At 41.8% G+C, this 72,089-nt stretch overlaps 1 long non-coding RNA gene across 2 annotated transcripts; it reads left to right on the forward strand.

Annotated features, from left to right (window-relative positions):
* The first annotated feature begins 27,088 nt into the window (after positions 1-27,088).
* On the forward strand, positions 27,089-56,495 carry LOC139539168 (uncharacterized). 2 transcript variants are annotated; one of them, XR_011667881.1, is made up of 5 exons: positions 27,089-28,564; positions 28,694-28,824; positions 30,498-30,556; positions 54,357-54,495; positions 56,240-56,495. It is a non-coding gene; the product is annotated as an uncharacterized lncRNA (long non-coding RNA). The 2 variants fall into 2 exon arrangements; XR_011667880.1 differs by lacking the exons at positions 27,089-28,564; positions 28,694-28,824; positions 30,498-30,556 and adding an exon at positions 41,556-47,864 and having other exon boundaries at positions 56,240-56,414.
* The last annotated feature ends 15,594 nt before the right edge of the window (positions 56,496-72,089 follow it).

The raw sequence follows: 72,089 nt of genomic DNA on the forward strand, positions 1-72,089 counted from the left end.
CCCATCCCCTCCCACCTCCATCGGAATAGGAGCGGAGGGGCTGGGTGGTGGAACGTACAGGACCCTCTCAGAACGCCCGCGGGCAGCCAGCAGATTGTCCAGACGGATAGACATGTCAATCAGCTCATCCAGGGAAAGAGCGGTGTCCCGACATGCTAGCTCCCTGCGGACGTCCTCCCGGAGACTACACCGGTAGTGATCAATAAGGGCCCTGTCGTTCCACCCAGATCCTGCAGCCAGGGTCCGGAACTCCAGCGCGTAATCCTGGGCGCTCCTCTTCTCCTGCCTAAGGTGGAACAGTCGTTCTCCCGCCGCTCGGCCCTCTGGAGGATGGTCAAATACGGCCCGAAAACGGCGGGTGAACTCTGGGTAGTGCTCCTTCGCTGAGTCTGGGCCATTCCAGACTGCGTTTGCCCACTCCAGAGCACGACCCGTGAGGCAGGAGACGAGGACACTCACCCTCTCCGCTCCCGAGGGAGTGGGTCTTACGGTGGCAAGGTACAGCTCCAGTTGGAGTAGGAACCCCTGGCACCCCGCCGCCGATCCATCATAATCCCTCGGGAGTGTCAGATGGAGAGCGCTGGAGCCGAGGGATGGAGAGTCCTGGGCTGGAGGAGCCGAAGGTGGAGAGAGGAAACCACTCCTCTCCCATCGATCCATACGTTCCATTATTGACTCCATCGCTGATCCAATACGGTGGATAACCGTGGTGTGATGGAACACCTGTTCCTCCATCGAGGGGAGAGGGTTGGCCGCTGCTCCTGCTGACTCCATATTAGAGGTGCGGGATTCTGTAAGGCCTGGGTGTCGGAGTGGAAGTCAAGCGCAGGCAACAGCAGGTGCAATAACCAAATGTTCTTTAATGAACATGTAGAAAACTAGGCCACCCAACTAACACACTGGGTGACCACTTAAACAACCCCAGACACGGGGAATACGAAAACAGTACAGCAAACACGAAGCACGAAACAAACACCACCACTTACAAACAAACAATCCCGCACAAAGAAACGTGTATGCCGGCTGATTAAATAAGCCCAACTAATTAACCCTCATACAAAACAGGTGCGCCCAATAAACACATAGGGAGGGGGAGAAAAGGATCAGTGGCAGCTAATAGGCCGGTGACGACGACCGCCGAACGCCACCCGAACGGGAAGGAGAGCCTGCCTCGGTCGAAGTCGTGACACTCTGACATACATTTTTCCCTCTTTCAGATGTTAATTGCCACAGAATGCGCGCTGGCTGGAAAAGAACCCTCATGAACAACTAGCTAAAATACTTCAGGATCATCGGTATCCATTTCAGAGCATTCATTTGTCCAGTAAACACATATAGCCTGATAAACCACATGTTTTTTTTTACCATCTGCAATAATCTTTACTGTACACTATAACATTTTCTTGTATATTCTAAGAAGCTATTTCTGTAAGAACAACTGTATGCAATGATACACATATACAGCAATATATACTGTAGATGCTGTTTATTTATAATTCAGCTAAACTGATTTCCAGTCTGACGATGGGGTTGGTTGAAGCAGAAACTGAATGGGTACCGGAGATAATGAAGATAATGAAGCTAATGAAGTGAGAGAGATGAAGTGTTCATGGAATCAGGGTTATGGCTACACATATATTATCTACAGCAGAGTTGCCCATTTTCAGTGGTTGGAAAATCACATAAACTTAAACACAGACGTATAAAGACTGAATCAAAAGATCTAGTAAACCCAGGCTGCTCATCTCACAGACCCAAAACGCACACACACACAGACATGCACACACGGACACACGGACACACAGACACATCGTTCATGTACATGACTTTAAAACAGCGATAGCAGATTTGCAATGAATTCTGAAAAATATTTAGATATAAACTTTCATTAAGGTTGTAGCTGAGAGTGCAGTGCTACTGTGTGTTTATGGGCTGGTTAAATCCAGACCTGTCTAGAGGGGTTGCACAGGTCAAATTCCTGAGAAGGAGATTCTTTAGATGAACCTAAAAACATGGGAACCCAGCCTTTCACAGCTTTCACTGCACTCAGATCTTCCACTGTTGCTTGGAAACCAAACATAATACATTTTATTTCCTTCCTTTCTCTCTCCTCTCCGACCTTGGCATTAGAATTATTTGTTGGATAAACAGAAGTGGCATTGAACCTGGTCAGGTGAATGGCTTGGTTTAGAGGAAGACATAGAAAGTCATACAATCACAAACCAAGTTCTAGGAAAACACAGAGTGAGAAAGGGATAGAAGAGAGATAGAGGCACATACTGAGAGAGAAGGAGAGCAGATTTTATTGAAACACACACAATGCTCTCTTGGCGCAAGTCTTTTCTATATTCTCTGTAGTAGGCTTACTTTTCTCCTCTAAACTTAACTCTTTAATATCAGAATCTCCTCTTTAAACCAGGCAGGGTTTTCAGCCTTGTGATATGAATGAACCCTAATGCTGTTTTTATTGGTCAAATGTCAGGGAGGTTTGATATCAGTTTTAGGGAAAAAAATGGTTCATTGTTAGCTGCTCCCACAAGTGATTTTAAATGAAGATTGAATGTGTATTGCTGAAAGAGTTTCTGTTAAAGAAAGACGTGGAAGAGGAGAAGAGGGAGGAAGAGAAGGTGTATTGAGAGGAGAAATTGAGGAGGAGAGGGATAAGGTGAGCTAGAATACATTGGTGTGAAGGTGTGCTCAGAGAGTTGAAGAGGAGATCTTAAAAGACAACTTCATATTTCCTCTCATCTATCTGCCTTCACCACAACCTTCTCCTCCTACTCCACCTCCTCCATCATACAACTCATCAATACCAGAGCACCAGTCCAGGCTATTCTCACAGTACAGTTCCTACACTGTAAAGGGATTACCATATATTTTACAGTAATTTACAGGCAGCAAAATTCTGTACACCTACTGTAATATAAATACGGTATCAAAGAAAGTACTGTGTAATGACACACAGTGCAATACTGTAAAATGTAATGAATTGATGAAATTCATTGAGGGAAGAAGAGGTTTGTGTGTCACAGTATTTTCCTGTAATTACAAAGAATTGGTGTAAGCAGGTTGGCTGCAAACGTATTAATGAATATTTTATGTTCTATACTGAGCAAAAATATAAACTCAACATGTAACAATTTCAAAGATTTTACTGAGTTAGAGTTCATATGAGGAAATCAGTCAATTGAAATAAAGTAATTAGGTCCTAATCTGTAGATTTCACATGACTGGGAATACAGATATGCATCTGTTGGTCACAGATACCTAAAAAAAAATGGGCCTCACAATAGGCCTCAGAATTTTGTCGCAGTATTTTTGTGCGTCGATAAAACGCAATTGTGTTCGTTGTGCGTAGCTTATGCCTGTCCATACCAAAACCCCACCGCCACCATGGGGCACTCTGTTCACAATGTTGACATCAGCAAACTGCTCGCCCACATGATGCCAGACACATGGACGTACAGGCAAATTCTCCAAAATGACGTTGGAGGCGGCTTGTGGTAGAGAAATTAACATTCAGTTCTCTGGCAACAGCTCTGGTGGACATGCCAATTGCACGCTCCCTCAAAACTTGAGACATCTGTGGCATTGTGTTGTGTGACAAAATTGCACATTTTAGAGTGGCATTTTATTGTTCCCAGCACAAGGTGCACCTGTGTAATGACCATGCTGTTTAAACAGCTTCTTGATATGCCACACTTGTCAGGTTGATGGATTATCTTGGCAAATGAGAAATGCTCACTAACAGGGATGTAAACAAATTTATGCACAACATTTCAGAGAAATAAGCTTTGTGTGCATTTGGAACATTTCTGGGATCCTTTATTTCAGCTCATGAAACATGGGACCAACACTTTACATGTTGCATTTATATTTTTGTTGAGTATATATCACTCACACTTCTTCACACTTCTTAACAAAGGCTTCCAAAATGGGAGCAACTACAGGGCAAAACGGACCAAAAGGACATTGCGAGATACGTAACCAATTAAGGTTTAAGACCAATCTGTTGCACATACATTTTAAATTGATGGGTCACTAAAAGCACATAGGAGTTAAATTGGTACAGCGTTCTCACTCTCAGGTGCAACAAAACTGGCCTCCTACAAGGCAAGCCTCAAAATATGTTAATGAGCCAGAAACAACAATACCATGCACCCAACGGTGGTCAAAATGTGTTTGGTGCTCCAAAGAAATGATACTGTATTCTGTGGGATGGAATTATGGTACCATTTGAAATACAGCAATTTCCCCACAATACATAATCATTTACAGTATGCTGTAGTAAACAGTTTCAACGATTTTTTTTACTGTTGATAATACCTCAAATTACAATATAAATTAAAATGTTCCGTTACAGTGTATGTTATGACCCAATGGGTTGGTTTGATTTCCATGCTCTCCACCAGTAAGCATAACACTTGTAACAAGTTAGATAAATAGTTATTTTCACGCTACTGCAATTACATTGTTGACAGCAGACAGGTTAGGGTGAGGTGGGAAATATACTCGAACCTGGTCCTCACACACGTGTGCACGTGCACACTGCTGTGATGTGTAATGTATTGAGACAGCTGGGTCCCCAATAATGATACAGAACCACCTCAGGTTTGGTGGGAAGAATCAAATAAAACACAACACTGTCGCTCTAAATCACAGCTGTACGAACCAGAAACCACACCTACATCACACCAGCGGTAGAAAAAGTACCCAATTGCCTGACTTGAGTAAAAGTTAAGATACCTTAATAGTAAATGACTCAAGTAAAAGACACCCAGTGAAATACTACTTGAGTAAAAGTCTAAAAGTATTTGGTTTAAAATATACTTAAGTATCAAAAGTAAATGTAATTAAAAAAATATACTTAAGTATCAAAAGTATAAATCCTTTCAAATTGCTAATATTAAGGAAACCAGATGGCACAATTTTCTTGTTTTTTCAAGTTAGGTAGCCAAGGTAGCCAGGGGCACAGTAGAACATGCAGACATAATTTACAAACAATGCATTTGTGTTTAGTGAGTCCGCCAGATCAGAGGCAGTAGGGATGACCAGGGAAGTTCTCTTGATAAGTGTGTGAAGTGGACCATGTTCCTGTCCTGCTAAGCATTCAAAATGTAACGAGTAATTTTGGGTATCAGGGAGGGAGATAAAAAATGGAGATAAAAAGTACATTATTTACTTCAGGAATCAAATCAAATCAAATTGTATTTGTCACATGAGCCAAATACAACAGGTTACCTTACAGTGAAATGCTTACTTACAAGCCATGACCAACATTGCAGTTAAAAAAAATAAAAAAAAATAAGAAAAACAAATAAAAGTAACAAGTAATTAAAGAGCAGCAGTAAAATGACAATAGCGAGGCTATATACAGGGGGTACTGGAACAGACTCAATGTGCGGGGGCACCGGTTAGTCGAGGTAATTTAGGTAATATGTACATGTAGGTGGAGTTATTAAAGTGACTAAGCATAGATAATAACAGAGAGTGGCAGCAGTGTAAAGGGGGGGACAATGCAAATTGTCTGGGTAGCCATTTGATTAGATGTTCAGGAGTCTTACGGCTTGGGGGTCGAAGCTGTTTAGAAGCCTCTTGGACCTAGATTTGGCACTCCGGTACTGCTTGCCATGCGTTAGCAGAGAGAACAGTATATGACTTGGGTGGCTGGAGTCTGACAATTTTTAGGGCCTTCCTTTGACACTGCCTGGTATAGAGGTCCTGGATGGCAGGAGGCCTGGCCCCAGTGATGTACAGGGCCGTACGCACTACCCTCTGTAGTGCCTTGCGGTTGGAGGCCGAGCAGTTGCCATACCAGGCAGTGATGCAACCAGTCAGGATGATCTCGATGTTGCAGCTGTAGAACCTTTTTAGGATCTGAGGACCCATGCGAAATCTTTTCAGTCTCCTAAGGGGGAATAGGTTTTGTTGTGCCCTCTTCACGACGGTCTTGGTGTGCTTGGACCATGTTAGTTGTTGGTGATGTGAACACCATCGGCAAACTTAATGATGCTGTTGGAGTCGTGCCTGGCTGTGCAGTCATGAGTGAACAGGGAGTACAGGAGGGGACTGAGCACGCACCCCTGAGGGGCCCCCGTGTTGAGGATCAGCGTGGTGGATGTGTTGTTACCTACCCTTACCACCTGGGGGCAGCCCGTCAGGAAGTCCAGGATCCAGTTGCAGAGGGAGGTATTTAGTCCCCGGTTCCTTAGCTTAGTGATGAGCTTTGAGAGTACTATGGTGTTGAACGCTGAGCTGTAGTCAATGAATAGCATTCTCACGTAGGTGTTCCTTTTGTCCAGATGGGAAAGGGCAGTGTGGAGTGCAATAGAGATTGCATCATCTGTGGATCTGTTTGGGCAGCATGCAAATTGGAGTGGGTCTAGGGTTTCTGGGATAAGGGTGTTGATGTGAGCCATGACCAGCCTTTCAAAGCACTTCATGGCTACAGACGTGAGTGCTATGGGTCAGAAGTAATTTAGGCAGGTTACCTTAGTGTTCTTTGGCACAGGGACTATGGTGGTCTGCTTGAAACATGTTGGTATTACAGACTCAGACAGGGAGAGGTTGAAAATGTCAGTGAAGACACTTGCCAGTTGGTCATCGCATGCTCGGAGTACACATCCTGGTAATCCGTCTGGCCCTGCGGCCTTGTGAATGTTGACCTGTTTAAAGGTCTTACTCACATCGGCTGCGGAGAGCGTGATCACACAGTCTTCTGGAACAGCTGATGCTCTCATGAATGTTTCAGTGTTACTTGCCTCGAAGCGAGTACAGAAGTAATTTAGCTCATCTGGTAAACTCCAGCTCCCGGGCTGTGCTTCCCTTTGTAGTCTGTAATAGTTTGCAAGCCCTGCCACATCCGACGAGCATCGGAGCCGGTGTAGTACAATTCGATCTTAGTCCTGTATTGATGCTTATCTTGTTTGATGGTTCATCGGAGGGCATAGCGGGATTAAGCTTCCGGGTTAGAGTCCTGCTCCTTGAAAGCGGCAGTTCTAGCCTTTAGCTCAGTGCAGATGTTGTAATCCATAGCTTCTGGTTGGGGTATGTACGTACAGTCACTGTGGGGACGATGTCATCGATGCACTTATTGATGAAGCCAGTGACTGATGTGGTGTACTCCTCAATGCCATTGGAAGACTCCCGGAACATATTCTAGTCTGTGCTAGCAAAAGAGTCCTGTAGCTTAGCATCTGCTTCATCTGACCACTTTTTTATTGACCGAGTCACTGGTGCTTCCTACTTTACTTTTAGCTTGTAAGCAGGAATCAGAAGGATCAAATTATGGTCAGATTTTCCAAATGGAGGGTGAGGGAGAGCTTTGTATGCGTCTCTGTGTGTGTAGTAAAGGTGGTCCAGAGTTTGTTCCCCCTGTGGTTGCACATTTAACATGCTGGTAGAAATTTGGTGAAACGGATTTAACTTTCCCTGCATTAAAGTCCCCGGCTACTAGGAGCGCCGCCTCTGGATGAGCATTTTCCTGTTTGCTTATGGCGTTATACAGTTCATTGAGTGCGGTCTTAGTGCCAGCATCGGTCTGTGGTGGTATGTAGACAGCTACAAACAATGCAGATGAAAACTCTCTAGGTAGATAATGTGGTCTACAGTTTATCATGAGATACTCTACCTCAGGCGAGCAAAACCTTGAGACTTCCTTAGATATCGTGCACCAGCTGTTGTTTACAAATATACATAGACCGCCACCCCTTGTCTTACCAGAGGCTGCTGTTCTATCCTGCTGATACAGTGTAAAACCTGCCAACTGTATGTTGTTCATGTCGTCGTTCAGCCACGACTCGGTGAAACATAAGATATTACAGTTATTAATAATGTCCCGTTGGTAGTTTAATCTTGCTCATATGTCATCGATTTTATTTTCCAATGATTGCATGTTGGCCAGTAGAACGGATGGCAGTGGGGGTTTATTCGATCGCCTACGAATTCTCAGAAGGCAGTCCGACCTCCGCCCCCTTTTTCTCCGTCTTCTCTTCACACAAATGACGGGGATTTGGGCCTGTTCCCGGGAAAGCAGTATATCCTTCACGTCGGACTCATTAAAAGAAAAAGCTTCTACCAGTTCGTGGTGAGTAATCGCTGTTCTGATGTCCAGAAGTTATTTTCGGTCATAAGAGACGGTAGCAGCAACATCAAATCAAATCAAAGTTTATTTGTCACGCGTGCCGAATACAACAGGTGTAGACCTTACAGTGAAATGCTTACTTACAGGCTCTAACCAATAGTGCAAAAAAGGTATTAGGTGAGCAATAGGTAAGTAAATAAATAAAACAGTAAAAAGACAGTTGAAAATAACAGTAGCGAGGCTATATACAGTAGCGAGGCTACATACAGACACCGGTTAGTCAGGCTGATTGAGGTAGTATGTACATGTAGATATGGTTAAAGTGACTATGCATACATGATGAACAGAGAGTAGCAGTAGCGTAAAAGAGGGGTTGGCGGGTGGTGGGTGGCGGGACACAATGCAGATAGCCCGGTTAGCCAATGTGCGGGAGCACTGGTTGGTCGGCCCAATTGAGGTAGTACGTACATGAATGTATAGTTAAAGTGACTATGCATATATGATAAACAGAGAGTAGCAGCAGCGTAAAAGAGGGGTTGGGGGGGCACACAATGCAAATAGACTGGGTAGCCATTTGATTACCTGTTCAGGAGTCTTATGGCTTGGGTGTAAAAACTGTTGAGAAGCGTTTTTGTCCTAGACTTGGCACTCCGGTACCGCTTCCATGCGGTAGTAGAGAGAACAGTCTATGACTGGGGTGGCTTATGTTATGTACATTATGTACATTCATATTATGTACAAACATGGGAAGTGAAGTAAAAGTAAAAGTTGTCAAAAAATATAAATAGTAAAGTAAAATACAGATACCCCAAAAAACGACTTAAGTAGTACTTTACACCACTGCACCACACACATTAAAGTGGCTCATTCCAGTCTAAGCTGCAATGAAACAGCATAGTCTAAATGTGGGAATTATGTGCCATTACATACCATTCATCATGCAATTCTAAATAATTTCCAGTACCATATTATCTAATAAGTGTTAATGTATCTTTATGGTAGTTGTTAAGTAGTTCCCATGCTGGTATTAGGGTGTTAAACTTTTTTGAAATGACTACAGAAGTCAGAATTTATGTTTTGTTTCTGTCTCTTACTGAACCTCTATATAAAGAGACTACAATAAGAGCACTCCATCTTCTCAGCTACACCCAGTCCACTGAAGCATCCCCCTATTGCCCCAAAATGGCTGACATTCCTGTTGACTGCTCTCCAGTGTTTGCTCCAAATGGCAGTGCAGCAGTTCAACCAGTTGCAGCTCAACCCCATCTGTTTAAAGGACACTCCATCACACTGCGTGGGTTTAAGCAATTTTGATATTAGTGTGTCACATAATGGGGTTGATCCTAGCCAACAGCTCTAGAGATTTGAAACTCCTTGAATTGAAAAGTAGTGACTGTGTTTCTCACTACATAGCAAATTCCCCAGTGTTAAATTAACACTGAAAGTGTGGACCCGTATAGACACTGAACAGTGTTGAATTAACACACTGCTTAGTGTAAAGCTTGATTTACATGTTTCCCTTTCAAATGAAAGCTAGGTTACCATCCAATTGGCAACATATTTTCATAAATGCCTTTTGGCTGATCCATTTGTGGATTTAGGGTGGGTTAGAACAGAGTTTGGTGCTGTGGAATCGGTGAAGGTAACCAGCAGTGGTCTTGTGATAATTGTTTGTGTTTCTGCTGGTCAGAGGGAGAAGGCGCTTCGTGTCAAGCAAATGGGGAGAAGAAATGTGAATTGTTTTGCTCCCAAGAAAAGGGTGCCATTGAAAGGAGTGATTACTGGGGTAGCTGTACATGTGAAAGTTAACCAACTGAAGGGGAAGATTCCCGGTGTTTGTGATGCTCGTCGTTTGTTGTAACGCAGACAGGGTGGCGTGAGAGGTGAAACAGAAGAGTTGTTGTCTGTTCCTTTTGAGTTTTGTGTTGAGTCTTTGCCCAACAAGGTGATGCTAGGATATATAAGTTATCCCGTACAAGCTTTTATGCCAAATGCATTACATTGTTACAGGTGTCACGCTTATGGGCATGTGGCAGCAGTGTGTAGGAGGGAGGTAGGTGTGAGAAGTGTGCAGAAGGGCATGAGACAAAGGAATGTGTAGTATTGGGGAAAGAAGCGGTATGTGTTACTTGTATGGGTGCGCATGTGGCTGGGGATCAGAAATGTCCGGTGCAAGAGATGCAGGTTGAGGTTACCAGGGTTAGAGTAGTGCAGAGGGTGTCATATGCTGAGGTAGTGTAGACAGTAGAGGAAGATGGGTCAAGGTGGAGGGATCCTGAGAGGAGTGATTTGAGTGGTAGATCTGTACCAGTACACAGGGTTAGGTCAACAAGTGATATATGCTTCAGTAAAATTAGATTTCTTTGCGAAAGACTAAATATATTTAAATAGTGGAGTAGGGTGGTAAGTTTCTAATCCGCACAAAAACAATATGCACATTTTCCCACCAGAGATGTTTCCATCAAATTGACTTGTTGAAGATAAAAAAGCTGTGCATGATAACGTAGCGCTCATAAAAAATACATTTTGCGGTTAAATTTCTGTGTACCAAATAGAAAAATGTTAAGTAGGTTTCCATCGCATTTTCAACTCTATTGATGGTTTTCTCACAAAAATGTTTGCGTTATATAGCGAGTGTGCCCACTCTGGTATTGGCACGTGCACTCTAGCCAACACTAGAGCGCACGTATATATATACGTATATATTATATGTGCGTATATTCTACATGATGAGATTATTATAGAGAATTGTGTTCTTTTTTTTGAAACGGCAGCCAAACATCGATCATCATGTCACCAGAATAAGACCCTGGATATTTATTGGAAAGGAGCATCAAGCTCATCACCTTACACTTTCACCACCCTGTGAAGTTCATCATAACTTATTTCATCTGTAGCCTAATAAACTGCATGCTTTCGTCGTAGACAACATGTCGTAGACAACATGTCATCTTATGACTCCAAGTTTACTTTGATATGATGGCTATTATATCAATATTTGGGCATAAAAGTTTTCCACCGACATATGTCTCATAATTAATTTTACAGACGCAAAAAGATCACACCTTCTCTGGTGTATTTTGTTAAGTCGACATTTGCAAAGTTTACCGAAATATTTCCTGTTCCCATCAGGCCTGTCATGACATGTTTCATCCGACATGTACTTTACTCATGTAAAAATGTTGGATGGAAACCTGGTTAGTGACATGCTTGTTGCATTCATCTATTTTCAGTCCTATGGATTTCACGTCCTAAGTGAATTTGTCATAATTAAAATGTAATTATTTAAATTATACAATTTGAATAATAACATATATGCTCAGGATCTCACTTGGTGAACTCCAGAGAACTGAAAATGGATGAACGCAACAACCAGGTCTCTGTCATTAACAAATACGGTCATGGGTGGTAACTCTGCAATTCACTTGAAAGGCAAGACACTAGGAATTAAGTATTTACACCAATCAGTGTGTGAATTTAACACTGTTCCAGTGTCTATACTGGTTCACACTTTCAGTGTTGATTTAACAATGGAGAATTTGTTGTGTACTAACAGTGCCAGCTGCTCTCATCTATTTACCGGCGTTTTAACTTAGAACGGTGGTTAGGTGTTAATAAAACAAACAGCAAATAGCCTACCATGTACTAACACAAACACTACACAGTGAAGATTGAGATATTTTGTAATACTCAATTATTATGGTATGAAGTATTATATGAAATAGCAGCTATAATTAAGTAATATTAAAGACCTAAAGCTGATAATAATAATTAGGTTGGTGCTTATATTTATTCTACTTCACACATGTTCAAGTGTGTATTATACATATGTGTGAATTGGAAATGTGTTTTTTACATATTACAACTCCCCCTGAGACACTCCCAGATAGTGGGTCATGGCCAGAGTCTGCCATGATCAAAGGCAATTAGGGTTAAGTGCCTTGCTCAAGGGCACATCGCAGATTTTCACCAGCAACCTTTCAGTTACTTGCCCAACTCTCTAACCGCAGGTGTACCTGCTGCCCTCATGTAAGACATTAGGGAGGGAACAGTGGATTTGAACGGTTTTCAGGGTGGTGAGTAAGATGTTTTCATGTATTAAAATGAGATCTGACTTATTTTCTGCAGAGAAAGCTAAGGGAAACTCCCTCTATGGCACACGAGTCCAACTCATTCCATGGAGGGCTGCGTGTCTGTGGCTTTTTGTTCCTCCCTTGTACTTGATTAATTAATTAAGGTCACTAATTAGTAAGGAACTCCTCTCACCTGGTTGTCTTGGTCTTAATTGAAAAGAAAAACCAGCAGACACTAGGCCCTCCATGGAATGAACTTGACACCCCTGCTCTATTGCAAGTGGAAACTATACAGAACCACAAACACATATGTATAATTTGCGTCAATGTAATGTATTGATCATTGCATGTAATTTATTGCATGCATTCATTGGTATTTTGAATGGCTAGAAGAGTTGTTGGGAAGGGTGGAGGTAACAACGGTTTGTGGCTAGCGTTTCCTGTACACATGAGACAACCACTCTCTATTTCTCACTGTGGAAAAGCACCCTGAAAACCACAGCCATCCCCTTTTAACTGAGCATAACACCCCTCATACCAAATAGTTGCATTACTGACTTTAGTCTCCCTCATTAATATCAGAATCACACATGGGACTGCTCCTTTATTTGTTTGGGGAAAGCCATACTCGTCAAAAAATCCAGTCCCCAAATCAAATAATCACTTCATGTCGCATTTAAAAATGATTTACTATCACATACTCTGCTTTGTGTGCAATAAATAATTGATTATCATTGATTACATTGTATTTATTCCGTTATTGTCTCTCGCTTTTAACCACAAATGTTTAAAGTTAAAGTTTTCCTTAAAAGAAAGCAACACAGTTGAACTGGACAGTTTCCCTCTAAATATGTTCACTTGTCTTGTCTTGTGTGGGTTTTGCTGCTTTACTGAGCATCGTTAACAGAGAATTGTAAATGAAGACATCTGAACAACAGAAAAATATCATAGGCCACCAAGACATGTTTAGTTTGTGTAGTAAAGCGCAGTAGACAACTTTACCTATCAACCTGCATCTATGGACACCTTCATAATTACTACAGTAATTTACCAACAGTAACCCCTAAACAACACACGTGTAGTGAATTTCAGCTAGCTAGTAGGAGCTCGTTTAGCATCCCACAGTGATGTCAGCTTCCCTACAACCTGTAGTTCTATTACCTCTGATGCCTTTAATAGGTCAGTGGTAATAGTGTTGCTTCATGAAAGATGTATTGTTGTGAGCATGGGGTCAAATTGCAAAGCAGAATGGTGCACGCTACATATGGAAACTAAGTTATAGTGAAATAAACCTATCCAATGCATGGGAAGTCTAGATGCAGTTGGTCCATTCAGATCTCCATCATGGGGTGTGATGGTAAAACACTGTTCTTTTCATAAGGGGACTACTGGCCTACAATGAAAACATGACCCATGGGTAAGTAAGACTCCTCACACTTTACGAGTAACAGAGAGGAGGGGAAGAAGGGATGGGTTGTGGGCAATGGGTTGTGGGCAATTGGTTGTTTGCATGGCAGGGATGGGGGAAAGAGTGTATGGTGGTTTTGCCTTTGTTCTCCGAGTGGTTTACCATGGGGTAGAAGGGGCATTGTTAAAGGACAATTCCACCACTTTTCAACCTTATATGAATTATCTCCATGTGAAAATTGTATGTTTCCATGATCTTTGCACTGTAAAGAATTTCCGTAATAGGCCAGTAAGTTACTGTAACTTATTTTACACTACAGCTACTGCAATCCATTTTACGCAAATCCATTTTACGTACGGCCCAGTACATCACTGGGGCAAGGTTCCTGCCATCCAGGACCTCTATACCAGGTGGTGTCAGAGGAAGAAAGATGTTACCATAATCTAATTTACAGTATATTACTGGAATTGCCCATGCAGCGACATATTAGCCAGTTCTTTTCAAGTTTTCCTTTTTCACATCAACATTTACATTTTGGTCATTTAGCGGGTGCTCTTGTCAACGCATTCAACCAAGGTTAATTTAAAAAATGCACATATCACAGTCATAGCAAGTAAGAAGTTTCTGTAACCTTTACTGAAAATGTTGTTTTAATTTAAAAAACTGGTCTAGACTTTACCTTGAAACGCTTACTTACGAGCCCTTTCCCAATAAAGCAGCATCAAAAAGTGAGACTTAAAAAAAAAAAGTAAATAGTAACACAAAATAAAATAAAATAACAATAAAGAGGCTATACACAAGGAGTACCAGTGCCGAGTCAATGTGAAGGGGTACGAGGTAGTTGAGGTTATTGAGGTAATATGTAAATGTAGGTAGGAGTAAAAGTAACTAGGCAATTACGATAGATAATAAACAGAGTAACAGCAGTGTACTGGTATGTGAAGAGTGTGAAAGAGTGTCTATGTGTGTGTGTGTGTGTGTGTGTGTGTGTGTGTGTGTGTGTGTGTGTGTGTGTGTGTGTGTGTGTGTGTGTGTGTGTGTGTGTGTGTGTGTGTGTGTGTGTGTGTGTGTGTGTGTGTGTGTGTGTGTGTGTGTGTGTGTGTGTGTGTGTGTGTTGGAGTGTCACTGTAGTATGTATAGTGTGTATAGAGCAGGTGCAAGAGAGTCAGTGCAAATAAAAATGGGTCAATGCAAACAGTCAGGGTGGCCATTTGATTAAGTGTCCAGCAGTCTTATTGCTTGTGAGGTAGAAGCTATTCAGGAGCCTTTTAGTCCCAGGCTTTCCATGCGGTAGCAGAGCGCACAGTCTATAACTTGGGTGACTGGAGTCTTTGACAATTGTTAGGGTCTTCCTCTGACACCACTTGGTATAGAGGTCCTGGATGGCAGGAACCTTGGCCCCAGTGATGTACTGGGCCGTACACACCCTCTGTAGCCCTTGCGGTCCGATACCAAGCAGTTGCCATACCAAGTGCCATAGCCAGTCAAGATGCTGTCAATGGTGCAGCTGTAGAAGTTTCTGAGGATCTGAGGGGCCATGCCAAATATGTTCAGCCTCCTAAGGGGGGAAAAGGCTGTATGCATTTGCATATTAATGAATACTAGTTGTTTTATGTCACTTGCACTTCTAGAGGCCTAAACAAGCTGTCCAAACTGGCCATGATTACAGTGCAAAACAGATCAGATGGACATTAGTAAACATTTAACCATTAAACGTCCATTTATTTGGTTATTCCAAAATTCATTACAGTTTCAAATGTTCAACAAGTTCATATTCAATCCATCATTAATTTAAAATAATAAACAATTCAAACAATAAGCAATCAATTCAAATTAGGCAAACCAAATAGTCATCCAATCAATCAAAATTAACAACAAAAAATCTATAAAACAATAAGACGAAAAATCTGTCAGTCAGTTCAGTCGGTCAGTCAACCATTAAAGGGTCATTTTATTTGGTCATTCCAAAATTCATTTGTTTAAAGTGTTCATCAAGTTAAAATTCAATCACTCATTAATTTTAAATTCCAAATCATGTACAATTTAAACAGTAAGTAATACATTTAAATTAGGCTGGAAAAAACATCAGTCAACCATTAAAAGGTTGCGACTTGCTGACATTCTGATCTGTCAAATGTAATTGTTAGAAAACACTACCGGGCCTCCCGAGTGGTGCAGTGCTCTAAGGTACTGCATCGCAGTGCTAGTTGTGCAACCAGAGATCCTGGTTTGAGTCCAGGCTCTGTCACAGCCGGCCGTGACCGGAGACCCATAGGGCGACACACAATAGGCCCAGCGTCGTCTAGGTTAGGGGAGTGTTTGGCCAGCAGGGATGTCAAATCAAATCAAATCAAATTGTAATTGTCACATACACATGGTTAGCAGATGTTAATGCAGTGTGGTACTGTATTCTGAATTACAGTGATTTACTAGCAGCAATTGGCCAGTAAGCTATTGTAGAATTTCAGGACAAGGTTAGTTGAATTCCATAAAATACAGTATTCTCACTCACAGGTGCAACAAATATAGCCTCTAACAAGGCACGCCTTAAAATATGTTAATGAGACAGAGACTCTTACATCTGGCCATTACATTTTCCCACAATGCACCATACTTTATACTCTAAAAAACATTTATGGTATTTTACTGTGCATTCGACAATGTTTTACTTTTGAAATTTCATAAAGGTCTTCGAGTGTGCTGTAAAACAAATGTATTGTATTTTACTGTGCATTCTACGGTAATCTACTATATTCAGTTTATACAGGCTCATACTGTTGATTAATATAGTAAGAAACTGATCAAATAAAATAAATGACTAGCAGGGTGGTTAAAAAGATAAGAAAGAAAGTCCTAAAAATGCTTCTCTGTGACATTACAGGGTAAGATTAATAGTTTTAAAAACCTGCAACACATTTCTAGCCAGAGGGATCGCATTTTCTTGCTCCCCACGTGTTTGAAAATCACTGTTTTTCATTTTGTTGATGTCATCGGGTAGAACTTTTTAACTTATATATTTTTCCTCAAAATGTTGAAATGTGTTGTTTTCACATATATAGACAATGGTATTGTGCTGGAGATATTGAAAATGAGATTGAAAAGTGGTAGAGCTGCCCTTTAAATTAGAGGTTGCTTTTTGGAAAACCCCATCAGAACAGTGTCTATGCAAGTCTCGTAAATCTCAGAAATCAGGTTCACTGACAGTTTCGCTACAATTAGTACGATCTGTAAAAGCAGGGGAAGTACTTTCAACATGTATTCTAACCTGTAGAAGCACACACATGCTATCTACACTATACTTATACATGATGTGTTTAGTTTGCTGTCAGAAAATTATTCATTTTAGGGATACACAATGTAAGGGAAAGAGAGAGGGAGAAGAGAGAGCAGAGAGGCGCGAGAGAAAGAATAAGTGTAAAGTGGAGAGTGAGAGGCTCCCATCATATACCACCCACACATGTTCTATCCTCTTCTCCGCCCGCCAGCCAGTCCATTACCTCCATGTAAATGACAGCTCTCTGTGTCTTGCAGTACAGAGAGAAAAGCACTGTTACCATCACAATATATTGGAGGCCAGAGGAAGTCCTATCACTGTTAAACCCACACAAAGTAGTCCTCTATATCTCCCACCCACTCCCACAGACACAACACTCACAGCTAGGTGGGGGAGGCAGGGGAAGCAGACAGAAAGCCCAGTTAGCACCACTGTCAAACCCACATAAATGTCGCCCTTCGCCCTACTCCTCACACAGCTGAATGGGCCAGGCAGAGGGGAGCATAAACGCCTCTGCCTATACTGAGACTACACCTTTTTTTTTTAGCAATTCAACTTACTGTTGAGAGTTACAAAAGTAAAATACACAAGGTTCAATTTCAAAATGTGGTAGTGCTTCAGCAGTTTTCCACTTGGTATGTCAGTCAATGATAGTCACTGACATTCACTCAATTTGCCCATGTCAAGTGTTTTGATCGCTAGGTAAGTTAGTCTAGCAAGCTATGTAAACCTTGTACTAATCATCACCAAATTACTTACCGGTACAGGCAGGGCATGTGCCTAGGGACCCTGACCTCCAGGGGCCCCCTCTTGATTTTGTTAGTCACAAGAATGTCCCTCCACCCCATGGCAAAATGAGAAGAATTGCATAAAATTGTTTTAAAACTACAACATTTTCTCTACACACCATGACAAAATGTGAAGAAAAGCAGGCAAGTAATTTTAACACCGAAAAAAAAAATCCACTGCCAAGAGGGGGGAGGGGGGGATAAAATGTTTTGGGGGGTCCCCCAACCAAATCTCGTTTATGGCCCCCAAAAGGCTAGAGGCACTTATGTGAGGGAAAGAAGGGGGAGATTGGCAGAGGCACACAGCTCTGTCTGACACATTTTGAAAATTACATCAGAACTCAGCGGGTGAAAAGGTGCTTTGATTCACATCTATGACCTTCTCTTCCTCTATCCACAAACAGTTGATTTAATAGCTTCCAGTATAGCACCTTTTGCTGATTTCAATACACAGTGAGAGACAAATCTTTGACCTGCTGTAAATTGAATGATCTTTCTCTGTTCCCAACTGCATACAAAACTGATTGCAATGACGTCAGGCTAACGTCTTTTGTGGTGTCATGGTTAGGGCTGTGGCGGTCACTAAATTTTGTGTCAAGCAAATAACTGTCAGTCTCACAGTAATTTACCGCTAGTTAACATAAACACATTTAGCATCTCCTGGCTTCCACACTGATGCTGACCTTTGGAACATCTATATTTTAAAAAGTCTAATAAATCCATGCATACACCTACACCACAATGAATCCATTATTTATTTTAGACAGGTCTAAAGAAGCATGATATGAAGAAAATGTAGTCTATTTCAGAATAGCAAACTCTGAGTTGTCTTTATGTGAGGTCCTGATCTGGCTTTGCCAAATGGCTGTGAACTACATTAGTTAATTTAGCAGACAAGATTTGTGTAGAATTACGTGGCATTATTTTATATTATTTTATAGTATGAAGAATACAATTGAACAAAGCTGAATAAAATAGAAAGGATATTTTCTTCAAACGATTTGAGGGAGTGCGCACATTTGGCTATTCTGTGTTGAGCGGTTAACAAAGAAATAGGTATTCCAATATGCTTAATTTAGAGTTATTAATGTAACTTTAGTTGTTCTACAAACATTGGGCTATATGTTTTTTAATACATTGTAAGGCTGCATGATGCAACTCTAATGATGATTTGAAAAAAAGTTGCTTAAAAGGCATGAACCCTGCTTTGTTTTTTGCGCAGGCTGTACACACTACATCAGTCACTCTTTCACAATTTGACAAGCACTTGATAATGCCTAGAACTTTACGGCGGCATCCCCTTCGTGTGGCTGTAATGCACCTTCAAGAACTCCATGCCTTTTGCAGCCAGTGACCGCTGTGCCCTTCTCTCTGAGTGCATTGCGCTCCATCACTTAATCTGGTCTTTCTCACAGGCTACAAGTGAAGACAGACACATCGGGGACGCAACTGCGAGTGTCCTTATCCAATTCCGAGGTGCATATTGAAGATATTTTAAGAACTGTCCACATTTACTTCTCGTCAGCTAACAAGATGAGTAAGCCTAACGAACAGCAAAAGCACTAGCCTATATCAATCTACTATCCCCCATAGTACAAAGGTCGACCCATTCTATTCTGTGCGAGAAATACATTTTCCAAACATAGTCTTGGACAGTTGTGGGATGCGATAGATCCCAAGTTAATACAACCACTAGCATTAAAAAAAAAAACTTTTTACGCAATGTGGCTGACGCAACAGATCAGGAGATTAGCAAAAATGTTTGATAAATGTTGATTTCTTCACATTATAAGCACAGCAATGCGCACATGGTGGTAAGCTATAAGCGTGAATGTTCCATTAGCGGAAAACACCATTATCAGAAGTGACCTGCAAATGTAATTATGCATGTATTGCTTTTATTATAAAGGTGCATTTTTATGGTGAAAATGATCTTCCCCAAACTTGAAACTCACACGCTGCTTATGTATGCCAGTTAGGCTCTACACCCCTTGTAAAGCGGATTAATGTACTTAATTTTAAGAAGTTATTTGGCCACTTTTGTTGTGATACAAACCTTATTAAAACATATAGGCCTATGGGCTAGGCTACATGAGGTGGGCGAATATAATTTGAAAAGTTGCAAAAAAAGACATTGTTTCTTATGCTGGGCATCATTCACAAGTGATATGCTGATATTGTCACCCATCAGACTACTCTTGGTTTAATCTTTACATATACTAAATAATATATGTGTGCCATTTGTTTTGATTTAGAATGGACCATTATCATGCACCTACATCAAAAAAGGGTCAGCGGGAAAAAATACACATGTCATTTATGCACTTAAATAGCGAATGGAGGACGCTTTTTCCCGTGGTTCATTTTCATGACCAGACAGATAAGCTATACTCCTGTTGTAAATACAAGCAATGTGCTTAATATTAGGAAAGTTTAAAAATAAATATAGTAGGCCTAGCCTATAGAAAGCTGATTCTCCTTTTAGTAGAGGCAATCACTATGTTTTCTCGCGCAATTGCATAGCCTATTGAAATATTGCACAACATGAGCTTGTGGGCTCTCATGAAGTGTTTGATTAGATTTTCGAAAACATTTGCATTGATGTCAGAGTGATTAGAGGGACTGAGTACCAGGCAGTCAGCAAGTTTGGTAGGCTACTAATGACCATCAGCAGCATCGGAGCTTGGAGAAGCCTAATCACCGTGACTAAACGGTCACATGTAATTTGACTGACTTCATGATTAGTGACCACCGGTGTGGAGGTAATACGGTCACCGCAACAGCCCTAGTCATGGTTAAGTTGTATACTGGTTGTGAATGGATGTTTTTAAGAAGCCCCAAAATATATATTTTTACCTGGTCGTAATCTGACCAGATAACCAAAATATGAAGTCTTTCTCAGGTGACTTGATGTTGTCATTAAAAATATGTATTTAGCTGAATGTAATCTGGTTATCTGACTTCTCTTCAACCAGAAAATGACATTTTTATGAGGTCCCCTGCCAAACGGTGGGACATCATTATGACCAGCCTACTGTAGAAAGAGGATCTGCACAGTGACTCTGTGACAACCACTGCCTCACAAGCTGCAAAACCCTGAGATCCCACACACTTCCCTTCCATAATATTATGGAGCACTATGGAAACATGGGATAATATTTGGGAGTGGTGGAAAAGACAACGGGCAGGTTATGGACAACATTCATTCCCTTTGACTACACCCTGGTTTGGGTTGCTGTTCCCCAGCAAAAAGCCGTTTGGAATTTCTGATTACAACGTCAACAGGCATATATGTTATCTCTTCGTCCTTGTATCCTCCGTAGGAAAGCATTTAGTTGCTAATTGACGAGGTACTGCATGTCCCTCAGACAGCACACCTTTCACAGTGCATGGTTGAGGGATGGATTCTACGTTTTCTTTTAAATGGCATGGATTTCTACATAAATGGCATGGATACATCCTGGCATCCCTGTCAACTAAGACAGCTCTCTCTTTCTCTCTATATTCCAAGACATATTTTGCAGAGTTGAAGATGGCCTGCAAAATATAGATGAGACACTGGAATTGACAATGAATGACAGACAGAAAAATTCTGTTGTGTTTATGACAGTGTGTGTATGTGTAAGGTGGGCTGTGTGTGGGGGTTGACTGGAAACCGCCACTCACACAGCCTCATGTTGTGTGCACACATATATATATATATATATATATATATATATATATATATATATATATATATATATATATATAGACACACACACACACACACAAGCACACACACCATGAGGCTCGGGGGTGGAGAGAGAGGCGGTGTTGTTGTTAAGACTGGCAGCAGCTCCTTCATGGATCATTCTCACTACGAGAGACAACCTCACTGGAAAGAAAGAGAGAGAGAGAGAGAGAGAGAGAGAGAGAGAGAGAGAGAGAGAGAGAGAGAGAGAGAGAGAGAGAGAGAGAGAGAGAGAGAGAGAGAGAGAGAGAGAGAGAGAGAGAGAGAGAGAGAGAGAGAGAGAGAGAGAGAGAGAGAGAGAGAGAGAGAGAGAGAGAGAGAGAGAGAGAGAGAGAGAGAGAGGGGGAAGAGACAAGCCAGCGGAGGGAGCAGAGACAAAGCATGCTGACGGAGGAAGTGAAGTGTGCTCTGCAGCATGTGGACCATGTGCTCAGGTAAGAACAACTCCAACTCCTTTCTGTCCCTGTACACGTCTGTTTCTCCCTGCCACTCTATTTCTCTCTGTCTTTATGTCTGTTTCTCTGTCCCTGTCTCTCTCTATCTATCTGCATCTCTGTGCCCCGTGGGTGCCATTAGAAAGGTAAACAATTTTCATTTTTATCCGTTTATTTTATTAGTACTGTTGACTTGTGAACATTACGCGCTATCGTATCCAAAGTTCAAACTCCACTCCCTCTTCCCTCAATGTATACCCACATTTGGAATATATATTATGTATATTCTTCACGGGAGATTTGTGCATAATGGGAGTATATTAGAAATATATAATTGCACAGATGTAATATACGGTGAGATTTATCTGCACATATCGCATTGAAAAAACAAAAATAATTCTGAGGGCATGGATCCTGCCGTTTTCAAGATTTCGGTGCTGAACTGGATGTATATGGTATTGTACTAGCAGTATATCTTTGTTTTACTGGTTTGTACTGTGAGTATATCTTTGTTTTACTGGTTTGTACTGTGAGTATATCTTTGTTTTACTGGTTTGTACTGTGAGTATATCTTTGCTTTACTGGTTTGTACTGAGAGTATATCTGTGTTTTATTGGTTTGTACTGGGACCATATGTGTGTTTTATTGGTTTGTACTGGGAGTATATCTGTGTTTTACTGGGAGTATATCTGCGCTGAAGTTTTGTACTGGTGGTACTATTGTGGAATGTGTGAGACGTGGCCCCATATCTCTTTGTTCCCTAACTCTTTCTTTCTCTGTGGGGCCGCAAGAGAACAGAGGAATAACACACACACACACACACACACACAAACTACGCTCACAGGCACAACACACATGCACACACACACACACCCCTCCTCTTGTGGAGAACCAGCCGAAACTTCCCTCCGGGGGGAGAGCTATGTGAGGAATGTGATTATCACCTATTTGTGTTTATTTTATCGCAGCGGGACGCTCACAAAGCAAAGAGGGGACTAGATCAGACAAACGGCTGATGCTGAGTGTGAAACTGTGTGCGTGCGTGCATGCCTGTGGGTTAGTGAGGGTGTGTTAGGGTAAGGAGGAGAGAATGTGTCTGCGAATTTGTTTCAGAATTGTTTTAAACCGTTAAACAAAGGTATATGCTCAGTTTCTGAAAGACAAATACCTATGCCTTGTACATACGTACTGTTCACCTTTTCTATACACTCACACACACAGACTTACACCCACACATGCACTTACAGTCACATGTGCACTCAGTCACTGAGAGCAATGCACCCACTCACCCCAACACCCACGTAACCACCCACACACTCACATGCACAGACAGGCACCCTCCCGCCCACATCCACGCACTACACGCCCAGCCCAGCCGTCTGTCAAGCAAAGTGCATTACAGAGTTCTTTAACACACAGCTTCTGAATGGGGGGATGAATGTGGGTAATTTCAGCTGAAACGTGAGGACAAAAGCCAGGGGGACATTTAAAAGGCATTAACAGATCCATGGGAATCAGGAAGGGAACATACACACGCACTTGCTCACTCACTCACACATACATATATATACACACACAGGAATGAACATTACACAGACTCACACACAGGGGCGTTATGCTCCCATTATTTTATAGTGGGCACAAAGTACGTGAAGATGCCCCTGGCATTTTTTCCTGCAATCTAGAGCCATAATCATTATGCCACGTTCTATGTAAAAAAAAAAAAAAATGTTAAATTTTTCCTTCACAGGCTATCTAAGCATATCACTTTAAATGATTGCACTTGGTGAAGTCCATGGGTCAGAAAATGGATGCACGCAACAATCATGTCTCTGTCAATAACAAAAACAGTCATGGATTGTAACTCTAAAATTCACCCGAAAGGCAAAGCACTCTGGGAAATAGTCAAATAAGCAATGTGTTAATAGTACCATAACCCAAGAATTTGTATTTTCTGAAGTCTAGTAACCTTGCCAGCAGGCATGTCAGCTAATATAGTTATACAAGCTACTCAAACTTGATTGATAGCCTGAAATGGCTTGGGCGATTGGGAACCTATCTAGCTGGCTAGCTAAAGCCAACTTAATAAAATTGCTAAGTGGCTGGTATTACAGAAAAACAACAAAACATTTTCATTTTATTTAATTATCAAGAAGGAATCAATAGGCTACATAGCTTGATCAAATTAATTTACAAACATACCTCCTGCAAGTCCTGCCCATCACCGGCAGCTAAAATCAATTAAAACGCTGTTTATGTCACTCAACACTCTCTCTCCTCCTCCACTGACGGCACACACCAGAGCAGGGTTTCCCAAACTTGGTCCTGGAGCCCCGCCTGGGTGCACGTTTTAGCTTTTGCCCTAGTACTACACAGCTGATTCAAATAATCAATGCTTGATGAGGAGTTGGTTATTTGAATCAGCTGCGTAGTGCTAGGGCAAAAACCAAAAAGTGCACCCAACGGGCGCCCCAGGACCAAGTTTGGGAAACCCTGCACTAGAGTATAGCTTACTGCCTAGCATATCCGTGGTGCACCTTAGAACGAACCACTTACTAGGGAGAATGGGGGTACTCTTTCACTGGTGTGTGCACCCTCCACAAAATACTCCTAAAAGATATTTGAATAGATAATTATTATTACACACACATAAAGAGATGCAGCTCTGGTGTTAGAGGGACAATGGTCTGGGATAAGAGATGACGAGAGACTGGTCATGTTGCGTTTTTCTGTGTTAGACTGACAAATTGTGTCAGAGAGAGAGAGAGAGAGAGAGAGAGAGAGAGAGAGAGAGAGAGAGAGAGAGAGAGAGAGAGAGAGAGAGAGAGAGAGAGAGAGAGAGAGAGAGAGAGAGAGAGAGAGAGAGAGAGAGAGAGAGAGAGAGAGAGAGAGAGAGAGAGAGAGAGAGAGAGAGAGAGAGAGAGAGAGAGAGAGAGAGAGAGAGAGAGAGAGAGAGAGAGAGAGAGAGAGAGAGAGAGTGTGATGGGGGACCTACATTCACAGGTAAAAAACAGGGATTGAAGTGAATAATGCACCCAGCTCCCACCACATACATTACCGTAATTAACTACTGGTCTTCTGTTCAACTGGAGGACAGTAGCACACTTTGTCCTGAATGGTAATACCCTCTCTAGGACAGATGCACACATGTGTCGACTACCTTTACACATTTTTATTAATATCTGACTTGAAATACACCTGGAGAATTAGAACATTTACTCAAATCGACCATTATCTCCAATGCATGATTTATGGCATGTGTTGCCCTTTTAATTACTGTGTATTTTGCTATATGTTAGCTGTCAGTCAAACTGTGCGAAAATTAAACCAAACTTAAAGGGATTCTCCGGTACTTTTGTATACTTTTTAGCCTGTAGTACTGAAAGTAGCACCCACGAGCCAAAAGTGGTCCCCGAAAATGACGTACTACATCACATATGTGCAGATATGTACACCATGTCATTGCTCTCTCTCTTGCTCTGCTGTGTGTGATTCTTGCTAGCTGTCACTCAAATGGCAAAGGGCTGAATCTCATTGGCTGGAACTCGAATCGCTAGGTGGCTGGCCCATGTGGGGGGAAATGTAGGGAGAATGGCACAGCACAGCTTCCAGAAAACAGTCACTTTCAAAATAGAGATTTTGTGGCTAATTGAGGTAAGACCGTAATTCTGCTCATAGAATATGCATGTATGAACCACACATTGACAATTTCAGCCTAAAGAATACTTAAAAAATACTTATTAGTCGCCAAAGTATCGAAACATGTCTATAGGTTTAGGCACTAATTCCGACTAGTTAAGGTTAGGGATAGGGTTAAAACATTACATCACTGACTGTCTAGCTTTCATTTCGATGATTATAAGTGAGTTGGACACCGTCAAGAATATAGGTCCATCAACATTTCTACACAGTTTCGATTTGGTTTTAGTCATTTTAAAGTATGTTGAGTTTGTCCCCACTCCCCCAAAAATATTGGACCCTCCTGCCTTAGTGGATGGTTGGAAATTGCCATGGAAAGGAAATGCCACGCCATGCCATTATTTTAACATTCTAAATATGGCATTTGGGCTGTGATTTCCACAACTTTTCATGTTTGCCAGACCCTCTATGAAACAGAATTCCAACAGTATCAGTTAATTCCAACAGTATCAGTTAATTCCAACAGTATCAGTTAATTCCACGCAACATGACTTCTAAAGGACTGGTCAATAGACCTAACCCTGATGTCACAGTCCATTGAAGTACAACCACACCTTTCCCAATATTACTGGCACAGGGCTTGATGTTTGAACCCATTGATTTCTGAAGGGAATAAGGCAGATATGTTATGGGCTATAGCAGGTGGAACTGTAGTCATAACTGTAGTCATAAGACTAGTAGATGACATGATACTAGTTTCAAATACCACAGAATTTGACTTGATATTCAGATGAGAAAACAAGTGTTAATTTATTCAGGAAATTTCACAATATGAATGCAATGCATCTGTCACATATGAATCAATTCTCAAATGATAACTACTCAAGTGACAACATTTGTGAATTTCCCAAATTACCATCAGATGAAAACTCTTACTTGGGAAATTGAGAGTGTGACAAAAGAGAAAGGGACAGTGAGAAAAAAATAGTTCAAAGGCAGTTTTGGGAAATGTATGTAAATTGATATACACCCCCTTACCAGATCAACCCCCCTCCATCATCCTATCAGAGAGAGAGAGAGAGTGACCAATATACTGTAGGTGAAATCCCATTGCAGTTGTTTCATCTCGTCTCATGATGGTAAAGCACCTTGTTAAACTCCACTGTAAAGACATGAACATTATTGCCCAATGGAGAATGCAGAGATGGAGGAAGAGATAGAGAATGATGGATGAGGAAGGATGGAGGACCTATGACGGAGAGATGGAGGAGAGATGATGAAAGATGGAGAAGGCGTGAAGGGGAGAGTGTAGGCTATAGATGTACACTCTTAAAATAAAATGTTCCTGGAGGATTTTTTAGGGGTTCTTCAAATTGAAACTGTGGGGGAACCCCTATAAGTTCTTTGAACCACCCTCTTTAATGGTTCCTCAAATAACCTTTTGGGTTACATTTTGGGGATTTTAGCGGCAAACCAGAAGTAAAAGATCAAAATATGAAGTAAACTCCCAGCAGAGCCCCAAGTCCACTGGGTTTATCCTCTGGCGTGTTGATGTTAATGTGTTGATGTTCTCTGTATCCATAGCCAGAATGATTTTGCAGTGATGGTGATTGAACAGGTTTCCTGTGATATTCATCAGATGTGTAGGGAGGGTGCACAGTACATTTTGCAGTGATAAATCAATACTTAAAGAGTTAATTTGAACACTACCTCAGATAACACATATTCCCACTCTACCGAGTGTAACAAGTACTCTGATTTAAGTGTTATATTTTGAGTGTTAATGTAAAACTTCGTAGTGTAAAAAATGTGATGTATCTTTGCCCATCCCTGGCTAGTGCAAAGTACATTACTGTAATATTCAGAGTAACTTGCCACCAGCTTCCTATAAATTACTGGAAAATGCAGAGCAATGAAACAATACTGTCAATTCAGCCTACTATACTGTGAGAAAGTAAATGCTACTGTAATCACGTTGGTATTTTAGTATGTTACAGTAATTACATTGGATTAGAGCAAGCAGGTTGGCTGCAGGGTTTTTGTATATTACAGCATATTTTTTAGATATTTGGTGTTTTAAATCACTTGCACTTCTATAGGCCTTAACAAAGGTTTCCAAACAGGCTGTGATTACAGGGCATAACGACATGGCTTAATATGCTCCCAATTAAAGTTTTAAGACCTGCTGCTATTCTGATTTATCCCCTTTATAAATGAAAATGTTAAGGCACTAATCCCCCATATCAGTTCAACAGGTACAGCGTTGTCACTAATGGTCTCACTAATGGGTGCAACAAATATAGCCACTTACAAGACAAGCCTCAAAATATGTTAACGCCCACAACATTGTCCAACAATGCACCATAATTCACAGAATGCTGCTGTAAATATACAGCAAAATAGGTAATACAGTACATTACTGTAAAATTGTATTGTAAAATAAATTTTACAGCAGTGTAGAGAAATGCCTATGAGACCCCATAATGCATTGCTCTTTACGGTACTGTACTGTAATATAGAATAACAGTGGTTAACTGTTCGTTTTGCTGTAAATGTACAGCCATTTGTAACAGTGAAGGAGAGAGAAGATGAAGGAGAGAACGATTGGGAGAGTTGGAGGATGAGATTGAGAGAGATTTGGGCCAGTATTAAACTCTCTCCTCATTGACATTAGAATGGCATTCTGTAATGGGATTCAAAATCTACTCCAGACCAATTTATCAGTCTAATTCAATTAACCCAATTTGGTGTCTAAACTAAGAGCAGCAAAAATGTAGGCTAGTCATTTATTCTGGAAACCATGAAACTTCATCAGCCTTAATTTCTGTGTCAAATCGTGTTATGCATAAGAGTGGACTTTCCTGAAATCGTAGCCTACGTGTCACTACACGCACATGGGTCGCGGCAGGGACGGCCCCGGGTGAAAGGGTTTGGTCATTGAGGTCGGTGTCAGGGCGGGCGGGGGACAATCATACCGCCCAGCTGAGGTGAATAGCATGTCTCCCCTTTACCTTCGCTGGAGCAGTAAACCCAGTGGCATTTCCGACTGATTCGGTATGCACACGGAGAAAAGCCCCGCGGCTAGCCAGCGATAAGGGTAGAGGGGAAATTACTTGAGGAAATCGCAGATGAGTGGTGGGTTATTTACATGAAGTGCATTCGTGATTGAGAAAGTCAGTTATTTTCTTTCTGTATTCGTTTGTTAGAGAAACTCCTTTCAGCCTAAGGTGATGTTTATTTTTTTTGTGTCGCCTGTTTTTGTAGCAGATAACTGACGAGTGTCGAGCCCACGGAAGGTGTCTGCAACCATGGGCTCTCTGCTGCACAGCTGTCGGTGTTTGGAGCAGCAAGGAGCGGAGGAAGGAGCCTCGACCCTGGAGACAGACAACCACAAAGTAAGCAACAGCTGTGGACTCGCCGTCTCATCTTTACATGCTAAAATACACTGTTTATAACATGTTAATTCTATGGATATATTATTGTTTTATTTGCAAAATTGTTTCACATTCGTAATCAACATCAACTTTAGGTTTTAGATTCATGTTTAGACAAGTGTCATTATTTCGTCAGTTAGACCTACATGTAGGCTATCATATTCTACAGTTTGCATTGTGTGACAAAGACCAAAGAAGCATTGGCAAATATGTTGGTGAGCATGGCATTGCAACAGTGTGTGGTCTGCCTTGGCTTTGGCAAGAGTATGTGTGTGTGTGAGCGTGAGCGTTAGTGCTTGCGTGAGAGAGAAGAAGAACGAGAGAAGAGATCTGAGAGTGTGGTTGGGTGCAGACAGGATCTCTGTGTGTGTTTTCCCTTCTTTAAGTTGAGGGAGGAGGGGTGGTATGCAAGTCAAGCTAGATGTGTGTGTGTGTGTGTGTGTGTGTGTGTGTGTGTGTGTGTGTGTGTGTGTGTGTGTGTGTGTGTGTGTGTGTGTGTGTGTGTGTGTGTGTGTGTGTGTGTGTGTGTGTGTGTGTGTGTGTGTGTGTGTGTGTGTGTGTGTGTGTGTGTGTGTGTGTGTGTGTGCGTTTGTGGTATGCGAGCTGCTGGAGGACATTCTTGTGTGTGTTTTGGAATGTGATTACCCTGGGGGAGACCCTGTGACTGAGAGAGAGAGACAGAGCAAGAGAAAGAAAGAAGGAGAGGACGAGGAAGAAAGAGATTGGAAGAGAGAGGAAGAGAAAGAGAGTGAGAGAAGGCAGGAATAAATTAATATGTTCGATTCCATTAATGTCAGTGGTGATATGATTGACATGCAGGTGACTTTAGTATTTCTACTAGTAATAATAATAATAGTTATCATCAGCATATCCTTGTGACATTTCATTCAAAGAAAAAAGCCTTTCAAGCAACAAAGCAAGCATTCACAATAGGACCAATGGTTAAATGGCCTTAACACTTGACTTGTTACAAATGGTTTGTTACTTGTTACAAATGGTTTCATGCAAACACTGCTTCATGCAAACACCCTCTACCATCTTAGTTGAAATGGATGTTAATATGGATGTCATACAACAGGGGGCATTTGTGAGACACACACAACAGTCTCAAGTCCCAGACACTATGTGTTCATATGCTACAGTTACCGAAGACACATGATGGCATACCCAATATGAAACACATAGCCTCCACTTATAGAATATAATACTTATTGAAGAGTTGTAACGGCGACAGTTAAGCTCAGGCATAGTGAATGGGACACGTGAAACAGAGTATCTTCTTATAAGTGGACAGACGATGAGGTTAGGGTTCTGGTTTGGTTGTTCCTTGGAGGATATTGCTTGTTGTTGGAGCTAGATGGGGAACTGAAACGATAGGGACTGCCAAGATTTGCCCACACACAAATGTTACATATTCTAATGAGCAATCTGGCCGGACTGAATACCAATGCACTTCACACTACAGGCATATATTATGCAATTGATTGTGAACATAACCAAGTCTGTTTCAAGGTCTGTCAAATTATTGCTATTTGTTCCTATTCTCTGTCCCCTACATGATTTTGGTTTGTTGAGAGTTAGTGAAAATGAGAACCTAATTAGGATATAATATATCATATAATGTTCTCTTTCAGAACCTGTCTATCAGAACCTGAAATCGTCAAGGTGACATGGTGGAGACATCCTTCTACAGGTAATTGGTCTTTTTCTAGCTGTTATACAGAGTTTATGGAGGATTACATTTTTCTGTTTGTCCAGGCCCTCCGATGTAGGCTTTCAAATGAAACCTCTTGACTTTTTCCACATGTTTCGTTACAGCCTTATTCTAAAATTGCTTAAAAAAATGTTTTTCCCTCATCAATGTACACACAATACATACAATACAATGACAAAGCAAAACCAGGTTTTTACACATTTTTGCAAATGTATTCAAAATAAAAAACGGAAATATCACATTTATATAGGTATTCAGACCGTTTACTCAGTACTTTGTTGAAGCACCTTTGTCAGCAATTACAGCCTCGAGTCTTCTTGGGTATGACACTACAAGCTTGGCACACCTGTATTTGGGGTGTTTCTCCCATTCTTCTCTGCAGATCCTCTCAAGCTCTGTCAGGTTTGATGGGGAGCGTCACTGCACAGCTATTTTCAGGTCTCTCCAGAGATGTTAGATCGGGTTCAAGTCCGGGCTCTGGCTGGGCCACTCAAGGACATTCAGAGACTTGTCCCAAGCCAATCCTGCGTTGTCTTGGTTGTGTGCTTAGAGTCGTTGTCCTGTTGGAAGATGAACCTTCACCCCAGTCTGAGGTCCTGAGCGCTCTGGAGCAGGTTTTCATCAATGATCTCTCTGTACTTTGCTCCGTTCATCTTTGCCTCGATCTTAAATAGTCCCTGCCACTGAAAAACATCCCCACAGCATGATGCTGCCATCCCCATGCTTCACCGTAGGGATGGTGCCAGGTTTCCTCCAGACGTGACGCTTGGCATTCCGGCCAAAGAGTTCAATCTTGGTTTAATCTGACAAGAGAATCTTGTTTCTTATGGTCTGACAGTCCTTTATGGTGCCTTTTGGCAAACTCCAAGTGTGCTGCCATGTGCCTTTACTGAGGATTGGCTCTAGGAGGAGTCTTGGTGGTTCCAAACTTCTTCCATTTAAGAATGATGGAGGCCATTGCAATCTTGGGGACCTTCAATGCTGCAGACATTTTTTGGTATCCTTCCCCAGATCTGTGCCTCAACACAATCCCGTCTCGGAGCTCTAGGGACAATTCCTTCGACCTCATGGCTTGGTTTTTGACAAGCCCTGTCAACTGTGGGACCTTATATAGACAGGTGTGGTCCTTTCCAAATCCAATTGAATTTACCACAGGTGGACTCCAATCAAGTTGTAGAAACATCTCAAGGGTGATCAATGGAAACAGGATGCACCTGAGCTCAATTTCGAGCTCATAGCAGAGTCTGAATACTTTTGTAAATAAGGTATTTCTGTTATTTATTTTTAATACATATGAGAGAAAAAAATCTAAAAACTGGTGTTCGCTTTGTCGTTATGGGGTTTTGTGTGTAGATTGATGAGGAAAAACATTAATTTAATCAATTTTAGAATAAGGCTGTAATGTGAAAAATGTCAAGGGGTCTGAATACTTTCCAAATGCACTGTATACCTGTTATTAAGTTTCCATTGTCCTGAAGTGGTGATATCCGTGGAAGTACTGTACCAGTCTAGCTCTTGCCCTATATGTTCATTTTGACTATAGTCAGACTCTTTGTCTGTGACTTTATGTATCTATTAAGTGAATTAGCTCACCATTTCTAGGGTTTTGGGTCAAGGATGTTTAATGTCTAATTCAGTCAAAGGATTATATCGTTATTTTACAATTATTACAATTATATAGCCATAATTCAGAGGATCGTCCTTTCATTCTCTCTGTTCTTTCAATCTTTCATTCTGTCAATATTTCATTCTGTTCTTCCTCTGGCTTAACATAATACCTCCTACAGTGTGTCTAATCATCAGATCATGAGTCATGACTCTTGATGTATTTTGAGAGGGACTGGATGCTATTTAGCTCTGGCAATAAGAGCTATCTGAGCGATGTAGCTCCTGTGAGTACATGTCTACCAAGAAGGACAAAAGAGTAGTTATACTCTTAGAAATAAGGCGGTATCTAGAACCTAAAAGGGTTCTTCATTTGAAGAACCCTTTTTGGTTCCAGGTAGAACCCTTTTGGGTTCCATGTAAAGCCCTTTCTACAGAGGGTTCTACAAGGAACCCAAAAGGTTTCAACCTGGAACCCAAAAGGGCTCTGCCTGGAAACAAAAAGGATTCTCCTATGGGGACAGCTGAAGAACCCTTTTGGAACCCTTTTTTTCTAAGAGTGTATGGTTTGGCTGAATGTAAACTGAATCCAAAAGGCAGAGTGATTCATACAGTACACACACCCCCATGTTTCCCCTGCCTCTGCTCTCCTCAGATGTAAGACACATGACATCATTAAAAGGGAGCTCTCAATCTCAGTGTGGGTTCCTCGTGTGGGTAGACTGTGTGTTTGTGTGTGTACGCACAAGCGTGTGTGTGTGTGTGTCTGTGTGGGAGAGAGAAGGAAGCCATCCAAAGCGCCAGACCCATTGGTCCATGCTCACTGTATGTGTGCCCTACTGGAGGCTCTCGTACTGGGATATGCTCACTCCCACATCAGGGTAGAGGCTGGGGCTGAGTGAGAGAGGGAGTGAGTGGGAGGAGAGGAGTGAGAGAGAGAGAAAGAGAGGAGAGAGCCGGAGGGAGTCGGTGGGAAGAGAGCTCTGCCCCACAGCATAGAGAGGGTGTTTTTAGGTATGGTACATTCACACACAAACACAAACACACACACACACACACACACACACACACAGATCAATCTAAATACAGTTGCTGCTGGAGCTGCGTTGATGCAGTTACTGTAATCTTAGGATTTTGTAAAGATTAGCTCAAGATTGATCTGTTGTTTTGAAGTCTATAACATTAAACGTCTGTTTCATACATTTCTCCTGGTTTCAGTCTCATTGAAAAGTTAATATATGAATAGTTTCATTCCAAAATGCAATACATACATTTTCTGAAATATTGGTAAATTAGCTTTTATTGTTTAAAGAAATGTTGAATGACATTGGGTTGTTCAATGACAGACATGTATTTGTTTAACATCTAGCACTTATTGGTTTCATTTCAGAGAGACAAATAATCATGTTTTTTTTGCAAAATGCTATATATCCAACCTCACTCTCAGAGAAATAAGTATACTGCTATGTTTTACACAGTGAAATGTAACAAATAAATACATGTTTAATAAAGAAATGTACAAATGATACATTGCATTTTTTTAAAGATGATTCAAAACAGTAATATTAGACCTGTATGTAAAAAATTTACGTTTTACATTTTAGTAATTTAGCAGATGCTTTTATCCATAGTGATTAAGTTTATGAATCTTAAATTAGCTAGGTGAGACAACCTCATATCACAGTCAAATATACAGGATACAAACATTTCATTCCAGCTAAACAATGGATACATAGCGTTTTGTAACAACAACAAAAATCTATTAATGAAAAATCTGAGAACAGTAATATTTTACACACACATGAAGGTACCCATAAGCCAAAAAACACAACTGTGAAAAATTGGTGGATATGGCGTTTTGGAAATAAACTCTTTAAAACAAACTCTTTAAAATCTATAAAACATAGATACAGTACATATGAAGTTCAGCAGAGGGTTTCTCACCCTGCTTTCTCTGTCTCCTCTCCTCTCAGATAGTTGGCTGCAGCTCAGACACTCTTGGCAGAATCCTCTCATATTGACTTTACCCTGCCTTCTATATGAGTTCTCTGTGTTCTCCAGGAAAAAATGAACAGAAAGCCCAGTACAGCATACCCATATGGTCCTCTACTGACTAGATGTATTACACACACACACGCAAACACGTACACATGAAAGTGAGCATGCACATACACACACATATACATACCTACAGTCATACACGCACACACACACAAACACACACAACCATTAGTCATCATCTGTAGTAGTGGTCATATGGTGTATAAGTCATAGTAAGGTGGGAGGAATAGAACAGAGAAACAGACAGATGCGTTGTCCTGATCTTTCTCCAACACAGCTTTAGTCATACTGGATGTGACTGTAAGAAAGAAAGTGGCTTGGGCTCAAAACACGCCCCCTAGTGGTCTCTCTGGTGAATTGCAATGTGTGTGGCAAATAACAAAACATAAAAAACCGCTGACCTGGACTGTGTTCATTAGGCGGAGGTGTAAAGTACTTAAGTAAAAGTACTTTAAAGTATTACTTAAGTCGTTTTTTGGAGTATCTGTACTTTACTTTACTATATATTTTTTTTGACAACTTTTACTTCACTACATTTCTAAAGAAAATAATGTACTTTTACTCCATACATTTTCCCTGACACCCAAAAGTACTCATTACATTTTGAATGCTTAGCAGGACAGGAAAATGGTCCAATTCACGCACTTATCAAGAGAACATCCCTGGTCATCCCTACTACCTGATCTGGCGTATTCACTAAACACAAATGCTTAGTTTGTTAATTATGTCTGAAGGTTGTCGTGTGCCCCTGGCTATCCGTAAATAAAAAAAGCAAGAAAATTGTGCCGTCTGATATGTTTAATATAAGGAATGTGAAATTATTTATATTTTTACTTGTACTTTTGATACTAAGCGTATTTTAGCAATTTTAGTATTTTACTTTTGATACTTTAGTATATGTAAAACCAAATACATTTAGACTTTTACTCAAGTAGTATTTTACTGAGTGACTTTCACTTTTACTTGACTCATTCACTATTAAGGTATCTTTACTTTTACTCAAGTATGACAATTATGTACTTTTTCCATCACTGTCATTAGGCCATACGATGGAAAACGTTTTGCAATGGAAAATCAAAATTAGCGTTACTGGACAAATCCAGGTAGTCCCTCCCTGTTTCAGTCCGTTTTCTTCCGTTTAGTGCCTAATGAACACGACCCTGTATTACATGAGACTAAATGTACTGTGCTGTAAAGTGGCTTTGTTTCAAAAATAATACCGTAGTTATATTGTAGAGGAAAACATTGTGTAATCAGAGACAAAACATGAATGCAGACAGACACAAAGTGGCGCCTGTTCCAGAAGTCCAGTCCTCAGACCCCTCGGTCACATGCAATGGCATGAGCCAGCGGACAATTCAAGACAACCAGGAAGTCTGAGGGAGGGAGAGACCACTCTGACACTGGAGGGGGTCCTGAATTAGGGACACACACACACACACAGCTCCCGGATTCCCCTGAGGGAAACAGGAAGTGAGACGGAGAGAGACAGGCGTGCGCTGCAGGAAGTAGACCCTGTGTCATTCCATCTCTGAACAGCTGTGAAAAGAGTCCCTCCTCTCTCTCTCTCTCTCTCTATCTCTCCCATCCCCTGCCCTCTCCTCCACCTTTACTACCCCCAATGGATTCATAGTGCTTTTCCAGGAACCTGAAATGACTGCTCAGTGCAATGTACTGTGCATAGAAACCCTTGACCTCAGCTCTTTGTCCAGCTGCTGAGAATGGTACAGTATGTGGTTCTCCAGGAGACACCCGGGGCGTGAGTCCACTAGTCTGGCCAGAGGCAGGGCGTCAGTCCTGGGGGAAGTGGTGGTTAAATGTGGGGTGTGGAGGGTGTGGAGAGGGGTAAGGGAAGGTTAGGTATTGAAGGAGGCGTGGGGTGAGGAGGGGTAGGTATGGGTGCGAACAGGGAGAGCGGCTGGAGGAAGAGCGAGAGGAAGCCGTTGGAGGGAGGGGTGTGTGTGACAGAGAGAGAGAGAGAGCAGGAAACACTGCTTGGTGTGGTGGAGGAGAATGGAATGTTTAAAAAGAACACGCTTCGCCTGCAAATGTCCAGGATGAGGGCGTCTGCTCGTGCCGCTGTGCGTGTGTCTGTGTGGGAGGATGTGACACTCATGTTGACTTGGCCACTCACAGGATATATGAAGAGGAGCTTGACCAAACAAGGGATCAGAGAGGGAAGTGTGCATATAGGTAGACGAGAGAGTGAGTGAGTGAGTGAGTGAGTGAGTGAGTGAGTGAGTGAGTGAGTGAGTGAGTGAGTGAGTGAGTGAGTGAGTGAGTGAGTGAGTGAGTGAGTGAGTGAGTTAGAAAGAGAGCGAAACCATGGGTGGAATGGGGCACTAAAAGTGAGAGTGAGTCAGAGAGAGAGTGGGAGAAGAAAAGAAGAAGAGAAAGAGAGACGCCATCAGCTGCATTTCCTCTGACACCTTTTTCCTAGGAAGGAAAGGGGAAAAGGAAGAGAGGAGGAAAGGAGAATGAGGGGAAGGGAAGGGACGGGACAGGGCTGGGCTGCAGAAGCAGACTAGCAGGCTCCTTTAAAACAGTCTCCGTGTTGTCACACACACACCTCAGGGGCACCACCCAACACCCACATATACACACACTCTGCCACCTTTAATCAACCTCCCACACAGTGTATAACACCCACAAACACTTCCTCCATCTACAGAGCACCACCCAACACATACAGAGCCACTGTCTTTAAACCCACACATACAAACCTGGAGAACACCACCCACACACTGTAAAAATGTTCCAGTAATGTTTACTGTAAATTACTGTCAGGGCAGTAGCCAGTAGGTTACTGTAAATGTACAGTAATTTACAGTAGATTTACAGGACCTTTACTGAAACACAGTAAAGTGCATTACTGGAAGCACAGTGGTAAACGTTGTAGATTTACAGTGCAGGCAGCTAGTGCCAACGATGGGCAGTATTTCTGTTACATGTATTTGATATAGATATTTCAATAGTTTTAATACCTATTTTATCATTTGTATTTCACTGGCTTGAATTACAATGAATGTATTTTGAAACAGTTTAACTAGAATATATTTTGTTTTTTCTTATAGAAATATAAACTTGCAAGTAGCTCGCTTAACTACAACAATATTCTCGGTAATGGTAACATAATCTTTTTACTTGCTATTACTGTGACATGTTCTTGTTTATCTTCCTAAGGATCCATCCCTTTTTTTAAATTTTCACCTAAAATGACATACCCAAATCTAACTGCCTGTAGCTCAGGACCAGAAGCAAGTATATGCATATTCTTGATACCATTTGAAAGGAAACACTTTGAAGTTTGTGGAAATGTGAAATTAATGTAGGAGAATACAACACATTAGATCTGGTAAAATATAATACAAAGAGAAAACCAACCGTTTTTTTGTATTGTTTTGTACCATCTTTGAAACGCAAGAGAAAGGCCATAATGTATTATTCCAGCCCAGGTTCAATTTAGATTTTGGCCACTAGATGGCAGCAGTGTATGTGCAAAGTTTTTAGACTGATCCAATGAACCATTGTATTTCTGTTCAAAATGTTGTATCAAGACTGCCCAAATGTGCCTAATTGGTTTATTAATAACTTTTCAATTTCATAATTGTGCACTCTCCTCAAACAATAGCATGGTATTATTTCACTGTAATAGCTACTGTAAATTGGACAGTGCAGTTAGATTAGTTTAAGATTTCTGCCAATATCAGATATGTCTATGTCCTGGGAAATGCTCTTGTTACTTACAACCTCATGCTAATCGCATTAGCCTATGTTAGCTCAACCGTCCCGTGGGTGGGACACCGATCTGTAGAGATCCTTAATGCACTGCCTGTAAGTCTCTCTGGATAAGCACATCTGCTAAATGACCAAAATGTAGATGTGAAAATGAACACTGGCAAAGTACACTGCTGGATATTATTCCAATGAGCTCCTCCCCCAAACCAAATTTAATCAAAACAGTTTGAGGGCAGAGCTCATTAGAATAATACCCAGCAGCTGGTGTTGGGATGGGAAAAACCTGGGGCTGGTGCTGGGGGCCTGGGTGTACAGTAAAGGTTTAAGGTCAATTTATTTATTTATTTCCAAAACTCAATACATGTCAAAGTTTCTAATCAAATTTAGTTCAACTTAAACATTTATAAACAATAAATAATCAATCCAATTTAAGTTAAATCCAAAGAAAAACAAACACATATTACCAAGAAACAAACACAAAGCATTCATTGAAATAAGTAAAGGTTTAAGACTTAATGTCACTCTGATCTATCCCTTACACATTAAATTATTGGGGCACGACTACCACATATCAGTTCAATTGGTACAGCATTCTCAGTAAAGGGTAAAACAAGGTTGTCCACTATCAGCATATCTATTAATTATGGCCATCAAAATGTTAGCTATTAAAATCAGATCCAACAATAATATTAAGGAGTTAGAAATCCAGGGCTTAAAACCAAAGGTGTCTTTGTACACTGATGATTCATGTTTTCTTCTAAATCCACAACGTGGATCCCTGCACAGCCTCATAGAGGACCTAGATCATTTCTAACCTCTCTGGATAAAAATCTAATCATGATAAATGCGTCATATTATGTATTGGATCTCTAAAAACGTTTACATTACCTTGTAGCTTACCAATAAAATGGTCCGATGGTGAAATAGACAATCTCCAAATTATCGCTATTTTTAAAACAAGCAATAGAAAGCTGGTTGCAATTTCAGTTTAATCCACCAGAAAAAAAACAGAACAAATATTATGGTTAAACTCAAATATACTAATTGATAAAAAGATATATTTGTAAATGATATCATAAATAGGACTGGTGGAGTTGTTACACATGCAGTTAACAAAAATATATGGAAATGTATCTACTACTGTATCTAGCTCTATCTGAAATTATAACCATCTTATTGCAGAAAATAACATTATCTTTTGTATATATTTTTTTCTGAGGGGGGGGATTAAAATTGTATAATATTTGTAGAATGTTATATATATATATATATATATGGGGGATACAACCATCCCAGCTCAGTATATTTTGCTGCAAAGAGACAGAATCATTAGATCACTTGTTTTGGTACTGCACATAAAGTATGTAGCTAGTATTTAGTCACAGGTTCAGGAATGGTTGGAAATTGCAACATTTACTTGGAGCTAACTCTGCAAATAGCACTGCTGGGTGATTTGAAAAGTCATAGTCAATCAAATAATAATATCTTTAATTTACAATTGTATCTTTAATTTACAATTTGTAGAAACTATTAGAATAGAAAGGTTTGGAACTTTTTATGAAACATCACAGCACAGTGGAAAAATATATGGCAGCTAAAAATTTTAACTGGATGGTCTTCGGAGATATATGGGAGGGGTTGAGGGTAGCCAAAGGCTGGTACTAAAAAACAAACAAAGATGACTAATGTAAAACATACTGTCTGTGAAATGTATGTAGTATGTATACGCTGGAAGTGGACGCCTCAGTATTGTTGTTCATTAGTTTATCCAATTAGGGGAGGGGTGATAGGGTTAGGGGAAAATAAGAAAGAAGAAAAATACATAAAAAATTATATATTTTTAAAATAATATGTATTTACAAATAAAGAAATATATGTGGATTGGAAATGATGCAGACAATTACAGTGATAGAAGCCACAATCTATCTGCAATATTAATGCTGATCTACCCCCTAAATAAATAAATCTAACAATAAATAATTAATCCAATTTAAGTTAATCATAAAACAAACAAGCACCAAAAATAATTCATTTAACTAAGTAAAGGTTTAAGACTTATCACTCTGATCGGTTCCCTATACACATCAAATTATTAGGTCTCTAGTACTACCACATATCACCTCAATTGGTACAGCGTTCTCAGTAAGGGGTGCAACAAATATAGCCACTTACAAGGCATGCCTCGAAATATGTTAATGAGCCAGAGATATATTCCCCACCCACAATATTTTCCCACAATGTACTATAATTCACAGTATGCTGCTATAAATATACAGCAAATCAGGTAATGAAGTGCTTTACTGTAAAATTGTATTATAAAATACATTTTACAGCATTGTAGGGTAATGCCATTGAGCCCACATAATACATTGCTCTTTACAGTACTGTACTGTAATATAGAACAGTAGCTAACTGTAGATTTTTGCTGTAAATGTACAACAATTTGTTACAGCGCACACATCCACACCAACCACACCACCCACAGCACACCAAACACTCCCAATATATCAATTCCTTTTGCTTTATATAAAGGGGTTGACAATTACTACTACAAGTAGCATTAGTATTATAAAGTACTACTACTACCTCAGCAGTCAAAACTGATTGAAATAAGGTTTCTAGTTCTGATCTTGAAGTGCTTTTAGTGACGTCACCTCAACCTCAACCTTCGGGGATGTAAATAAAGTGTAATATTGGGATGCAAACTCAAAATGTATTACATTTCAACTCTATATCCGACATGGTACAGGAGTTTTCTTTTTTTTTGTATTATCCCATAACCATGTGTGAGGTGTATACTTTCGTTTCAAAGTAGATTTGTTTAAGACTACCAAGAAACACTCTGTGTGACCCTGATTTAGTCCACTGCAGTAAAAGGTTAAAAGAGCAGGGCAGACAGCCCACACACCCACACCCCAGGAGGGCAGTGGGGTAGAATGTAAAACAAGCGGGGCTATCTGGAGAGAGATAAGACGTGAAGTTATGTCTTGGCAGCGTGACTATGACATCACGGCTGCGTCTCTCACTCTGTCCCTGGGCTAGACGACACCACCGGCCTAATATAGCCATCAACATTGCTGCCAGACAGACACACAACCAGGAACAGGGGGCTAGTCTGGCATGCACTTGCTTGGCTGGGGGTTGTGCGCATGTGTGTGTGTGTGTGTGACGTCTCTGTTACATCAGGCGATGCCGCAGTCCAGCTGACTGAGACATTCCAACATGGCTGTAGAAGATTATTTTATTTAGAGATTAGTATATGTGTGTGAGTGCGTGCGTGCGTGGTCATGGGATCATTGTCACCATAGGCTAAAGGTATCCTCTGTGCTCTGTGACGTGATGCCGCTAGGTTATTGATTGTGTGTTTTGGCATAATGCTGCTTTAACTGTCAATTACCTTACAGTCTGAGGTTTCTGAAATGTATGGACAAAGTAGATCGCACACAATTCAATAAGACATATTACAGGGGCATTTTCAGTGACGTGTATTCTTTTTTTTAAACATTATTATACTTCTTTACATTGTTTTATATAGATTCATGTGGTTGACTTTAAACGTCTGCAATAATATATACACTGATTTATTTATTTACATTTGAAAATCATTTAAACTTAGCTGAATGTATTTATTTGAATCATCTGATGTCTGGTTTAATTATATTAATGTTGTGTCATATTTATCACATATTATTTATTGGTGTGAAAGGCAGGGGAAAGACTAGATTTAATTCATTACCAAATTAAAAACAGAAAGTAATTAACATAAATTATACATTAACCATATGAAAGAAGTTAATTTTCACTCACGACACTTACATTCATTTAAATATTATTTGTTGATGAGATATTTCTCAAATGCCAATTAGGTAAACTGTAAAAACAAGTGTTTAGGAATTGAACGCAAAACTAAACACTTTTCTGTAACACTTTTTAAACGCGTCAAGGCATTTATAATTAAAATGAAAACGTGTCACAGTGTTTAGTAAACACCAGAACATGTTAATTCACTATAACACTTTTTAAACGCGTCAAGGCATTTAGAATTAAAATGAAAACGTGTCACAGTGTTTAGTAAACACCAGAACATGTTAATTCACTATAACACTTTTTAAACGCGTCAAGGCATTTAGAATTAAAATGAAAACGTGTCACAGTGTTTAGTAAACACCAGAACATGTTAATTCACTATAACACTTTTTAAAAGCGTCAAGGCATTTAGAATTAAAATGAAAACGTGTCACAGTGTTTAGTAAACACCAGAACATGTTAATTCACTATAACACTTTTTAAACGCGTCAAGGCATTTAGAATTAAAATGAAAACATGTCACAGTGTTTAGTAAACACCAGAACATGTTTATTCACTATAACACTTTTTAAACACATGAACACTTTTATTCAGCACAAGGCATTTAGGTTTTAACGCTACTGTACGGTGTAAAGCTGTATTTGCATATTTCCCAATATTCCTTTCGAGTGAAAATGAGAGACACCCACCCAGGATTGTGTATGTTAGTGACAGAGACATGCTTGTTTCATTCTAAAATAATAATTATTGAGGTTTTCACTAAATGAAGGTCTAAGGGAATGTGTATTGAATGAAGTTATGGGTTTATCATCCTCAACATAGTTGTCTGAAAATCCTGGGTCATGAGTTATGTCAGACCTGCAAGTCACAATGAACTGGTTTGTGAACTAACTAGTAATTCCTATCAGAATCCAGCCAAATGGAGGATACACCATAAATTGGACTGCTTCATCACCCAACACTACTTGTTAATCATTTAGCTTCAGCCCTCTTAAATTGCAATAAGAATTGAAATATTCTTTGAGCAGTGGTTCACTGGGCAGGTTCTCTCTCCCTCTCTATCTCTACCTTTTAACGAGGTCAGTCACCCGTTAAAGTGCTGTGTCTTTGGGGCCGGCCGGCAGTATTCCCAGGGTGCTGGGCTGTTGTGGTTCACACCTTTTACTCTTCAGGAATCTCTGGAATTCCCAGCTTCATTTCCACTGCGAGGCGGGCACACCAATTGCCATTGTATGTGTGTGTGTGTGTGAGTGTGTGTGTGTGTGTGTATGTGTGAGTGTGTGTGGTGATATGAAAGACCCCGCCTGTGTGTGTTGAAATACATAGTACTACGCCCGTACATCCACCCAGAGAAGAAGCAGGGAGTACTCTCCGTGTGAGACCACAATAGAGTGACTCACACACACACACACACACACACACACACACACACACACACACACACACACACACACACACACACACACACACACACACACACACACACACACACACACAGCGTTATCAGGGTCATTTCTGACACTGCTGCTCAGTGATTGTTCGGTATTGCCTTATTGTATTGCATCGCCTTAAACATATGAATGTATTTACAGTAGGTGACTTTGAATACATCCATTGCTTGACATACAATTTGGGTCATTATAAACCGTATTGATTCTAATGAATATTATGTCAAAATGATTGATTGAGATGTATAATGCATTTACAGTACAGATGTAGGATCTTAATTTGAACCAAACTTTTTTGCTCAGAATTTTGCAAACTTGTAGTGTATTCAAGTTTTTAAAAGGCTTCTAAAGTTAGTAATGTCCACTTTAAAATGTCAGACTTGATTTCCCCTAATGAAAAAAGTATCAACCCCTACAAAAAATGTCCATTAATTAAAGTCCACATAATAATGAACTTTCCCTGTTGCTGCAGGATTATTTTCCTGCTGTAGCAAACTGGCTCAAATTAAGATCCTACATCCTTTATTTATAATGAATTCACTCATCAAATTAGTGTTACATTTTTCTGAATCAGATATATCGCTAAATTCATTTCAAAGTCACTGCGTATATATATTAATATTTAATATGTGTATACATTTTAAAACATGTTTTACCCTAATATTTAGACTTTTCCAGAACAAGGAATTACATAACTGTAATTTACTAATTTACTTAAATGTACATTTGAAATAATTGTTTTTAAACTCACCTAAGAGGAAACAAAAGTCATCCTGAATTGTACAAACGTTTCTGTCAACTAGGGTAATCAACAATCCATATAATTTTAAATATTTAATTGTAATTTTCAACAATTAATTGAATTCTTTTTTTAATGAATTATACAAATGAATTGTATACATATTTTAAAATGTTCTGTTAAGAATGTGAACAATTTATTTAGCTGTCTAGAATTATCACAGTAAAAATCTACTTACACACTTGAAGCAAGCATACTTTTCTTCTAAGAAAACACATCAAGACTCTATGAAATATTGTACCACAACCTATTCAAAACCCTCTTCTACAGAAGTAATACTCATCCTACTCAAAATCAGAGGAATAAGATTCTCTGACATTGCAGTCATTACCTCCCCATTACGCCTTTCTAGCTAAGTAAAGGTAATTCCAGCTATTTGTCCCCCAGTTCTAGAGTCCTTTAGCCAGTCATGGCTCTGAGTCATGCTAGCTAAACCACACTAATGCTAGCTAGCTACCAGAGCTGAGAGACACTATTGAACACAGTGAGAGACTTACAGAGAGCAGTAGTTTCTCTGTGCTGCTGACACATGGCAAGCTGTGATTCATACACACACCCCCACCCACCCTCTGTACGTTCTGTAGTAACTGGGTTTCCTAGAGCCCCACCCAACCACTATGCATTATGTAGTAACTGGGTCATAACAATAATTTTATACTGGCCCCCCCAAAATCCATAATTTCAAATGTATATTTTATTCATATTTTGGCATCATTTACATTTTCTAATTTACCTACCTCAGTCATTGTGATTTCCTACTTCAGTCATTGTGATTTCCTACTTCAGTCATTGTGATATCCTACTTCAATCATTGTGCTTTCCTACTTCAGTCATTGTGATTTCTTACTTCAGTCATTGTGATTTCCTACTTCAGTCATTTTGATTTCCTACTTCAGTCATTTTGATTTCCTACTTCAGTCATTGTGACATCCTACTTCAACCATTGTGATTTCCTACTTCAGTCATTTTGATTTCTTACTTCAGTCATTGTGACATCCTACTTCAACCATTGTGATTTCCTACTTCAGTCATTGTGATTTCCTACTTCAGTCATTGTCTTTTGAAAGCCACGAGAGTATCTACAGTGATATAACGGTGTCTTTACGTAGCTACAGACTCCAGCTCCATGAACGTGTAAAAGTTTTAGTAGCCAGAAAAGCAGTGTGGGTAATACAGGTCTATCCTCAATGTGACTCACGCTGTCCATTTAAAATAATTATGAATGGACTGTGTCAGCCCCAGACGTTTCTCCCACATCCCGTACTACTATGACTGGTTGTGTATGTATGTATGTTTCTATTTTTTGTATCCGTATGTGTGTGTGTTCATGCTGTACCACACATGCACGTGTGTATTGTGTTTGTGCATGTGCACATATGTGTGTGTACACAAGCGTGGTAGTCTTAACAGAAGACCATATAGAGTGTAGTTTGGGTGCAGCTCTGGGATGAGTCACATGCCCTCCTCTGACTAAGTTCCCAACTATGTGATTCTGGGAGAAGGCTCAGCCCCATCCGAACCCTAGCCCAAACCAACCACTGGGGAAGAGAGGGGTAGGAGGAGGGCAGGGAGGGAAGGGTGTTGTAGTCAGGAGGAAGAGGATACGAAGGGCTAAGGTAAGGCAGGGAACACCCAGTGGTGAGGGGTAGGGTCTGAGAGGAAAGGAGGGTAGTGCTGGGCTGGGCGAGGACCAGTCGGCAGGTAGGGTATGGAGAGATGGGGCAGGGGTTGAAAGTAGGAAAATTAGTTATAGGTTAAACTAGGGAGTAAGGACGGGTAGAGTGTGGGGGTTGGAAACTTTTAACATTGAAACAGAAAGTTTGTAACTTTAAACATAAAAACAGAAATGTTTACTTTTAACATAAAAACAGAACGTTTAACTTTTAACATAAAAACAGAACGTTTGTAACTTTTAACATTAAAACGACTTCATACAAGGAGTGGCATACTGCACATGCACTGTTCTGGTCAGGTGTCTCTATACATCTGCTGATCGGTTGAGCTACCAGCGTGATCAGGGATTTGTATTGGAGTGGCAGTTTCTGAGCCTCTTCCTGTACTCTTGGTAACAAAGTAAGGAAAGGTATGGTTGTGAGAAGGTTATATGGAGGTAGTACTGGCAGATGAAGATGTTCTTTCTCTGTCGTTCTCTCTACTGGACATCCACGCTGCTGTCTTGTACATGTCATCAGTGCTGTGGCGTCTGATAGCTCATCTTATCTTCCTATTTCTCATGTGTCTCAGAGGAGATGGACTGTAAGCCCAGGTACTTTCTCTGTGGTGTAGACTAGAGATGGTTCAGCGGGACCATTGCGATGGGATAGAAGGGGAGGGGTCCAGTTTTGCCTATGAGAGACATTTGGGATTATACAGGACTCTCACTGTTTGTTTCAATCAATCATTCATTCAATCAATCAACAAATCAATGTGTACATCTCACAGTTGATAGCGATACTAGAATCTGTGTGTTTAGTGCTGCCTGTCGTTTCCCTATTTTACAGGCTTTTCTACAGACGCCCGACACTTTGGTAGGGGAGTTTCCTGCTTTTAAAGACCCGAGGCGAACACACACACACACATACACACACACACACACACACACACACACACACACACACACACACACACACACACACACACACACACACACACACACACACACACACACACACACACACACACACACACACACACACACACAGAGACACACACACACACACACACACACACACACACACACACACACACACACACACACACACACACACACACACACACACACACACACACACAAAGAGACACAGTACACTACTGAAGCTGCCTCTGCCGCTGCCCGACATTTCTTTCCTCTCCCCTCATCCTCTCTCCTCCTCTCCTCCCTCCCTTCCTTTCTTTTTTTCTGAATGGGTGTCCTCTCTCTAACCTCTCAATTGAGAGGAGTGTAACCGGACAATGCCCTTCACAGAGATAGGCTCCGCCCCTTTCAGCCAGGCTCATAGACTATAAGAGCACAGAGACTCGGCTCGGAGTGTGTGTAACAGAGAGTGTGTGTGTCTGTCTGCGTCAGAGGGACGGAGGGAGAAGGAGAGCAGGGGAGCCAGAGAGGGAGGTAGGCACAGAAAGAGAGAAGGACAGAGAGAGAGAGGGACTGAGGGAGAAGGAGAGTCTTTGTGCTGTGTAACATATGACAGTAGTTTCTCTCGGCAGGGCCGGGCTGTGAGAGCGTGGTCGGCAGCGGCGTCTCGAGTGTGCTGGGAAAGCACCTTTATCCCAGAGGGACTCATACACACAGAGAGAGAGAGAGAAAGAGAGAGAGAGAGTGTCGGCTTCAGCACAGCACTGCGCTGTCACTTTAAGCCTGTTACTGATTACACAGTAACAGAATGCAACTGGAGTAGAAAAAAAGACTGACAGAGAAAGAAAGAAAGAAAGAAGAAAGAAAGAAAGAAAGAAAGAAAGAAAGAAAGAAAGAAAGAAAGAAAGAAAGAAAGAAAGAAAGAAAGAAAGAAAGAAAGAAAGAGATGTAAGGATGGATTCTTTTGAATTTGGTTTAGTTTAGTTTCACAGAAACTGAAGTTGTGGATGGGTGAGAGACAATTATCGCTCTTGCTCTTTTCTCTCTTTCTCTCTCTCTCTCTCTCTCTATTCCTGAGAGTGGCAAACTGGAGGGGAACCCCAGATTATCTGCTAGAGAGAGAGCGGGGGCAGAGAAAAAGAGGAGGAAGAAGAGGGAAACAGACAGAGACAGTGAGAGTCATAGAGAATGAGAAGGGGACCTTTCAAACCTGGTAAGAGGCTCCCAGACGTCAGGAGGAAATGCTCCGAGAGGGTAAGTGAAAAAATAAAAATCGCAGCTAACACTGCTGCTTCTGATGGATGTCATATGGTCCACGTTAAGGCTGAGAAAACGCTCACAGATCCTCCATAGTTAGACCAAACTAGAGGAAAACAGAGAAACAGAGTTGTTAGAATCAGAAGGACAGATTCTTATTGAATAGAAATATACACTGCATTTAGAAAATAGTGACATCTTTGTGACAGAGATCCTCTCTTTAACTGTAAGGCCTGTAAGAATAGGAAGCATCTTTTGGGGCATCTTTTGGGATTGATATTTGTGTGAGGTACTTTAGCTGAATGCTAAGTGATAGATTGACTGTAATGTGTTAGTGCTGCGCTGTATTAAATGGGGTTTACTACTGACAGTGTTACCTCATAGTTTGTCTATACTAATGCAATTGCAAATAGCTAATTCACTGTTACATAGCTGTTACATAGTAATAGCGCATAGCTTGGGCATCGTTGGAATGATCCGGAGACAGCTGTATCAGAGAGCTATAGCTCTTCTGCAGTCTCCAAATGCGAGTTCTTTAAATGAGCTGTAAATAGTACATGTGATATTGTATAGGGCAAACTTCATCATTAGATTAACAGTCATATTATGTATCTGTAGTCTATTTTATCTATTCAGTCGTTGACTTGTTCTGTTGGGTTGTTACCATATCTCAGAGGGAATAGTAATGTTTTAATATCATTTCCTGTCTATGCGTTCCTGCTCAGCCTCTGTCGTGCTGTCTCCCCCATAAACTTGGGTAATGGTACAGTCCACTCCTTGTACCCAATGGCAGAAGGCATAAATGAACTCAGAGCACAAAGGATAGGGGGATACGTTGTAGAAGGGGAAGTGAATGTATACTATATCCTGCCACATGCGGAACTCAGTGCTGTTTCTTTATGAATGGGCAGTCTGAGTGCACAATCTGATTGGTTGAGAGAAGAGAATAATTCCTGAATGGACAGCAGGGTGCAATCACCGGTGTTTAGAGTAACCTTCTGCGGTTGCCTTGCTCTCCCCCGGTTACCAGCTGTCCCGAAGGTTGTGTGTGTGTGCGCGTGTTTGCAGTGTTTGCATATGTATGTGTGTGCGTGTTTGCGTATGTGTGTGTCCAGGTTAGTCTTTTAAGGTTTAATGTCCATCAGGCAATGATATGGTTTGATTTGATTTTCTATTTATTTACTCAATTGGGTTCATAACATACAAATGTTGTGTGGTGGCACTTCCCTTAGAGTTAGGCATTACTTCTGGTCCTTCTCTCTGGGGTGTGACAGGTCTTACATTGTAGTGGCATACTAACCTAATTACTTTAGTGCTGCTCATACAGAAACAAATGGAAACAAATGTGAACAATGGCCATCCTAAAATTAGATCTCAAGGCTACCTGTCATAGACATGGGATCCCTCAGAGGGCACTTTGTGTGTGTGTGTGTGTGTGTGTGTGTGTGTGTGTGTGTGTGTGTGTGTGTGTGTGTGTGTGTGTGTGTGTGTGTGTGTGTGTGTGTGTGTGTGTGTGTGTGTGTGTGTGTGTGTGTGTGTGTGTGTGTGTGTGTGTGTGTGTGTGTGTGTGTGTGTGTGCGTGTGCATGGCCCAAGGAATGTGCTCACAGACAGCCCCTGCATGCTAGTCCCTCTACACTCCCTCCCACACACTCACACACCCTTTCTCTTTGTTTTACTGCAGTACAATGATATCCAATCCTATGGCTCCACCTCAGATAACTCTGGTTCCCTCACCCTCCCAGTCCAACTGTCTGGCCAACAGTCACACTCATGCAATACTTTCTTTGGTCGTTTACTGAGTGCGTGTGTGCGTGCGTGCGTGGGTGGGTGAGTGCGTGTGGATAGTAAAACAAGGAAAATTTGGACAGGTGGAGACATTATTTTAAGCTTAGGGGTTAGGTTTAGGGTTAGAGTTTGGGTTCAGTTTAGGGTTAGGAGTTAGGGTTAGGGGTTTGGGGTTAAGGTTAGGGTTAGATTGAAGGTTACAGTTAGGGATTAGGGAAAATAGGATTTTGAATGGGAATTAATTGTTTGGTCCCCACAAGGATAGTTAAACAAATGTGTGTGCGTGTGTGTGTGTGTGTGCAGGTGATAAAAGTCAGCCATAAACTTTGTGAATTGTGTTTCCATCTGCATATCTGTGCTTATCGTGCCTGCGTTTCTAGACTGTGTGATAATCATGCTATTGTCGGTAAGATGCGTCGCCGGTATCTTGATGGTTGAGATAAAATTCTCAGAGGTAGATAATGTTGGAATCTGCCCTCTATCTTAATTCAATACCTATGCACTCTTACCTGTCCTTCTTGGCAAAGTCTGGCAGATTAACATTTTTCCATGGCAGAGCATTTTGGTGGTAAAAGTAGGGTTGAATAATGTGAGGTCATCAGTTCACTGTGCAGTGAGTGTGTTGGCGGGATCTTTAATCATGTCACTAGCCGAGGTCAGTTTATATAACTAGAGCAATCCTATTGAACTCCACTCTAGAGCGTTCTTTTTTGCATGAGCTGATTTTGCTTTGTTTATACAACAATGGAGTCACTCTCACTGGAAGTCTGTCATTCGCAGAGAAAGGAGTTCAGGCTGAACTGCATAACTTAGACGTCACAAGAGCTGCTCGCTGCGTTTGGTTTGATGTCACCACACTCAAGAGTGTGCGTGTGTTTGTGTGCGCTCGAGGGGGCGGAACCTTTCTAAAGGTGTGTGTGTGTGTATTCAGGTACGATAGGTTGCAACGGTTCTCCACACACCCATCTGGTACGGTGTGTGTCCCTATGCCCATATATGGCTGTAGCTTCCCCTACCTGGTGCCTAACCGAGAGTGCATTGAATTCTAATAAGTTGGGGCGCCGGAAAGAGACCCTAGAGCGGAAGCACGTCATGAAACAGCAGGATGAACGAGCAAGGCCTGAGATCTGTGTTTGAAGGAGATATTTTTTCCTAATGTAATCAGCTGGAGAGATGACTCACAGGGTACATAAGTTATTCAGATGGGAGCCAGTAATGAGTGTTATAGTGGAACTCTTTATCTACTGCTGACTACACTCACAAGAGATTGGATACATAGAAAACAGAAAAACAGGGATTTTCCTGGCTGATATTGCTACTATGGGAACTCTCATCAATTGCAAATTTTCAACATAATTTGCCGGAAATGTATGGCGAGATGCACCATCTCTCTCTCTCTCTGTCTCTCTCTATCTCTCTCTCGCACTCTGTGTGTGTGTGTCTGGATTTGGTACAAGAGAGAGGTTGCCAATCCTTCATAAAGACACTACACCAGGGAGCTCCCCTTTCCTCCTCTCTCCAGATCCTCTCCTCGCCCTGCCAGCCCTTTCCCATCCGTCCAGCCTTTTGGAAGGTCCCACAGACACCCCTCTCTGGGCTAGGGATATGAATGGGTCTGGGACTGGGATATAGGACTGGTACGGGGTTACAGGGATGGGGCTGAAATAGCTTCTGGAGCTGGGCCTTTAGTTGTAGGCTCCAGGACCACTGTTTGGCCGAGCCAACACCCAGATGAACCATTCAGGGTCCCCTTTCACTTTCAAACTGTTACATCTGCCCTGCTTTACGCTAATAAAGCAGATGCTGTATTAGAAAGAGAGGAAATGGGCCTCCCGGGTGGCGCAGTGGTCTAGGGCACTGCATCGCAGTGCTAGCTGCGCCACCAGAGTCTCTGGGTTCGCGCCCAGGCTCTGTCGCAGCCGGCCGCGACCGGGAGGTCCGTGGGGCGACGCACAATTGGCATAGCGTCGTCCGGGTTAGGGAGGGTTTGGCCGGTAGGGATATCCTTGTCTCATCGCGCTCCAGCGACTCCTGTGGCGGGCCGGGTGCAGTGCGCGCTAACCAAGGGGGGCCAGGTACACGGTGTTTCCTCCAACACATTGGTGCGGCTGGCTTCCGGGTTGGAGGCGCGCTGTGTTAAGAAGCAGTGCGGCTTGGTTGGGTTGTGCTTCGGAGGACGCATGGCTTTCGACCTTCGTCTCTCCCGAGCCCGTACGGGAGTTGTAGCGATGAGACAAGATAGTAATTACTAGCGATTGGATACCACGAAAATTGTGGAGAAAAGGGGGTAAAATTTATTAAAAATAAAAAAAAAATTAAAAAAAATAAAGAGAGGAAATGAGAGGTGGGGGTTGGATACTGTATCTGTATCTAGAACAATTGGAATTGGGAACATTGTGGTAAACTGGATGGCAGGAACATTCAACGTTCCATGACCTTCATGTCTCCACAGACCAGGAAATGGCTTCCCTCTCTCTGGTTGGACTGTTCCGTAGATCCGGCCGAACCAATCAGACCCTCCAGATCTGGCCCGGCGGAACGTTGGAGCTGAGTATCTGATTGGCAGATGCTCTGATGGAATTACATGCTAATTGTTGGAAAGTTGGTGCTGAAAGAGGACCAGTTGGTGAGAGTGCTGTAGACTAAGGGTTGGTTATGGATATTGTTCATCTCTCATGTGAATTGAATTTAGTGGAAAAGCAACCTGTGACTCTTAACTTTGGATGAAAAGGGGAGAAATAGAACTCATACTGCCTTGTCTTGGCCTCCAAGCTGATGATAAGTAATAACGAACATGGCCTGTCCTCCCAACACACACCCAACTTACACATCCTACACACACCCACACACACTTGCCCACATACTGTATACTTTAGTAAACGCCAACACCCACACACATCCACACATACATAATACCCAACTGCCACCCAATAAACACACACACATATACACACGGTGGTGGTCGCACCATGCTTTGAGGCCAGGCAGGATAATGATTAAGTTCCTCTTGGCTCCTCTTACTGTGTGTGTGTGTGTGTGTGTGTGTGTGTGTGTGTGTGTGTGTGTGTGTGTGTGTGTGTGTGTGTGTGTGTGTGTGTGTGTGTGTGTGTGTGTGTGTGTGTGTGTGTGTGTGTGTGTGTGTGTGTGTGTGTGTGTGTGTGTGTGTGTGTGTGTGTGTGTGTGTGTGTGTGTGTGTGTGTGTGTGTGTGTGTGTGTGTGTGTGTGTGTGTGTGTGTGTGTGTGTGTGCGTGCGTGCGTGCGTGCGTGCGTGCGTGCGTGCGTGCCTGCGTGGATGTGGTCAGGCCCAGTCATCTCCCAGGCAGCTAGGAGGAAACCCACATCAACTGAAACACGCACCACACTCCAGGAATAGCCGTACGCTTATATATACACACACACAGCGCTGGTCTCAACCCTTCTTTATCTCTCGTCACAATGTTTTATATTGTGTTCTATATAAACTTATGTGCCTATTACAGCTTGTATTTGGATGCTTGCTGGCTTGAAGTGTTGTAGAGATTCTAACCTACTGTATCTATAAATCAAATGGTATTTTGTCAGTGGAGTTTGGACTAGTGTACATCAGTGTGAACAGAAAAGGATCCACTCCAATGGCTGTATAGTGTGTGATTGTGCTTCCATTGACCGTGTCCTGCTGAGTAAGACTACAGATGTAGGATCTTAATTTAATCACTCTTTTGTTGCTGAGAATTTCCCTGCACAGCAGGAGATGCAAACTTGTAATGTGTTTGAGTTTTAAAAAAGGCTTCTAAAGAATGTCTTTTCCACTTTGACATTTCAGACTTGATTTACCCTAATAAAAATGTTTCAACCCCTATAAAATGTCCATGAATTACAATCCACATAGTAATTCACATTTCCTGTTGCTGCAGGGTTATTGTCCTGCTGTAGCAAACTGGCTCAAATGAAGATCCTACATCTGTAGTGTCCCTCTCAACCGTAAGGCTTTGGGCTACACTGGAAACAACTGAGCCATTTACATACACTGGACCACTTCTGATAGGCCACAATGGCAGCATCACATGGACGCACGCCCACACACCCACACACACAGCATTATCAAAGGATGTAAAGAAGCAGATAAGATAGAAGGATGGAAAGTGGAACATACTGTATCACCGTATCACTGATCATGTAAACTAAGTCTAACTGGTTTAGGTCTGTTACCATTACACACACAAACGCAGTCACACAATACTCACGTTTTAATGTTTTCACTGGGTTTGCAGTATACTCCAGGTTTGCTAATCTCGGTTAACCCAGAACTAAATTCTCACGTAGTTGGTAAGCTGCTCGATTAATTTCTGTATCCATACGTGTTAAGAGAAGAGAGGAAGAGATACTAGAACAAGGAGCGGGACCAGAACGAGAAGCTCCACCCTCTCTTTTTGACAGTTACAGCCCAAATGTCCCTTTCCGAAACTAGAAAGATGCTAACAACTGCGAAATCAGGATTTGTTCGAATAACCAGTGATGAAAAAAACAAAACACTGGAACTAATGCTGCTGGTTATCCCACACATCCCATTCCTTCCCGACAGATTCTACCGTACCAGTTATGTTTATGTAGATCTTTTCATGAGAGATTACAGGTTTACTGACACTGTAAGTCTTGATCAAGTTATGATCAGAAGTGAAACATGAACCCCTGTCACTGACTTGTTGCATTGTGTGTGTTATAGGTGTCAGAGCAGTCCTGAGTGTACCAAGCCACAGTCACCAGGGTGGCCATGCTCACAACAGCACTGTGCTGTCAGCCGCCCTGCTGACCTTCAACTACCACTAGACATCAGCTATCCTAGTTCTAACATCTGTCTACAGGTAAGACACTGTATTTCAGCCCTCCTAAGTCCTATAGCAACAGCTATATGCCGTATTCCTCCTCCAATCAGCAAGCTCTCTGGGGACTGGGCATGCTCAGTAGCAGGGTCAGGGTCAAAATAATATTCTCTTCCTGATTTAAAAAGAACTGAACATAGTTAAATGACTGAATTGACCACAGCCCTGCTTTGTAGCTCAGTGGCGCACTCCTGCTTGCTCTCTCTCTCTCTCTCTCTCTCTCTCTCTCTCTCTCTCTCTCTCTCTCTCTCTCTCTCTCTCTCTCTCTCTCTCTCTCTCTCGCTCTCTCTCTCGCTCTCTCTCTTGCTCTCTCTCTCGCTCTCTCTCGCTCTCTCTCGCTCTCTCTCGCTCTCTCTCGCTCTCTCTCTCGCTCTCGCTCTCTCTGGAATGTACCGGGTCCTTCTCAATTCATTCATGTGGATCCAGGAAGCGCATTCCTCCCCACAGCCCCAGGCCATGCTCCACCACCCTACCTCACATACAGTACATAGTCCACTGCCCAGTAGTCACTATTGGCCGTGCTAAAAAGTACAGAAGTGACAATATCATCAGAAGTTTGGCTCATCCCATTGCCTAGTTGATCTAGTGATCTCACTGCCACCACCTCCGACTGATGTGGCACACTACTTTCCTCTCTACAGCAGTCATCACCAATGTCAGCCCTGCATCACATACTCAACCCACTCAACAACTCTCTCTGTCTCTCAGTCAACACTGCAAGTCCTATGTCAGTCTTGACATGGGACTCAAACTCACTGAACACATTGAACTCTCAACACTAATGTCATCACCAGCCAAAACACTCCAAAAGCTCACAATTCTAGAAGGAGAAAAGGCCATAGTTTTGGGCCACACAGATTGCTAGAATCAAACATAGCGAGAGAGAAAGAGACTTGGAGTCAAGTGAGCATCAGCTGGTTTTCACACAGTATGCATCCTTCCCACTCTCCCTCTCCATGTTCTGATCTGCCTCTCCATTTGTTCATCCATCACTCAATATCTCTCTCCTCTTTACTCTCCTTCACTCCATTCCTTCCCATGTCCTCTCCTCTTCTTTCCTCCCTTTCCCACTTCAATTAGGTGGTTGAGTTTTCCCTAGAGGAAATGATGTATGATATATACGGTAAATGACTGCCATGATAACCTCATACAGATTTGTCCCCATATGACTTATTTTTTATGGTATTCGTGGCGGGTAAGCTGATCCTAGATCAGAAGTAAACTTTGTATCTAATGGTTCAGGTTAGGATTTGGAGAGGGTAAGCTGATCAGTGCCAAGAGCAAAGTGCCTAAAGGAAACATCTCCCTAAAAGAGAATGCAAGACCCACAAGTGTGGCATCAGAGTCAATGTGGAGCTGACATGGCAGTGGCCGCTGCCTCCAGCTGCCCCAGGCCTAATGGGAAAGAATGTCAGGAATCTGAAACTGATAATGCCATGCTTAGAGATAGCTATAGAGAGATAATTCCCATATCCTTCCCTCCCCTCACCCCATCCTCTCTATCTGTTCTGTCTCTCCCTCGTCACCCTTCTCCTCTTCCTTCCCCCCTCTCCTCTCACCCCCATCCTCTCTCTGTCTCTCACCCCATTCTCTCTCCTTGTTTCTTCTCCTCCCTCCCCCTTCCTTCTCCTCTCTCTTAATAGCTACAGTCAATGTTGCCTTGTGATTCCTTACCCAATATTGACCATCTCTTTCTCCCACTTTCTCTCTCTCTCTCTCTAACCAGAATGGACCCAATGATCATATGAGGAATGACGACCAAGATGAAGGCAATGCAATTTCATCAACGTGGATCCTTTATCTATATCTGCAGCCCATTCCCTCTATCTACCCCCCCCCCCCACAGGATCCTTTATCTATATCTGCAGCCCATTCCCTCTATCTACCCCCCCCCCCCCCACAGGATCCTTTATCTATATCTGCAGCCCATTCCCTCTATCTACCCCCCCCCCCCACATGATCCTTTATCTATATCTGCAGCCCATTCCCTCTATCTACCCCCCCCCCCCCCACATGATCCTTTATCTATATCTGCAGCCCATTCCCTCTATCTACCCCCCCCCCCCCCACATGATCCTCTATCTATATCTGCAGCCCATTCCCTCTATCTACCCCCCCCCCCCCCCACATGATCCTCTATCTATATCTGCAGCCCATTCCCTCTATCTACCCCCCCCCCCCCACCCACATGATCCTCTATCTATATCTGCAGCCCATTCCCTCTATCTACCCCCCCCCCCCCCCCACATGATCCTCTATCTATATCTGCAGCCCATTCCCTCTATCTACCCCCCCCCACATGATGCTTTATCTATATCTGCAGCCCATTCCCTCTATCTACCCCCCCCCCCCCCCCCCACACACACACGCAGCCTATATTTGCGTGTGGGTCAAATGCTCAGTAGGCAGTGTAGATCCTGTGTAATTATCAGCAGCTACATCTGGCTACTGGGTCTCTGAACACACGCCACTGCCCACTTCCTACTTCCGGCCTGGTGGTACATCCCATTACCAACTGATTGGCTAATTGCACATTCAATTTCTCTCTGATTGTCTAGTATGTTATCATATGGGCTGTTACATCTCATGGCAGCACAGGATGCTCTCTATGCCTATGCTTGTCATTTCAACAACAAAAAATCCGAATAATTTTTTCTCTCTCTTCTCCTCTCAATTATTTTCTCCCTCCGCACCGTCCTTGGCGAGAACCATTCAAACTCTTCTTGGTATTCTTCTCTGAATTGTGCTGTTTTCTAAAAGAGAGAAAAGAGAATTGACGAGAGCAGAAAAAAAGCGAGCCAGAGTTGAAGGAAATGTCAAATGTGTCAGGCACAATAGCACAGAGCCTTTAAGAGAGGAGAACATTGTTTAGGATGTGACGCCTGCAGTTTCCATAGAAATATGTCTACAGAGAACAGGCAAGATGAAATGTCCCATTCTCTCTATGATCACTCAGTCAGAGACTGTGTGCGCGTGGGCGGGTGTGTGTGTGTGACAGCTGACGAGACATCTTTGCTTGGTCCTGGACCTAGCATACAATGTAGATTTCTGTGTGGTTTAAGCTACAGCTACATTGTCTGCTGGGTTTCAGGCTGGCAACAAAAGCAGCCTTCAACAGTTGAATGATTCAATAACTCAACGAATCAACTCTTCAAGAACTCAACGAATCAACTCTTCAATAACTCAACGAGGTAAGTTCACATTCATTCCGCCACTGTGTCAAATGTTTCACCTTTTAATAAACATATAGAAAAGTATATGGTTGTGCGACTGGTTTTTCATATGAAAGTGTGAAGTGTTTTCAGTAAAAAAAATGTAAGTGTTATTTATAGGGAAATATCACATTGGGAAAAAACTATATTTGGCTTGACAATGGCATCACTGGAGTAGGGAAGAGTACAAACAGAGCTGGGACCAGCTGGAGAGAATCTGGATGGAGTCTGCAGGGGCACTTTATTTCTCTAGAAATGATTTGTATTTAGAATAAATACCTGTATAAAATAACTCAAAGCCAAACATATACTGATACTTAACATGTTTAGGCACAGTTGTTTAAATATTCCCTTATGGAAAAAAACAGATGAATTTCACATGTGAACACGTGATCTCAGGTGATCATGTGATTTAATGTGAAGTTAATGACACTACACGTTACAACATTTGAGCACATGTGAAAGCCCAGGTGTCAAATGTTATTTAAAATATTTTACATTAAAAGGCATAATTTACATTATTACATTTAAACAGTCATGGTCCCCTGCAGGTTTTATATAGTTCCCGGTTTGTTCCAGGGACGTCCCCAAGGACGCTTTTAGGACGTTCTCTGAACATTGTGTTATGGTCCGGTGGAGGTTTTTGTCTAGTTGCTGTAAAAATACAATAAGTTCCGTGTTTTTACAGCAGAATTAAGGTGTTAATGGACAGTATACTGCTATATACTGATTACTTGGGACTCAACCTCCCTTGGGATTTATACTCTCAACCTCTTGGCTGCTAGCTACCTGAAGTTCCTGCTGCTCTACCAGGTCTGTGGACACAATGGAGATTCACAATATATTTATTGCCAAGAATAGAGGTTGCAGTAAAAATAAAGTAAAAATGTACAGCAACTTTAAGGTGTTATTTTTATAAAATGACATTATGCTGCTGTATTCTGATTTCAGTTACTGTAAAATTGTCTGTAATTTTGTACTGTGACCACAATTGTGACTCAGCTTTAAAGATGCACAATGCAGAAATCGCTCCACCATTTCCTGGTTGCTAAAATTCGAATAGTTCGCCTGATTTCAGTTTATGTCACATAACAAGCAAGTATAGTGTAGAGAATCGTTGTACCATCCAAACCGCTGTGAAATATATTTTCCATAACCCAAAATAATGTGTTTGAAGCTGGTGTACGAAACCAAAAGACGCAAGAATGAAAACTAAGAACGGGAAGCATAAAAATAGCGCACATAGAACAGATCTACCGCTTCTTAGACTTGCTTTCAATGAGAATGACGAGTCGCCCAAAAATAATATATTGCAAACTTTAAATGGGATTTGAGCTCATAAACTCTTGGTCGCTAGCAGCCTGAAATGTCTTGCTACAGTGCAGCTACACCACCAGATCTGTGAGCGTGAAAGAGATACTGTATGATCACAGACATTGGCAAGAATGCATTTCTGCACTTTATTGAAAGCTGCACAGAATCAAGTAAATAATGTCCAATTATCACCACCAACGTAGCAGTCCTCAAGGACACATAACATAGAGTATACATTTACGCCTTTGGAATTTGAACTTGCAACCTCTTGGTTGGGGCGCAGTTAATGTTTCTGCAGTGCCACTAAGTTTATACTTATTGCTTGGAACATACAGTATATTAACACACTCTCAAAACATAAGGGTATGGCTAGGGTACACTGCAGTGTTGCTTCCTGGGTTACAAAAAGGTCAAAGGTACACTTCACTGGTACATACACTACATGACCAAATGTATGTGGACACCTGCTAGCCAAACATCTCATTCCAAAACCATGGCCATTAAAATGGAGTTGGTCCCCCCTTTGTTGCTATAACAGCCTACACCCTTCTGGGAAGGCTTTCCACTAGATGTTGGAACATTGCTGCGGGGACTTGCTTTCATTTAGCCACAAGAGCATTAGTGAGGTCGGGCACTGATGTTGGGTGATTAGGCCTGGATTGCAGTCGGCGTTCCAATTCATCCCAAAGGTGTTCAATGTCGTTGAGGTCAGAGCTCTAAGCAGGCCAATCGAGTTCTTCCACACCGATCTCAACAAACCATTTCTGTATGGACCTCGCTTTGTGCACGGGAGCGTTGTCATGCTGAAACAGGAAAGGGCCTTCACCAAACTCTTGCCACAAAGTTGGAAGCACAGAATCATCTAGAATGTCATTGTATGCTGTGGCGTTAATATTTCCTTTCACTGGAATGAAGGGGCCTAGCCTGAACCATGAAAAACAGCCCCAGACCATTATTCCTCCTCCACCAAACTTTACAGCTGGCAGGTAGCGTTCTCCTGGCATCCGCCAAATCCAAATCCGTCCGTCAGACTGCCAGATAGTGAAGCGTGATTCATCAATCCAGAGAGCGCATTTCCACTGCTCCAGAGTCCAATGGCAGCAAGCTTTACACCACTCCAGCGACGCTTGGCATTGCGCATGGTGATCTTAGGCTTGCTCGGGCCATGAAAACCCATTTCATTAAGCTCTCGACAAACAGTTCTTGTGCTGACGTTGCTTCCAGAGGCAGTTTGGAACTCAGTAGTGAGTGTTGCAACCGAGGACAGACAATTTTTGCACGCTATGCGCTTCAGTGGTCCTGTTCTATGAGCTTAAGTGGCCTACCACTTCGCGGCTGAGCCGTTGTTGCTCCTAGACGTTTTCACAATAACAGGATTTACAGTTGACTGTGACAGCTCTAGTAGGGCAGAAATTTGACGAACTGACTTGTTGGAAATGTGGCATCTATGACGGTGCCACGTTGAAAGTCATTGAGCTCTTCAGTAAGGCCATTCTACTGCCAATGTTTGTATATGGAGATGGCATGGCTGTGTGCTCGATTGTATAAGCCTGTCAACAATGTGTGTTGTTGAAATAGCCGAATCCATTCATTTGAAGGGGTGTCCACATACTTTTGTATATATAGTGTATATGAACGCACATGGTACAGTTCGGTACCTTATAGGTATAACAGGACATTTTTCTACCCAATATTTTGAATATAGGTACAATCATAACTGTGCTTTGATATGTGGGGGTACTGTACTGGTGGGGCTCATAGCATATTTGGGCCCGTGGTCAAATAAATGTATATTTGTGCCAACCAACAGTGGAAGTGTTGTAGCAGTTTAAATGTTTGATGGTTATGACAACGCAAGTTAAACCTCTAAACAGTACAGCTCGTGATTGTCACAAGTTCTTACAAAGATTGCAGAACAGACAGTGTCAAAAGAGGTGCTCAACCGTTCAAGCTAATGAGAATCCATTCTGACTGCAACATTCTAAGTGTAATTAATACATTTCATACAGTGGGAAGAAAAAGTATGTGAACCCTTTAAAATTACCTGGATTTCTGCATAAATTGGTCATAAAATAGACAAACACAGTCTGCTTATTAAACTAATAACACACAAACAATTATACTTTTTCATGTGTTTATTGAACACCATGTAAACATTCAGTGAAGGTTGGAAAAAGTATGTGAACCCTTGGATTTAATAACAGGTTGACCCTCCTTTGGCAGCAATAACCTCAACCAAATGTTTTCTGTAGTTGTGGATCAGACCTGCACAACGGTCAGGAGGTATTTTGGACCATTCCTCTTTACAAAACTGTTTCAGTTTCACAATATTCTTGTGATGTCTGGTGTGAACCGCTCTCTTGAGGTCATGCCACAGCATCTCAATCGGGTTGAGGTCAGGACTCTGACTGGGCCACTCCAGAAGGCGTATTTTCTTCTGTTCAAGCCATTCTGTGTTTTGGGTCGTTGTCCTGCTGCATCAACTAACTTCTGTTGAGCTTCAATTGGCGAACAGATAGCCTAACATTCTCCTGCAAAATGTCTTGATAACTTGGGAATTCATTTTTCCGTCGATGATAGCAAGCTGTCCAGGCCCTGAGGCAGAAAGCAGCCCCAAACCATGCTCCCTCCACCATAGTTTACAGTTGGGATGAGGTTTTGATGTTGGTGTGCTGTGTCTTTTTTTCTCCACACAGTGTTGTGTGTTCCTTCCAAACAACACAACTTTAGTTTCATCTGTCCACAGAATATTTTTCCAGTAGCGCTGTGGAACATCCAGGTGCTCTTTTGCGAACTTCAGACGTGCAGCAATGTTTTTTTGGACAGCGGTGGCTTCTTCCATGGTGTCCTCCCAAGAACACCATTCTTGTTTAGTGTTTTACGTATTGTAGACTTGTCAACAGAGATGTTAGCATCTTCCAGAGATTTCTGTAAGTATTTAGCTGACACTAGGATTCTTCTTAACCTCATTGAGCATTCTGCACTGTACTTTTGCAGTCATCTTTGCAGGACGGCCACTCCTAGGGAGAGTAGCAACAGTGCAGAAATTTCTCCATTTATATACAATTTGTCTTAACATGGACTGACTTTTAGAGATACTTTTGTAACCCTTTCCAGCTTTATGCAAGGCAACAATCATTAATCTTTGGTCTTCTGAGATCTCTTTTGTTCGAGACATGGTTCTTCTCAGGCAATGCTTCTTGTGAATAGCAAACTCAAATTTTGTGACAGTTTTTTATGGGGCAGTGCAGCTCTAACCAACATCTCCAATCTCCTCCCCTTTGTTCGACTCCAGGTTAGTTGACGCCTGACTCCAATTAGCTTTTGGAGAAGTCATTAGCCTAGGGGTTCAAATACTTTTTCCAACCTACACTGTGAATGTTTAAATTATGTATTCAATATAGACAAGAAAAATACAAGAATTTGTGTGTTGTTAGTTTAAGCACACTGTGTTTGTCTATTGTTGTGATTTAGATGAAGATCAGATCAAATTTTATGTCAAATATATGCAGGAATCCAGGGTTCACATACTTTTTCTTGCCATTGTATATGCTATCACAAAATGAATCATGTGGTTGTGTTTATGAAGGCCTTGGGTTACATTATAATATGATTTTATTTTTATTTCAAATAACACAATAGAATTTTCATTAGTTTATGTTACACCAGGAAAAAAATTCAAGTGTTCAATAAATAGTATTTGTGGAGTGGCTTTGTTACAACTATAAAACAGATAGCATATGTGTTGGAACACATTAACAGCTTCTTTTTATAATTACAAAATTAAATAAATACTCCAATCACTTGTCCTAACAGTTGACACTACTCTTCGTATCTTTCACTTGCTTGACACACTTTGACATGTCTTTGTTTGGTTGTAGTGCACAATAGTCTCCGGTCCTCTCTTTATTGTGTCCTTGTTGTCTAGTCATTCTTCAGCATCTTTGTACGTGCCTTCTGTAGCGCAGAGTGAGGGAGTTCCCATCTCACATTGTTCATGGTGATGCCCAGGCTTGTTTTCTTTGCAAGCAACTTGTTCATCAATGGCAGTGAAATTAAGAAATTGTCCATGGTTACGTTTCTCCCCTTGCTAATGTAAGGTTCCGCAAGCCTCATCGCCAGCTTCCCCGACACTAGCTCACCTGCTGCCCGATGTGGATCTTTTCCCAGGTATTGAAAGCCGTTGAGCATGTACAATTACACACGCTCTCACTGTGTAGTCTACTCCAAGTAGGCCAGAGTAAGTCACTTTACCCCTACCTACATGTACAAATCACCTCGACTAACCTGTACCCCGCACATTGACTCGATACCGGTGCCCCCTGTATATAGCCTCGTTATTGTTATTTTGTGTTACTTTTCTTGTGTTACTTGCAAATATTTTCTTAACTCTATTTCTTGAACTGTATTGTTGGTTAAGGGCTTGGCAAGTAAGCATTTCACGGTCAGGTCTACACCTGTTGTATTCGGCGCATGTGACAAATAACATTTGATTTGGATTTGATATGATAAGACTGTTTGGATTCGGTGGACTGATATAGGGTACATGCCATTTTGAGATTATAATTACAACAGATCAATACAATAAAATGGCCCGTACTGTTCTTCATTAACAATTGTTGATTGCATAATTATGCATTATTCGCTTCCCCTTACTCATCAACTCACCCCCTTTCTCTCCATCATACTTTGTTTCATTCATTTCATCTGTTATATATGTGAACTAAGTTTTGGTATAGTTTAGGTTCAGTTTTGAGGCAATTATCGTGGTGATTATCAGCAGGGCACTGCACTTTCAAATGTTGAGGGAAGTAGGGGCAAAAGGGGGAAAACAATTTTAAAATATTACATGCCCTCCTAACACTGGTTATAACTCCAGTTCTGTTTGTGATATTAAGATTCTAACACCAACAGTGTGTTATATAGATTTATTTAGGAAAAGTCAAGCAAAAATAACAATACTTCAGTTCATGAGTAGTGTTAAACTGGTACAACATTTCCACTGACGGTTGGCACAAATCCAACATATTTTATGTGATGCCCACCAATATGCTAATGAGCCCTTGCCAACACATTGCTCCCACTTACATTTCTTATGCTGCTTTCATAACCAAGTGGGAAGAGGGAATTTACCACATACGACTTGGAAAAATTCATTTGAATGGCCCTTCAACTGGCCCTAATTGCTAGTGGGAAACTCATCTATCATCCTGAGCTCCCACTTCTCACACATGCTGACCTCTGACATCACCTACTAAGGAAATTACCTCGACAGCAGAATTTTCGTCAGTAACAACAAAACAAGCATTCTATTAAGGGTCCAATTGGCATTTCTGAATGAGTTCAAAGCATGTAAATGCATCCAACTGGTACTTACAACTTCACAACTGGTAAATTCCCACCTCCCACATGGTTACGAACGCAGCTTTATATTGAATACATTGGGTAGAAAATATACCATTGCACTAGATTATCCGCACATATACTATATTATCCGTACATGTACCATGAGTTCTTATATGTACCTCTGAAGGTACATTAGGTGTACCTTTTAACTTTTTGTACAACAGGGAACAACACTTTACAGTAACCATACTCTTATATGTGATTCTTTCAGGAAACTATGGGTATGTCGCACGGCACTACTTGAGATTTGGAGGCATTTGCATATAAATGTAATTTTTTTAATGAAAATTAGTTTTGGGGCAGAAATGCCTTCTGGAACATGTGAACTTTCATGTGCCTTAAAACTTCTGTCTATTACATGAGCTGTAGGTCGTCCTTTCTAACGTGGTGTTTTTGAAAGATCCGAAGAACTGCAAAAGGGTTGGTCTCCACTTTCTGGAAGACGATCGTGCAATGCTGACTATCTCTGACTCTGAAAATGAATCAGACGATGATTTATATCTGATATAGGTCAATAATATTTTCATTGAACCAGATATTGTACAGTAGAGTCTTCTGAAATGGCGATCAACAGTATTGTTGTCACAGAAGAAGTTGACCGAGTTTTGAAACCAGTAGAATGCCCGGTGGAATAGCTAAGGAGATGGAGAAAATTCTGGTGTTTGATTGCAAATATGCAGAGGGAGTCGAAAAGAGAAAACACAGAAGGCTGTTGTATAAAATACCTGTGTCCGGATATTTTTTATTTGATTATTTTTATTTAATCTTTATTTAACTAGGCAAGTCAGTTAAGAACCAATTCTTATTTTACAATGACGGTCTACCCCGGCCAAACCCTCCCCTAACCTGGACAACGCTGGGCCAATTTTGCACCGCCCTGTGGGACTTCCGATCACAACCGGTTGTGATACAGCCCAGGATCAAACCAGGGTCTGTAGTGACACCTCTAGCACTAAAATGCAGTACCATAGACCGCTGCGCCACTCGGCAGCAGTAACAACAAACTAAGGGCATCTGTGACAGAGAGGGAGAAGTGTTCATCCATGTATACAGGTAAGAGAGTCTAGCAGGCTACATTTTCATAGTTAGGCTAATGAGACAGCGTCCAAGTTCTAAAATTGTCCGGTAGAATGCCCTGCTTTTATTTAGTCACACTCACAACCGTTAACTATTTTCTGTAATCAGCTTGCCATTAACTTCTAAATAATGATATTGTTGTGAGTTTATTTTCCTGTAATAATTAATACAAATGTGCAAAACTTAAGATGTTTTCATGAAATGGTCATTATTTGAACTGGCTAGCTAACTAGCTATGGTAGAAAAACAAACCAAACCATTGTTTAGAAAGTTGCTTTTAGTTGCCTGGTTTGCTTGATTGACATATTCTAAATACATTTTTAAACGGATTGCTGGGGCTAAAATACACCAGTTATGCTATTTTTGACCACCAGGCTGCTGATGTCATGCAGCCTGTCGTTTTGGTGTTTGTACTTTTTCATAATAACAATGCCAAGTTTAATGTCGGACGACAATAGAATGTTCATGATGTCACTTCGACAACTGTCTGCCGACATGTCAATATATGTAGTATAAACCAGCCTTTAGTCTTGAAGTCTTTGGTTGTTTAGTATACTACCGTACTCACTCTGTTTAGTACATAGCCTCACATGTGAATTGTTAAAGAGATGGGTGGGGCTAAGGCTTTAGAGTGTGTGAATGATGCTGAATGTAGACAAAGAAGAGCTCTCCTGTAGGTGTACCAAAACAATGAAGGGTCATTTTCTCAAAAGCTTACTTTTCCATTGTTCTTCAGCTGTACTACAATTTTCTAGCTCAGAGTCTCTGCTTTTATCCAATGTAAAAATGTTGCTACATAAGACCGAATCTAACCGGTTGGTCACATATTTGAGAGTGTGTAGATATATATTCTTCGTAACAAATAACCATCTGGTGGCACTGCTGAGAGAGACATTAATGCAATCCAGACCAAAAGGTTGCAAGTTCAAATCCAGAGAGAGGTTATGCACACTTAGGGCTAGATTCAATCTGAGTTGGCACAGTAGTTGTTTTGGAGGTGGAACTGTGTTCGAGCTGTCAAATCTACAAGCGGCTCCTAGCATTATACCTAAAGTAGACATTGCCATTGGCTGCATGGAGCTGCATTAAGAAAAATCCCATGCAGCCTCAATCCGTATGTCGCACTTCCGCATCTGTGGTGAAAGGTGGCAGAGATAGAGTGGTATTTGTCAGACCATGAGACATCCCGAGAACCGGTCTTCTCACAAAATCGTCTGTAGTGTCCGAACTGTGTTCTCCGTTTTGCTCTACAACCTCCACAAGCATCTTGGGAGTCGTCTGATGTCGGTATATCAGATCTCCCAAACTTCTGTCTGTAGCTTTCGAACAGTTTGGGCGTTACACTCTGTGGAAAGGTGAGGCTCTCACGAACACGTCCATGTTGGTTGTTTAGCTTCACAAGACTCATCTGAAGGTCCACTGGAACCAGTTGGAAAAGTTTATGGAATTATATATGGGACTTATAAGTGCCAGAAATAAGGGGTTAAATACATGTAGAAAAAATAACATACGTTTCCTGATATTTCTTATACAGTATCTCTCAGATATAGGACAGACACTTCCTTTAGATTTTTGGGGGGACTATCTGTTGTTCCATTTTGTGAATCTGTTATTCAATGTATTTGTATGGGCTAATAGGATTCATGCACAAAAAAATGTTTCATCAAATTATTATTTTATATATATTTTTTATACTTCAAGGGGTCTTCAAATTCTAAAACAAATAGCAAAATGAACCTTGGTATGATCTTCTTAAAACAATTCCATGTACAGTGCATTCGGAAAATACCTTATTTACATAAGTATTCAGACCCTTTGCTATGAGACTCAAAATTGAGTTCAGGTGTACAGTATCCTGTTTCCATTGAGATGTTTCTACAACTTGATTGGAGTCCACCTGTGGTACATTCAATTGATTGGACATGAATTGGAAAGGCACACACCTGTCTATATAAGGTCCCCCAGTTGACAGTGCATGTCAGAGCAAAAACTAAGCCATGAGGTCGAAGGAATTGTCTGTAGAGCTCCGAGACAGGATTGTGTCAAGTCACAGATCTGGGGAAGGGTACCAAAACATTTCTGCAGCACTGAAGGTCCCAAAGAACACAGTGGCCTCCATCCTTCTTAAATGGAAGAAGTTTGAAACCACCAAGAATCTTCCTAGAGCTGGCCGCCCGGCCAAACTGAGCAATCGGGGGAGAAGGGCCTTGGTAAGGGAGGTAACCAAAAACCCGATGGTCACTCTGACAGAGCTCCAGAGTTCCTCTGTGGACTTTCCGGAAGTACAACCATATCTGTAGCACTCCACCAATCAGGCCTTTATGGTAGAGGGGCCAGACGAAAGCCACTTCTCAGTAAAAGGCACATTACAGCTCGCTTGGAGTTCGCCAAAAGGCACCTAAAGGACTGTCAGACCATGAGAAACAAGATTCACTGTTCTAATGAAATCGAGATTGAACTCTTTGGCCTGAATGCCAAGCGTCATGTCTGGCGGAATCCTCAAATCAAAGTTTATTTGTCACGCACGCCGAATACAACAAGTGTAGACCTTACAGTGAGATGCTTACTTACAGGCTCTAACCAATAGTGCAAAAAAGGTATTAGGGGAACAATAGGTAAGTTAAGAAATAAAACAACAGTAAAAAGACAGTGAAAAATAACAGTAGCGAGACTATAAAAATAGCGAGGCTACATACAGACACCGGTTAGTCAGGCTGATTGAGGTAGTATGTACATGTAGATATGGTTAAAGTGACTATGCATATATGATGAACAGAGAGTAGCAGTAACGTAAAAGAGGGGTTGGCAGGTGGTGGGTGGCGGGTGGCGGGTGGCGGGTGGCGGGACACAATGCAGATAGCACTGGTTGGTCGGCCCAATTGCGGTAGTATATACATGAATGTATAGTTAAAGTGACTATGCATATATGATAAACAGAGAGTAGCAACAGCGTAAAAGAGGGGTTGGGGGGGTTGGGGGGGACACACAATGCAAATAGTCCGGTTAGCCGTTTGATTACCTGTTCAGGAGTCTTATGGCTTGGGGGTAAAATCTGAGAAGCCTTTTTGTCCTAGACTTGGCACTCCGGTACCGCTTGCCATGCGGTAGTAGAGAGAACAGTCTATGACTGGGGTGGCTGGGGTTTTTGACAATTTTTAGGGCCTTCCTCTGACACCGCCTGGTGTAGAGGTCCTGGATGTCAGGCAGCTTAGCCCCAGTGATGTACTGGGCCGTATGCACTACCCTCTGTAGTGCCTTGCGGTCGGAGGCCGAGCAATTGCCGTACCAGGCAGTTATGCAACCAGTCAGGATGCTCTCGATGTTGCAGCTATAGAACCTTTTGAAGATCTCAGGACCCATGCTAAATATTTTTAGTTTCCTGAGGGGGAATAGGCTTTGTCATGCCCTCTTCACGACTGTCTTGGTGTGTTTGGACCATTCTAGTTTTTTGTTGATGTGGACACCAAGGAACTTGAAGCTCTCAACCTGCTCCACTACAGCCCCGTCAATGAGAATGGGGGCATGCTCGGCCCTCCTTTTCCTGTAGTCCACAATCATCTCCTTAGTATTGGTTACGTTGAGGCACAGGTTGTTATTCTGGCACCACCCGGCCAGGTCTCTGACCTCCTCCCTATAGGCTGTCTCGTCGTTATCGGTGATCAGGCCTGACACTGTTGTGTCATCTGCAAACTTAATGATGGTGTTGGAGTCGTGCCTGGCCATGCAGTCATGGGTGAACAGGGAGTACAGGAAGGGACTGAGCACGCACCCCTGGGGAGCTCCAATGTTGAGGATCAGCGTGACAGATGTGTTGCTACCTACCCTCACCACCTGGGGGCGGCCCGTCAGAAAGTCCAGGATCCAGTTGCAGAGGGAGGTGTTTAGTCCCAGGACCCTTAGCTTAGTGATGAGCTTTGAGGGTACTATGGTGTTGAACGCTGAGCTGTAGTCAATGAATAGCATTCTCACATAAGTGTTCCTTTTGTCCAGGTGGGAAAGGGCAGTGTGGAGTGCAATAGAGATTGCATCATCTGTGGATCTGTTTGGGCGGTATGCAAATTGGAGTGGGTCTAGGGTTTCTGGGATAATGGTGTTGATGTGAGCCATTACCAGCCTTTCAAAGCACTTCATGGCTATGGACGTGAGTGCTACGGGTCTGTAGTCATTTAGGCAGGTTGCCTTTGTGTTCTTGGGCACAGGGACTATGGTTGTCTGCTTGAAACATGTTGGTATTACAGACTCAATCAGGGACATGTTGAAAATGTCAGTGAAGACACCTGCCAGTTGGTCAGCACATGCCCGGAACACACGTCCTGGTAATCCGTCTGGCCCCGCAGCCTTGTGTATGTTGACCTGTTTAAAGGTCTTACTCACATCGGCTACGGAGAGCGTGATCACACAGTCGTCCAGAACAGCTGATGCTCTCATGCATGCCTCAGTGTTGCTTGCTTCGAAGCGAGCATAGAAGTGATTTAGCTTGTCTGGTAGGCTCGTGTCACTGGGCAGCTCGCGGCTGTTCTTCCCTTTGTAGTCTGTAATAGTTTGCAAGCCCTGCCACATAAGACGAGCGTCGGAGCCAGTGTAGTATGATTCGATCTTAGCCCTGTACTGACGCTTTGCCTGTTTGATGGTTCGTCGCAGGGCATAGCAGGATTTCGTGTAAGCTTCCGCAGCTCTACCCTTTAGCTCAGCGCAGATGTTGCCTGTAATCCATGACTTCTGGCACCATCCCTGGCACCATCCCTGGCACCATCCCTGGCACCATCCCTAAGGTGAAGCATGGTGGTGCGGCAGCACCATGCTGTGGGGATGTTTTTCAGTGGCAGGTTTAAGGGAAAGATGAACGGAGAGATCCTTGATGAAAACCTGCTCCAGAGCACTCAGCACCTCAGAATGGGTTGAAGGTTCTCCTTCCAGCAGGACAACGACCCTAAACACACAGCCAAGACAACGCAGGAGTGGCTTCGGGACAAGTCTCTGAATGTCCTTGAGTGGCCCAGCCAGATCCCGATCGAATATCTCTGGAGAGACCTGAAAATAGCTGTGCAGCGACTCTCTCAACCTGACAGAGTTTGAGAGGATCTGCAAAGAATGGGAGATACTCACCAAATACAGGTGTGCCATGCTTGTAGCATCATACCCAAGAAGACTAGAGTCTGTAATCGCTGCCAAAGGTGCTTCAACAAAGTACTGAGTAAAGGGTCGAATACTTACTTAGGTAAATGTGACATTATTAAAAATATTTATTTAATACATTTGCTACATTTTCTAAAAACCTGCTTTTACTTTGTCATTATGGTTTGTTGTGTGTAAATTGATGAGGGAAAATTAACACAATTGAGATTTACCAAAGTGTAGGAATACAGGTGAAATCAGTTACTAAGACAGACATGGTGGTGTAGCAGGAAAATCAGAATGCCGTGAACCAAGCGGTTGTGAGTTAATAATCCCAGGTAAAGACATAATAATAATTACTGTATAAACATACACAATGTAGTCATGTATATCGTTGCATGTCCAATATTTAAGTTGAAAACACTGACTGTTAAAAGCACTGTCTGTGTATCATAATGACAAAACATTTTGCAGGGCATCACCTGTGAAATCTCATGTGAAAATTTGAATCCACTTGTGAAAGGTTATGTGAACTATTATCATGTGAAATGTTCCAAAAACTCATGGTTTCACATGTGACAATCCACATAACCACATGTGAAGTGTTCCAACGTGGAAATGTCACAAGTGAAATCTTGTCGTTTTTCCGTAAGGGTTGTCTTTGCTGAGTCTAGCTGGCCTTAGTCCTATCCTACAGGGTACAGTATGGAGAGAGAGAGAAACACACATCAACGCACCTTAGAGCACAATGTTGACTGGTTGTCAGGCTGCAGGCATCAGGCTTCTTATTAACAGGCTAGGGCTCTCTACCCTAGTACGTACACACACACACACACACACACACACACACACACACACACACACACACACACACACACACACACACACACACACACACACACACACACACACACACACACACACACACACACACACACACACACACACACACACACACACACAGTCACATTAATAATGAAATGCCAGCGGTATCCACACTGTCCCTTATCCTCATCATCCATCTGTGCGCCTGGGGATTTACACACACACATGGACGTAAACACACACACACACACACACTTGTGCATGGACACAAACTCAGAGGTTTATCTGTATGATAGCTTCTATCCAAACACACACACACATACAATACACAGAGTTGTGCACACACACATGCACATGCGTCATGCGCACACAAACAGATATATCTATAGGGGCCCAGAAAGATCCAACCACCAGTTGTGCAGACTTCACACAGCAATCCAAAGTGATGAATCAGATATTAGAATCAGATGAATTACTGAGCGCACACACGCTGAGCAGGACTGATCTCCTCCCTCCTTTCTGCTTCTGCAGGCTATAACCCTTTGATTCCAAATTCATCAGGGGCCTCTCTCTACACACACACACACACACTAACCTGACAACCCATGTATAACAGAACACATATGC

Source organism: Salvelinus alpinus, chromosome 14 (assembly GCF_045679555.1).
Source record: "Salvelinus alpinus chromosome 14, SLU_Salpinus.1, whole genome shotgun sequence".
NCBI classification, from domain to species: domain Eukaryota; kingdom Metazoa; phylum Chordata; class Actinopteri; order Salmoniformes; family Salmonidae; genus Salvelinus; species Salvelinus alpinus.